Source organism: Carassius auratus, unplaced genomic scaffold (assembly GCF_003368295.1).
Source record: "Carassius auratus strain Wakin unplaced genomic scaffold, ASM336829v1 scaf_tig00029436, whole genome shotgun sequence".
In the NCBI taxonomy this organism is placed as follows: domain Eukaryota; kingdom Metazoa; phylum Chordata; class Actinopteri; order Cypriniformes; family Cyprinidae; genus Carassius; species Carassius auratus.
The window spans coordinates 51,307-123,395 of record NW_020525765.1 but is presented as its reverse complement, the minus strand read 5'-3'; the positions used below and the strand labels follow the sequence as shown (position 1 = coordinate 123,395).

Here is a 72,089-nt window from a genome sequence, read left to right as displayed (position 1 = left end):
TTCTCCATTTCTGAAGGAATACCTCTCCACAAACACCACTGGGGTGACTGCTTACTTTACGTCTTTTCAGCTAAAAAATTAATACAGGGGGAAAGAAAATAAAACAGAATTATATACAGAATGTTAATAGTGATCTGTGAGCAAAATATTTAAGATATAAACAAATATGAATTGAACTGCAAGATGGGAAATTTTTTTTTTTTTTTTTTTACATTAAAAAAGTATTACAAGCATGGCACAGTAAATGTGATTACTGTGAAATAAGTCATATAAAAGCACATTAAAACACTACCATTACAGTGGTACAACTATAGTTAATTTGGTGATTAATGTGCTATTACTATACTACAGTAAAGCTACAGTTACTGTGGTAAAAACAAAAACAAAAAAAAACAACATGGTAAATGTCTTGTTTACTGGGTTTTACCTACTTTTGTAGGTGTCATGGTTACCATGATTTTACTACAAATACAACTTACATCTTTGAACCTGAAATGAATATAAAACGGATCCCAGGTCTGTGGCACGTCACGTCACGTCACGTGACCGATAGAGTTTAACCAGTTAGCAGCTGTGTTCATTTAGTTAAACACAATGAAACTCAAAGACAGCCTCGGATGACCGATGTAATACAGAGAGTAAACATAAGGCGCTCATCTGATTAATAAAGAAGACAGAATACGTTTTATGACAGGCATTAAAAGAGCATATTTACTACTAGTACTCACCATAGACTGTATAACTCACCCAACCTGCGGCTCTTGCAAACTGATGGAAAGTATCGCGATGTGTGCTGAATGAGACTTCTTGAACGTGATTTCAAAGCGATAAACATCTCATGTCAGTGACGCTAGAGGCGCTTGACCACGCTTCAGTTTTTGACGCTTTGGGGTTGACGCACAGCGCGTGATGCGCGTAGTGGGAGGGGCGGCGCTGTTTATTAATTATGTATTATTATTATTTAGGTCTTTCTGTGTTGATTTGCTGTTTATTAATATTTTTAAAACTATAACGCTAAATCTATCAACATTTATTTAGATTTTATCATGTATTCATTCATTTCTTTATTTTAATTATATTATTTCGGTCTTATTACAGGTGAAATATTACAGTAAGCCAGAACACGGGCCGAGCGGGGCTCATTCTAAACCCATTAGCGGACATTCATATCACAGAATCTGACAGCGATCAGAGGCTCATCAGCAACATCATTTTTAAGAAGCCTTTACAATAGCCTTAATAAAAACTTTTAACTTTAGAGTCTAAAGTAAAAAAAAAAAAAAAAAAAAAAAAAGGCCTATCGCTGTAGGCCTATCGCTAATAAATAATTTATTTATTTTTAGATATTTATTGTTCTTTTTATTTAAACTAAATTGTTTCTTAATGTGAAAATGTGTTACAGTTATGTGTCAAGGACTTGATATTGAATTCTGTAATTAAAAAAAATTAAATCTAGGCCTATGAAAAAAATTAAAATCAATGAAAAGTAAAAAAAAGAACCATTGCGCATTTTACAGCTAAAAAAGTTTTAATGTGTTTTTGTCACCAGCAATACAGTATGTTGCTCAGTTTTGTACAGTAAGTTAAGCTCCGATTTTTTTTTCAAGTTTCAGTGAGTTTCTTCTGTTGTCCTGTGAAAAATTAAATAATAATAATAATAATTAATCAGAAAATATTGTGCTGATGCACGAAAGATGCCTCCAGTTGAAATGCATTAGTTTAAAAAAACGTGCTGCAATCATGAAAATAAGGAAATAAACGTGTGCCTGCCACGAATTAATAGATTAAATTACGTGACAAAATCACGAACTGCCGTGAGACTGGGTTTCCGTGTGTGGACCACGGAAGATGAGTGTCATTGACTTGCGTTAGAGTTATCCGTGATCTCAGCACAGACTCACTCCGTGCTCGTATCACAGATTTTAGTTAGGCTAACAGAATCAAAGTGAATCTGTATGATGGCAGGACAATGCAATAGTTACAATAACAGTCAGGTTGGTCATGGTATTTGGTGTTGAAAAAAATAAATACTTCAAATGTTGCGTTTCTGGATGAGATAGCACGTCCATTGAGTGAGGTCTGTACTCCATCACTGAAACGATCCGTGTACGGACCACGGAAGATGAGTGTCATTGACTTGCGTTAGAGTTATCCGTGATCTAAGCACAGACTCACTCCGTGCTCCTATCACAGATTTTAGTTCTGACTATAGCCAAAATGTGTGTAAAACGCCATCAAACTGGATTTTATGATGACAGGACGAGGAAAAATGCCAAGTTAATTACATGCCATTGCAACAGTGTCGACGAAAAGCTTGTAAGTTCCTAAACAAGTGAGTGAGGTCAGGTTGTGGAGGTCCGTGCCATCACGGGACTTTTGTAACTGAAACAAACGTAATTTTTATGATGACAGGACAATGCAATAACTACAACAGCTGTCTGGTTAATGTCATTATGGCATTTGATATTGGAAAAGAAACAAATACGTCAAATGTTGCGTTTCCAAATGAGAAAGCACGTCCGTTCAGCGAGTTCTGTACTCCGTCATTGAAACGGGTATCCGTGTGTGGATCACGGGAGGTCAGTGTCATTGACTTGCGTTGGAGAAATATCCATGGCCGGGTCACGGAATTTGGGGCAATTCCGTGATGGCTTCACGGATTTTGAGTTAAGGACCCGTGGACATTTCACGGAATTCTGTGAGACCAGGTTGGTTTTGGCACATCTGATCTCTTCTGGAAGCTGGTTCCAGCCACGGGCGGCATAATAGCTAAAGGCGGACTCCCCTTTTTTGTGAACCCTTGGTATTTTTAACTGACTCTATTCTAATAATCTGAGTGGTTTGTTAGGTTTATATTCAGTGAGCAAATCTGCAATGTATTTAGGTCCTAGGCCATTGAGTGATTATAAACTTTAATTATAAAGTTTAAAAACTATCCGAATTTTTACTGGAAACCAGTGTAAAGACCTGAGGAATGGTGTGATAATATCAGATTTTCTGATTCTAGTCAGAATCCTGATATAAAGTGTTCTGGATGAGCTGCAGCTGTCTAATGGTCTTTTCGGGAAAAAAAGGAGAAAAAACAGCCCAACCTGCTGCTGACAAATGCATGAACAAGTTTCTCCAAATCTTGAATGGAAACCAAACATCTAATTTTTGCAATGATTTTGAGATGATAGTATGCTGATTTAGTTACTGCTTTGACATGACTGCTGAAACTAAGATCTGTCTCCAGAATCACACTAAGATTTCTGACTTGTTTGACCCCTAGAGTCAAGGTGTGAATTTACCTTGATAACTTTTCTCAGTTTTCTCCTTGTTTAACTGAAGATAATTTAATCAGTGCATTGGCAGAGGGAATCAATGGTGCTGTAGTATTTGGTGATAAGGTTAGTTAAATCAGAGTATCATTAGCATAGAAATAAAATGCAATTTGTTTATTTCTCATTATTCGACTTAGTGGAAGAATATACAGACTAAACATGAGCACTGCAAGAATTGAGCCTTGTGGGACTCCACATATCCAGACATCCCAACCTGCAAAAAGTCATTTCAGGGAGGTACAACTTTAAACAGGTCTAAAGAGTTTGTTGTTTTCATGTAGCCTTGGCAACTAGCCTGCATAATATGCAGATGAAATGAAACTTGTCAACTCACCTCAACATGACTTTTGCAATCATTTAACCTGCCATGGGCAATGCTTGAGCAAGACTGTCATTATGTTTTACATCTATAAGACAGGGGTACACTTCCGTGTAGTCTGCCGTAAAATGTGTCTTATACTTTTTTTTTTTTTTTTTTTTTTTGTGGCACTCTCCCTCTGCCATGGTGCTCCTGTTTCTAGATAGACATAACTGATTCATTTTGTTCGGGAGAAGAGATAAAAGCCCGCCCACACTGACAATTGATTGGTTGATTTGCAGAAACAGGCCAATCAGGATGCTCTCTGTCTTACATGCGCTTCGCACACACACACACATTAGCAAACACACGCAAGGTCTCTCGCTCCCTCTCCCTCTCTGCCGTGCGTGCGCTACACTGTTTGAAACACAGTATCTGTTTCACATGCGCACTTTTGCTCGCTCGGTCTAGATTCCGGGAGTTTTTAACTAATTTGCGGGTCTCAGGGAGCCTCTTTCAATATACGGGAGACTCCCGGAACTTCCGGGAGACTTGGGATGTCTGCATATCATGGACGTCCTCTTAGACTTATGCTCTCCTATACTCATATAATAACCTCTCCCTTCTAAGTACCATTTGAGTACCATCCCAGAAAGCCCAACCCAATTTTCCAGTCTCTCTAGAAGTATGTAATGATTTGCAGTGTCAAATGCAGCTCTAGAGTCGACTAGTACAGCAGAATCAGAATTAAAGTGAATATAATATATTATCTTATTAATAAGCGCTGTCTCTGTGCTGTGATGCGTTTGGAAACCAAATTGAAAATTGTCCAGGTATCCATTTGAGTTTAAGTAGTTGCCTAGCAGATTAAAAACAACCTTTTCAATAATCTTGCCTATAAAAGGAAGATTTGATATCGGTCTATAGTTGCTGAACATGGTGTTATCAAGATTGCTCTTAAGCTAAATAAAACAGGCTGATTAAAATTTCTGAAATAAATATTTATGCAAAAGCCAGATGCCGAGCTAACAATTTTGCGAGGAAGTGCAGGATCTGGGCCTCAAGTGGTCAGTCTGCGAAGCCGGTGCAGCATCAGCCTCAGTGAAATAGCACTCCATGCCGGCAAAGCGCTTCCCCTTCCCAAAGCGTCAAGGTCCCCGTCCATGAGTTGTGCTGGACCCCAAGCTGCTGAAGCCATCCTGAGGTGCTAGAGAGGAAAAGGAAGGGCCTTGTTCTCGACTTGGCTGGAACGCCCCCAAAAACAGCATGCCTTCACTCCTTACCTCTTCTAACACCTCTGAGAGATGGAGTTTCAAATGCCGGGGTATTTGACTGCTGTGATAGTGGACTCAAATACTTTTAAGAGCAAAATTCCTCATCCTCTCACAATCATTTACATGAATGTAGACTCCCCGCTTTTTCAAGGTGAGCTCTTGTTTGAGAAAATAAAACCTCTCGTCTCCCGTTATAAGGCTTGGGCAGCCATTCCGGGAATCTCGAGATAGGTTTTGGAAACAATCTGGTGAGGTTACTCGCTGCAGTTTTCTCTCGCAGACCACCCAGCTTCAGAGGTTCGATCTTCTGTCCCGGACAAAGAAGCTATTGTTCTCCAGCAGGGATTTTCACACACAACCACCTCTAGGGTTTACAGAGAATGTTCCCAAAAAAGCTATCCAGAGGGCTCTTATATTAGGGTGACCATATGTGCCGATCATACAGGACAAGTCCCATCATACAGGACAAGACAAGCCAGGATGTTAATAATGCCTAAAACATCCAGAGCAGTTTGACCTGATAACATGCAGGTATTGTACGTAATCGACCAATCGTGGGGCTGCATGTAAGAAGGTGAGATCTAGAGGGAACGATCAAAGTGATGCAAATATGCGATCGTGTTTTCTGTTCGATTGACTTGAAGCAACCCAAGATGGCCGCCAGCCCAATACCACAGCACAAGATGGCCGCTAACCCAGCGCCAATGCCCAAGATGGCCACTGGTCCAGAGCCACGGTCCAAGATGGCCGCCCGTCCAGAGTCATGGCCCAAAATAGGCCCCAGTCCAGCACCACAGCACAAGATGGCCGCCAGTCCAGAGCCACAGTCCAAGATGGCCGCCCGTCCAGAGTCATGGCCCAAAATAGGCGCCAGTCCAGAACCACAGCATAAGATGGACGCCAGTCCAGCGCCACAGCACAAGAAGGCTGTCAGCCCAGCGTCAGAGCACAAGATGGCCCCTAACCCAGCGACAATGCCCAAATTGGCCACCGGTCCAGCACCGCAGCACAAGATGGTCGTCAGCCCAGCACCACAGCACAAGATGGACACCTGTCCAGAGGCATGGCCCAAGATGGCTGCTTGCCCAGCGCCGCTGCACAGGATGACAGTCACAGCTGACCCTCTGGAGTCGAGTCAGGTTCCAGTTGACCCTCCAGAGTCGAGTCAGGTTCCAGTAAACTCTCCAGAGTCGAGTCAGGTTCCAGTTGACCCTCCAGAGTCGAGTCAGGTTCCAGTTGACCCTCCAGAGTCGAGTCAGTTTCCAGTTGACCCTCCAGAGTCGAGTCAGGCTCCAGTGGACTCTCCAGAGTCGAGTCAGGTTCCTGTTAACCCTCCAGAGTCGAGTCAGGTTTCTGTTAACCCCCCAGAGTCGAGTCAGGTTCCTGTTAACCCTCCAGAGTCGAGTCAGGTTTCTGTTAACCCCCAGAGTCGAGTCAGGTTCCAGTGAACTCTCCAGAGTCGAGTCAGGTTCTAGTGAACTCTCCAGAGTCTAATCGGGTTCCAGTGAACTCTCTAGAGTCGATTCAGGTTCCTGTTGACCCCCCAGAGTCGAGTCAGGTTCCTGTTTACCCCCCAGAGTCGAGTCAGGTGTTCGTGGAACCTCCGGAGTCAGGGCTAGTCACCGATGACCCTCCATAGTCAGGGCTAGTCACCGATGACCCTCCAGAGTCAGGGCTAGTCACCGCTGTTGACCCCCCAGAGTCGAGTCAGGTTCCTGTTTACCCCCCAGAGTTGAGTCAGGTTCCTGTTGACCCCTCCAGAGTCGATTCCGGTTCCAGTGAACTCTCCAGAGTCGAGTCAGGTGTTCGTGGACCCTCCGGAGTCAGGGCTAGTCACCGATGACCCTCCATAGTCAGGGCTAGTCACCGATGACCCTCCAGAGTCAGGGCTAGTCACCGCTGACCTTCCAGAGTCAGGGCTAGTCAGAATTCTTCAATTTCAGAATTCTTGAAATTATCTGCTTTAAATTTAGCTAGGTCTCAGGCTGTTGACCCATTGAGTCACTTTTATAAATAATACGAACTAACACCATACATAAGACTGGGTGAAACCATGTAACCAGACACATACGTGGTCATGTCTTACTCATCAGCAAGCAATCAGCGTCATCCACATGTCCTCTTGCTGTTTACCACAATAAAAAATACAGCAGCTAAAGATCAACACTGCCAAGTCAAGTGTCAAATTACACAACTAAAGCCAACACTTAGCACCATTATGGTGACATCAAATCAAACTATTACCTTGAAACAGACATCAACATCTAAACCTCTGCTTAAATCTTATTTAGAATGTTAGGGGGATAATGTTGTAATAATGTTATTAATAAACATTTTTAGAATGTTTTTAGAGAACTTTATCCTATCTTTTGAGAGAATGTTCTGGGAACAAAAATAAAACTACCTGCGAAAAACATTGTTAGAACAATGGTAATGTTAAAAAAATGGTAAAAAAAAAAATTCTAGCTGAGTTAGGAGCCGTCTGCTCTGTTCTTTATAGCTCTCATGAATGTTACACAATGATCAACCTGCACAGTGCAAATAGCCAAAACCTGGATATTTTAGGCAATATAAAAATCCTGGCTGGGACGTGTCCCTTATGAACGGTGCATATGGTCATCTTAAATGGTCTTACTCAAGTTCATCATTAATGACACTAGAAAGTGGTCATACTGAGAGTAGATCTGATGTACTGATTGAGATCCTTCAGACATTATACAGGATTCAAATGATGGGTTTAAAGGTATTGTTCTGTTGGATACCAGCTCATATATAGGAATAAAAGGAAATGAATTGGCAGATGATTTGTTTAAGGAAGCCAACGCAAAATCAGAAATAGACCTGAAAGTAAATTATAGTAAGACTGAGATTAGGTTTTTAATCAAACAACTTGTGAAAACAATGTGGTAGAAACAATAGGAGGAAGAAAGAACGGGAATGCTTTTATAACATCCAAAGAAATGTAGGTAAAAGTAGAATTACAAGGAGAAACAGAGAGGAAGAATCAATTATATATAGACTTAGCACTTACCTTGAATAAAATAAGGCAACATCAGACACTTTACTTTATTTTACTTTACTCAAATGGCCACCACAGTCACCAGATCTCAATCCAATAGAGCAGCTTTGGGATGTGGTTTTTTGCAACAACTGCGTGATGCTATCATGTCAATATAGACCAAAAACTCTGAGGAATGTTTCCAACACCTTGTTAAATCTATGCCATGAAGAATTAAGGCAGTTCTGAAAGCAAAATGGGGTCCAACCCGGTACTAATAAGGTGTACCTAATAAAATGGCCAGTGAATGTATACACTGTACGTACTAGGGATGCAACAATACAGTTAGCCCATGGTTCAATACATACCTCAGTTTTTTAACCCTTTAACTGCCCCACCAAGAAAAAGGCATTTGAAAGAAAAAAGTTGTTTGCATTTCTTGTCTGCTTATGTTGCTAGTGACCACACTCAATGTATTTTTTTTTCAACACATCCCAAATTTTTTAAATATCGGCCTCTACCAAATGGTTGATATGTCACTTAATGGTAAAAATACCGGAATTCATACACATACTATAAAGATCAGAAAATATTAACTATAATAATAATTTATTAAAAACAAATCAAAATATAATTATGTCTATATTGAATCTTCTTTATTTCTTGAAGTATACTATAAAATATTTCTGGTTTTCATTTTAACACAGAAAATTATACTTTTTCTTGTTTTGTTTTTTTTACCATAAACAAAAATAAATAACAGAAATAATAAAACGTAATAAAAGCAAAGGCATTAAATTTTTTAAGCAATCAAAAAATAAAAATAGCAAAAAATGGTAATATAATGGTATTTTAAGCTTTTATGATTCAAGAAACGTTGTCAAGTGTGGTAGTGTAACAGGATTTTATTTATTTATTTTTGTAGATAATGTACATTTCTTTGTAATCCAGAAATGCTGTGCAGTGTAAGTTTTGAGCCAGGGGTATCCTCTGGATCCTTCAAAGAAACTGTTTTTAGAGTGTGTTTGCCTTTTCTTCTCTTCTAACATTGAAGTTTAGTAGAGGATGTGAAAAGAAAGTCCCCGTTGGATGCTGGCGAGAGCCTCCTGGCCACTTAATTTACCTCTTCCGTCTCACATCCGGAGAGGCTTACCCATCCGATGCGCGTGCTCCCTTCGGACACCGGCAAGAGCCTCCCGGTTAGACAACCTTACCTTTTCCATTTCTATGGTCAGCGTGGCTTACCCGTTCGATGTGTCTCCACGAGTATCAACCCCTCGCCAAATCCTGCTTAAAACCTTCTCAGCTATCCTCACATCTTTTAACCCCGCCTGGCGAGGCTTACCCATTCAATGTTCTGAGTATGACGCCCCGTCGGATGCCGCGAGTCCCCTCCCAGTCGAGTTTTCCTTTTCACTCTCCCCATCCGGCTAGGCTTACCCGTCTGATGCGTGCGCTCCCTTCAGATGTCTGGCAAGAGTTCTCCCGGTCGGGTTCCTATATTTGCTGGCCGCAACCGAGTCTCATCCATCCGATGCCGTGAGTTGGGATCTCCCTTCGGATGTCGCCAGAGACCTCCTTGTCGGTCAGCCCAAAGCTTTTTATCTGCCAAACCGAGAGGACCCAGACGTCCGTTGTCCTGAGTCTCAAATCTCCAGTCGGAGGCTTCATGGGCCCTCATAGGCCCTTCGCCCACTGAATAGCAGGGGCTATCAGCCAGTAGGGCCCGTACGCCGACACCGTTACCTATTCCAGTCGAACAGTGAACAGTTACAGTGAGGTAACTCACAGTTGCCAGCGAGGTCCAGCCATCTGTGGTCAGAGCAAGGCTCTGTGCTTTGGCCAATTTGTACACAATACTGTTGCATGTCTTTTCATAGAGGTGGGGAATTATCTTGGTGCTGAAAAAAGTGCGAGATGGTGGTCTGTAACGTGGATTGCATGTTTTTATAAGATGACAAAAGCCTGCATCTCCAATCACCGAAAATGCCCGCAAATCTTTGGCAATGAACACCCCCACCCCACTGTTACCAGTTGGGTATGTATGCTGGAAGGATTCAGCGAGGGTCTGTTGTTTTTTATCACCTGCTCTGCTATCCTGCCTTCACAGAGTGATATTGCTGGGTGATGGCTGCCGCAGATGTGCAGTCATGTTGGAAGTGTTTCCATTTGAGTAGGCTACATGTGTAAAACAATGCTTGCATACAGGCATTTTTTTGTTTACCTTTTTTTCTTCCCCTGCAAAACCGAAATGTCTCCACACAACAGATTTGAAAGACGCCGGCGCTTCATCATACTGTAGCTTCACTTTGCCACTCACAATGGAAAGTGTGGAATGATGGTTCAGCGCCCCCTAACTTTAGAGCATAGTGAGTGAATATTTACCTGCAGGGAGGAATTTCCTCATCTCAGCTCATAGACTTACTGGCACACACAAATAGTCAATTCGGAGTGAAATAAAATGCACATAAATTATTTAAACGTAAAACCGAATGTTTACACCAGCATTTATTGAACCGTGGATGTCGTACCGAATGCTTAAATATTACAATGAGAATTGTGGCATCCCTAATATACACTGTATATATTAGCCTAGACTAAATGGTAATATATAAAATTTTCCATAAAAATATGAAGTAGCACAACTGCCTTCAAACATTGATAAAAATCAAAAATATTCATTTAGCAGAAAATCAGCATATTAGAATGATTTCTAAAGGAAAAATAGAAAAAGTATGAATAAGCGAAAAGACCAAAAAATTGTGCCGAACAATGATAGTGAGAGGCGTGCACTCTTTTTAATACAGCACACGTCAGCAGTGTGGAAGCATTTAAATTGTCAAAGACGTAAAAAACATTACAAGCACTGACAACGAGAGACTGTTTAGTACTGCATCATGTGTCTTCTACGAGAAAAGGAAAAGGAAACAGATGGTGACAAAAAGGTAACTTAAGCACTGCAGCATTAAACTAGTCTTTAACTACTGTTTTCTGTTTTAAATGTTGTTTTTAAATTTAAAATTGCAATGTAGTATTCTCACAAGAGATTTTCACTTTAGGTTGTAAATATGTTTCTATGAAAATGTCATCTGCTTAATTTTGTGGTGGGACAAGCAAAAATGACCATCTATTTGAGCAGGAGAAAGAAAATTTAACAGGATATAGCACAAAACGTTGTTTTTAACCTGGTGCAATCTATTATTTTAATTGATTTGTATTACTATAAATGTATTGGTCTTCTTTTGAAAGTATTTGGTGCTGCTGTAATGATACTCAATGTGCAATTGTTGAAAAATAATTTACACCTTATTGATTTGTATTGAGTTGCAACTTGTTACTTGAGGCTGTGTGATTGCAAATTTAAATTGGTGATTTGTTTTGTAAATTAAAGCTTTTGTAAATTCAAACTCTCTCTCTCTCTCTCTCTCTCTCTCTCTCTCTCTCTGGTGCATGGTGCCAGTGAGTGGGCGGAGCTGGTCGTGTTTGGAGTGAGAACATTTCCTGCAAGTTGAGTGAGTTTTTTTTTCTCTTTTCTAACATTTTCTTACAATCTGGAAGAGCTGCTGGTGCTTGTTTTGGGGGTTTGCTACAGTTGACAACAGTGGCTGATCTAGAGATTTTTTCCTAGGGTGGCAAAGGGGTAGCATGAGGTTTCAGGAGGGGGACCATGGACATTATTCATAATTTAAAGTGCTAAGGTTTTTATTGAATGCGTTTTATTCTCTACACTACACACAAAGAGCTAGACTAACGTTGCGGATGTAAATAACGTATCTATGTGGTTGTTGCAGGGTTAACTATCTGCTTATGGACTTTTTCGACTTGGTGTCAAACTTACCTCTAAACTCACTGCTAACTGCTTCTCTTCAACCTCTCTTCTCCGAGACACTGCATACTGCAGACAGATGCACTGTGTAGCCTGCTCAGGCTGCCCTGCTGCCACTGACTGGTGAAATTTTGCGGGGGTCGCTGCCATGCTGGTGATGGATGAAACCATTGTGACTGTGAGGGGGAGGGGATTCTAAATCAGCGATTTCTGTTTGAGAGGAGTTTGGTGGTCTCCTTGGCCTTCAACGTGTGGCTATGAACATAAAATATACTTAAAAAATATTATCAGATTTATAAATGGGGTGGCAACAGGGAATGAGAAGAATGAGCAGCGCAATTATTTTGTTCCTAGATGGCATGAACAAAATTAATGAGATCATTACATGATGCTTGCGGTAACGTTAGTTTGACATTCATTAATCATTCGGTTTCAGACCAATTAACTCTTTGTGCCTGTTATTTTGAGATTTTTTTTTAATACCACAATTAACGATAAAAATTCATTGATTTAACTATGATAATACTATTAAACCGATAATAAAATGTAAAAAAAAAAAAAACACCTCTGTTATTGCACAAGGCTCCATTTTTGGAATTAGCATTTTATGTGTTTTATAGCCTAATAATTTTACAGCTTTATTTCTGTATTATTTTGTCTATTTGATATATTTGATATGCTTAATATATTGTACCCACCTTAATTCATTGAACTCTACCATTAAAGTGCTCAAAACACCACATGCTAGTGTTGCATGCTGGTCAAGTGTGTAAATGCAATACAAAGTCAGTGTAAAACATGCATTAAATCAGCTTATAAAACCCATTTGCAAATGTTTTATTGAAAGTACAATACATTAAATGCAATAAAAATAAGAAAATACCATTAAATATGAAGTGTCTGTCTAATATGTGGTTCTTAAAATATTGTTAAAATATTTTTCATTTGCGGGGGTTGTTTTCTTTGTTTTATGGAGAGCTTGTATATTGAAATCTTGATGAACTTGCATGATTCAGGGTTTACAGATATCATCCACCAACGACAAACCATAGAAATTTCTAAACAATTATGATGTAATGAAACATCATTTGAAAAATGCAATTATAATTGTCATTAAATATACTCGACAGAAGTGGTCCTGATTGAACTGTGATTTCAGCATAGCAACCCTCACTCTTTAGGGAGGGGAGCTACCAGGCTCAAGCTGATCAGGGAGGCTCACAGAGAGCATCACACCTGGGCTGAGAGGATGAGGGGCTCAGAGGAGGCTCAACCAGATCCTAACAACTCCAAAAAAATTACCTTTTTCAAGTCAGGAGCCTATTTCATCAGTAATGTAGATAACCCACATTATACACAGTTCGTATTCTGAAAATAAGTGGAAACAAAAAGGAGTTCTGGAAGAAAAAGCTTTTCTCGTCAGATTCCTTCCATTCCCACCTACAATCCCCATGATCGGCCTGATTAATTGCCTCGGCAGCCGCGAGTACCGAAACGCGGGTGAGAGGCACTAAATTCTCAAAGAGAATCAGGCAATTTCAATGCAATCACATCTCACAGCGTCTCATTTTAGAGCCATACACACTCTGTTCAGACACTTAATTCCCTCCAGAATCAGGCAAGAACAGAAACCACCACGAATGCATCACACTACGCTTGTTCAACTCCCCCGAGAGGGGAACACGCTCGTGCAAACATTCTTTCTGTTTGCAACAGTGAGCGCATCCTTCTCTCTCGTGAGTCAAACGTCTATGTACTTCGTACACAAGGTCTCTTGAAGACAAAGAAGAGGACGATGTGTTTTACAGGTGCACTTTTATATCCGCAGTCGCTCACTTGCTCAGTTGCCAGGGTTGAGTGTTAGGCTTCTTCTCGTTAAGAGGGTCATCTTTCTGTAGCCTCCGCTCCCCAGAGCCCTGCCTACACTCAAAAAAATGGTTTTCCGGCACTGTTCGTTTTACACATATATGTTTTGTTAAAACAACACAAATATATTTAGTTTTCTGACAAAACACAATTGTATTGTGTTTAATCAACTTAAAATGTTTAATTTTAAAATTTACTTAATTATCAATCGTTAAAGTAACGTAAAGGGTTTAATTTCGTGATTCAAAAAAAACCGGAAGTGACGATTTCCAACGCATTTGATGACGGTGTGGAGGGGAGCAAGAGGTATCAGTCAGGTAAGAAAATCTAAAGTTTTTATTGTGTTAAGTCAAAGTCTTTAATTTCTCTTAGAGTTTCTGTTTTGAGGTGCTTTTGTTTTGCAGTCTAGTATTGTGTAATCGGTTTATTGCACCGTTAATAGATGATTTTGAAGCGTTGGGAGATGTGAAAGCGCACGACTCTCTGTAATGTATTTACTTTAGTATATATATATATATATATACACTAGGGCTGAAACAATTACTCGACATTATCGACAACGTCGACGATAAAAATAAAATTTTCAGCAAATGTTTTTGAGTAACGTTAGTGGTTTGATCTCGTATCTGCCTGATTTGAAAGCCTGCATTAATGCAGTTTGACCAGTGTGGTGCTGTAGCGCAAGATTGTAATACACTCTCCTGATTCAATTAAAAAGAAGAAGATAGCACTTCAGTTTGAGGCAAACCGACCCGATCCGAACCTTGGATGAATATGTAAATATATACTGCACGCCTTCCTCTCAATAACTGCATAAACACAACACAAAACTGACCGCGATGTAAAAGCAGCTCTTAAGAACACAGAGATGTGGATGTTTGCCCGAACTCTGAGGTTCTCCAGGCACTCCAGTAAAGAAAAGTCCAGTCACGTTTATTTATATAACAGTCCTTTATGCAATCGATAGCTTTTCAATATTAAACATGAAAATACAGAGTAAGTGTCGCTAGAATTATAACTTGATTTCCTTTTATAAAGCAGCTCTCCGGTATGGAGCTAGCTAATAATAAAATCATTTTATAAGTGGGGGAAATATTTCATTAAAGTCTTAGTTCTGCGCTAGATCAAACCAAACTGTTTTGATTATCATAACCCAATAAGGTATTTTAAGAGAGATTGTATTTATTAATAAAATGTTTATCCAAAAATAAAACGTCCTATCACTTACCTTTACTTTATATTATACATATGGCTTACAATAAGAGATGTTAAGAGACAGAATGATTTGTCATTCAGCTACTTCCTCATATAACTAATCAAATGGCGAATAGGAGTTTCTCTCTTATCTCATTTTGTGTGCCAAATATATTTGTATAAATTAATTGTATTAGTAATACATAATGACTTTAAAAAGTGGAAGTAATTACCTTTATTTGTTATAATATGTATATTTTAACTAATTTAAAAAGATAAATAATCAATAAATGTCCAACCATGAGATGTTGACCGAGTTTTGAGAGCCCTGGCTCAGCACAGTGGGAGTATTTGAAGCTTTGTTTATGAACATGGCGGTGTGGTCATACATTGAGTTTAAACCGGACACTACTCTGAGCTGTTCACATTATACATATGCTCCAGATATGTAATCAGGTCCTCCTTTAGGAATGGTAAACATGACACTATTCATCACTCACACAAATAAATCACTTAATATTTTGATCATTGAATTGGTTTTTGCTGTTCAATTTTTTTTTTTTTTTTTTGTAACACATTGCACTTCATGTGTACAGGTTTGTGCAGAATTTGAGACATCCAGAATTACCATAGGCCCATTAGAATCAACAATCTTTGCCAAACTTGATTCGGACTGCAAAATTTACGAAGATGTTTTCATACTGAAGAAGAGACCTTGGACAAATACTGAAACCCTCTTGGTGCCCACTACACAGGTAAGAACAACTGCACTCAACACAACCTTGTATTAAAACATTATTCTCTCACTGGTTACTGGAAATTGACAAAAAAAGACAGATAAGATAAGGTTTATTAATACAATAAATACAAAATATGTGGTATATCTATAAACTGATAGATTTATTTTGATGCAAGGCAGGGGTGTCCAGACCTGCTCTAGGAAAGCCAGTGTTCTGTGGAGTTCAGCTCTAACACACCTGCCTGGAACTTCAGGTAAGACTTTTTTGTTTTAAAATTCCCAAGAACCTTGATTAGCTGGTTCAGGTGTGTTTAAATGGCTAGATCACCCAAAAATAAACATGTCATTATTCACCCTCATGTCGTTTCAAACCCGTAAGACCATCATTCATCTTCAGAGCACAAATTATGATATTTTTTAAGGATGCCCCGATCATGATTTTTCATGGCCGATACCGATTTCTTTTACAAGCAAACTGGACGATTTTTTTTTTTATCTTTAAGCAACAAACAAGAAGGAAGGACAGTCCACAGTCTACAGTCCAAAATTGAGGGAAAGCTCAATAAAGCCCCTTTCACACTGCGATTCCGGCAAATACAGATCCCGTAACGACACGTGACATCAGGGCGTGACGTGTAATGTACGAGTCGAAAACATTAGGCAGGTAATACTTTCACTGAATCTGGCGAACGATCTCGGTGTCACCGTGGAAAGTGAGGAACTAACTGATCTCTGCTTCATACAGTTTGCACTTTTTTTTTTTTCAGTGAACGTTGATCTTCCTTCAAAACAGCCAGTAAAAGAGTCACACGATAATGTCATCACTACGACACGGCATTAGATCTGGCTTTTGTTCACACAGCGCTTGTCCCGGGATTGAACCCAGCAATGTTACTACGTCCCCGACCCGAGTTCAATGCTGGAATCAATCCCGGGATGTGTTTGCTTTCACACAGAAGTAATGTAGTCGGAGCACGCGGGCGCACTTCCGGAAAAATCGGCTGAAAAAAATTCCAAAGACCGGCCGATTACCAATTGCGTATTTAAAGCAAAAACCGTCTGGTTTCCAATTTATGGCCGGTCAATTGGTGCATCCCTAATATTTTTATGAAAATGCGAGAGATTTCTGAACCTCCATAAAGGCTGCAATGCAACTGAAGTGTTCACTGAGTCATAGTAAGGACATCAGTAAAACAGTCCATGTGGCATCAATGCTTCAACCACACTTTTACAAAGGTACAAGAATACATTTTGTGCAAAGAAAACAAAAATAGCGACTTTAATCAACAATTCTTCTCCAAATCACATATTCTGCCATTATGGACAGTAACAAGAGGCATGAACATTGCTTTCCTCTGCGTGTAATCAAGGCTCAGTGCAGGCGTGTTGTAGGTCAGCAGCACCATGTGCATGAATTATTTACGTGCTGTTGATAATGGTGGAAGATGCGATTTGGAGAAGAATTGTTGAATAAAGTCGCTGTTTTAATTTTGTTTGCACAAAAAAGTATTTTTGTTTACTTTGTAAAATTATGGTTGAACCACTGGTGTCACATGGACTGTTTTACTGATGTCCTTACTATGTTTCTGGGTCTGGGAACATTCCAGTTCTGTTGTTAACCATACAGGGTCCAGATGTGTAACATTTTCCACTGTAATGTTTGTTAGAATCCCATCTTGACTGCTTGCCTGGATTTCCCATAAGAAGATGAATGACTGACTTTTTTTCATGTAATTTTAGAAAAAAAAAACAAAGGCTAAATTTTGTTGTTTTCATCTTCAGACTAATGAAATTGAAGTATCCAAATGAAGACCCTAGCAGTATGGAGTATATGGTGAGTTCAAGGTTAATAAATTATTTGTTAAAGTTAATACACAATCATTTGAGTTCTCCATGCTTTTAAATACTTCTAGGATACAGACGTTGCCAGCAGTCAGGAGGTGATCCAGAAGACTCATGGGAATCTATTTGAAGCTGCATCATTGAAGACAGTCCAGCAGAAGTTGGAGTTTTAAAGGATAAAGTTCTTCAGGACCTATAGCAGTTTACAGTCTGTAAAACCATGTTACTGGGACTGATTTATGGACTGAACTTGAGCAACCCTCCTGAACTCAGGTACACATTTGGAATACTGAAGAAGTTATTTCTGGAGCCACTTCCTGTTCCTGGAATAAGGTCTGATTGGTTGCCCATGAATGCCAATTAGAATTGTATTTGCTATTTTGTGTAATTTTGTAATGTGGTTTAAACTGTATTTTACTGTGTGTAATTATTTATTGCTTGTTTAACAAATACACTTTGATCATTTGTGACATCTTGTCTTTTGTCTCATTACAAGACATACAAAAAATGCTTTGTTGAAGGGAGTAACTTCAAAAAGAAAATATTGTGTTAAAGTAACTAGAACTAATTGTGTGGAACCACTGTCCATAATTGAAATGAGTAATTTGAAACAAACCTCCTTATGTTGATAGAATGAAACAAATTTGGCTAGATTGTAATAAACCAAAACATGTTGAGTTAACTTAACCAGTTTAAGTTGAAGCAAAGTCAATAAATTGAGTTGGTTGAACATTACTATTTCACATAGATTCTACCTCATTCAGTTGTGTTGTCACAACACAAGGAGTTTGCATAGATTCAAAAAATTCCATTAATGTTATCAAAACACAATTTGGTTGTGTGGAACCACTGTCCATAATTGACTTAAGTAAGTTTAAAGAGTCATTTTTTTGAGTGTAGGCAGAAAGAGCAATGTAGGCTCTTCTATTTTAAGCCTCACTACCTGCATCTGGAGTTGAGTGTAGCTAGGTCTCCTCTTGCTCTGGAGAGTCATTTTGCTGAGACCTCCACTCTTAAGAGCTTCTCTAAGAGGGTTGATTGCTAGGCTTCCTCTCGTTTAAGAGAGTCCTTCTGCTGAAGCCTTTGCCCTAGAGCTCCGTCATGGGTAGTGATTGAGTTTGTAGGCTTTTTCTTTGAACCTCACTTACTGCCTCTGGCGCTGAGTGTAGCCAGGTCTCCTCTCACTTTAGAGAGTCGTTATGCAGGGACCTCCACTTTTAAGAGCTCCCCTGCCAGTGTTGACTGTTGTTAGGTTTCCTCTCATTTTAGAGTCATTCTGCTGAAGCCTCAAGTATAAGGAGTGTAGGCTCTTTTTTGAGCCTCGATAAATCCTCTGGCATTGAGTGTAGCTAGGTCTCCTCTCAGTTTAGAGTCATTATGCTCAGACCTCCACTCTTAGAGCTCCAGACTTTGGCGGGTGAGTTAGTCTATGATTTTTGGAGCTTTAGCCTGCCATAAAGCCTAGCGGTTTCACTGGTAGGGATGCTGTTCCTCAAGTCCTGACTTGGGGACACGGTTACCTAGGCACTTATCCCTCAGCATGGTGGCGTTGGTATACCGTTCCCAAAGTGCCCTCTAGAGGATGCAACGTGGGGTTCCCTTTTGAAAGGGAACGTCTCAGGTTATACATGTAATCATGGTTCGCTGAGGATAGGGAACGAGACACTGCGTCTCTGTGCCATGCTTCTGTATCATGCCAGAGTCTCCTCAGACAAAAAAGAGGATGATGTGCACCCTCTAGAGGACGCAGTGTGGAGTCCCCTTTCGAAAGGCAACCCGTAGTTGAAATCAAACATTGATCACCCCTGTATAGCCAAAATGGCATGATCCATGTTTAGTAACACCTCTGCGAATATTCGATTGTGAGATTGGTAGTCAAATCTGGCTCATCCTATGAAAGCATTGAATCTTCGACTTCGACATCTTCTACAATTGTGCATTTTGTAAAACATTATTTTAATAATATTGTTTACAATGTTCAGCTCTGGTTCTTTGTCTGGTCATGTTCATGCTCTGGCTGTTACATGTGTGGTTTCATTTTGTCTGTGGTTTCTGTTGTTATGGTTCCTGTTAATTCCTTTAATAGAGCTCATATGCATTAAGATCCTCTCACCTACATTTTGAAATTCCATTCATAGACAATGGATGTTTTTGCCCATGAAATTTCACTGACATAACCAGACCTTTACGAACCATAGATGTTTTCACATTCAGTATTCCGTTAAAAAATCACTTATTAATGTCCTTGCATTTAGTAACAAAGTACCAAACCAAGAGTCTTTAATGCTTGCTTGCCTTTTTTATTTATTTATTTATTTATTTATTTGAACACACAAAAAAAAACTTTATTACACAAAAATAATTTAAATGAAGCTTGCTAAATTTTCACTTATAATATAGATATAGATATATATATAGCTATAGTGTCCAAAAGTAAGAAACAAATATGCTTGAACACTTTCTTATGTAGAAATGTTGGCCTCGTGTCATTACAAATGCTACTTTTTGTGATATTCTGCATCTAATACAATGACATTCATTCAGTTTTAAACACTTAAGTGCCAGAAAGTGTCCAAACACATTTTATGAATAGTGTAGAAAGAAGAGCGTTGGTAAGTTACAGACATTTCACTTTAGATTCTATGCTGACAATCATGATTATCATTATCAAGAATTTCTTTGACTTCGATACTGTTGAGGCCGATTTAATTTTAGTTAGTTGAATCCTTATTACTACTGTTATTTTATATTACTACTGTTATTTTATAGGGCTGAAATAATAAGCACCACTTACAATTGATGTGTGACACATAGTTTGTTTATTGAACATTTAAACATGTAAATACTTAATTCTGTTTCATGCAAAAATCACTCATCCTTCGCAATAACGGAGCAGATCCATGGAATATATGGTGAAATCTTTATATAAACTTCAGGTCGTTCACGACTATTGCAGATTTTTGAGTCACCAAAGGAAGTGACACCGACTGCAGTGTTTCCACAAACCAAAGGACCTCCTCCATCCCCCTGTGAAGAAACACAGATCAACACATGACTGAAATGATACAGTACTTCTCACTAATGATGGTCTCAATTCGACAATGTTTTTACTTACACTGCAGCTTCCTCCATCTCCATAGACACAAATCATCTCTGAGACTGAGAATTTGTCTTTCCATTTATTTTTGCATTCAGTGTTATTCATGATCTTCACTTCTGCTTCCATGAGACGAAAAATCTTTTTCCCTTTAAAACTCAGTCTTCCCCAGCCAGCAACACGGCAAACAGAATCAGCTTCAATGTCTTTCTCTGTTTGTATGGAAATCTTCATGACATTCTTGTTTTGTTCGACTTCTTTCTCTAGCTGTAATACAATAACATTATCATCATTAAATACAGTCTAGTCATTTAATAACAGTCATTTGAACTACTGTTACCCTCAAAAGCATAATGTCATTCTGGAAAGTGCTCATGTTGAAGTCTGGATGCATGTGGTAAGACTTCACACCAATGCGGACATAGCCTTCATTTTCTCTAAGGTCATGTGCGCCAACCACAGCTGTTAGATTCTCATTTCTGTGTAAAAAAAAAAAAAAAAAGTCCTACTGGTATTATGAACAATAAAATCATTAAAGAAGGTTTGTTCATAATATTATTATTTTTAACTCATCAATTTAAGTCTTACTTCCAGCAATGCGCAGCGGTCATAACATATCTATCAGAAATGAGAAATCCACCACAGATATGTCGCCAGTTCTTCTGAAGAGAAACCATGAAAGGTCTGGAGTGTGGTTTTGCTTCTGTGCCGTTCACTATACCCACATCCACATGAGCTGAGAGAGAGAGTCTGCTGTCAGTCAGCTTATTCAGCAGAAACAAATTAATATAATATGCTGTTATATAGTCAGTCTCACCAGTGAAGGTCATGTGTGGCAGCAGAGAGGCCAGCAGGAGCAGAGAGATGATGATCATGATGAAGACAATCAGTAGGATCTTACTGACAAAGACTATATAAATGTGAGGATGGGCGGAGACATTGAGCTGCCTGTAAGCCTTTTTTTCTCAGCTTGTGGTGTCAGTAACACTGATAGTAGGAGTATATTATTCTTCTTACTTCTTGTTATCTGCATCAACTATTACATGACACTACAAAATATAAGATTTGTTTTTCTTTTTTTCTTTTATAATTTGCATTTTGGCCAGGTCACTTCCGTAAAAGAGATTTTTAATCTCAGAAATTCTTACCTGTTTAAATAAACGACAAAAACATAAGAAATGCATGTGATTATGTAGCTTTTGCTGTCAGAATATTACAATGGTTTTGTGTATTGATTAAATTTGGAAATTAATTTTGTTGTGATCAACATATGCTGTTGACTGAGCTCAACTTGAACCCTAACCCTGAACTACATTATAGGTAAACTATAGATCAACCCAGGAGGCGAGTGTGATTTCAACAAGTACAACATGTTCCTGAATCAACATTCCAATCAACCAGTCAGAATTGATATATAGCTTTTCAGGAAATATCTGTTTTAGGCTTAAAATTGTGGTTAGTTGCTTCTACACCCTTGTTAATCAGCTATCATTTCCCACTGATTTTAGGAATAAATTATGGGTAGGGTTAGGTTTAGGGGTAGGGATTGGGTTTAGTCAGGGGTCGGCAACCCAAAATGTCTAAAGAGTCCTCTGCTCCATAGTTTTCTGAAAATGCTAAGTCAGTGCAAGGGTAAAATGCAGCATCATCCTCTTCTCTTTTGACGCACAATAATGCAGCCATCCTCGGACCTGAGCAACAAAAAATAAGTTTCCCTATGTGTCATTCCAAATATATACTGACAAAAATCTGAAATCACTTTTTTAAAAAGCCATTTTGTTACTAAATATGGGCCTGGATTGTACTTTTACCCGTTTAATGTGACTTCCATTTAATGTGACTTTAAACACTTCAGACAGCCTCACATATGTGTTCCCTGCGTGTTTGACCTTTCAGTGGTATTAATTTGATCATTTCTTCTTGCGGCCCATCAGAGTTAACATACTTGCATAAAAGCGCTGCCTTTTCGATATCGATCACATCACACGACTCATTGAGTATGCTGGAGCTGAATTAATGTCCTTGATTTGCTGATTGGTGATGTTGCCTGCTATTTTAATGGCCCTTTCCTTCACTGTCTTTGCGGACAGAGGCATGTCTTTAATTTTCTGTATTATCTCGGTTTTGTTTTTGAAGTCTGAAAATGCTCTGAAATTTTAATGAATGAATCCTTCATGTAGTCACCATCTGTGAACGGTTTCCCACGCTTTATTATCTCCCAGGTTGCAACAAAACTAGCAGCAGTAGTGGAGTTTGGAGATGCAATCCACTTCTTAAATTTATCTTTGCGCTCCTCTAATTTTTCCAGAAGTACACTTCTTCTCTCACTCCCAACTGGGTACTTGGCTGCAAATGTAACATGCTTTCCCTGGAAATGTCTTTCCACATTACTCTTTTTGTTATTTGACAACTTCTCATTACAAAGCAAACATGCAGGCAATCCTTCCGCATTGGCAATGAAAGCAAATGATTCAGTCCAAGAATCATTTGAATCCTCTATTCTCCTCAGTTATCTTTCTCTTTTTCCCCTTGGGATCCATGGCCCATGACACACCCGCCGGCTTTTTTGTTTGTTTTTCAGCATCATGGCATCAGTTTATGACGTGAATCTTTGTTGACAGAAATGTTGAATTTGAATATATATTATACACATTTTTACAACGTTGAAAAACGTTAAGAATGTTCATTAATTTATGTCATACAGAAATTAAATTATATACTTTTTTTTTTTTTTTTAAAGCTCCAGGGAGCCACTAGGGTGGAGAACAAGGAGGGTGGGGAACCAATCACACAGACACACGCCCGCGATGAGCTGTCAAACCATCCATAACCACAACACACACACCCAAAAATATAACCTCAAACCAAAAAGCAGGTGATTATACCAGAGACCTGTCACAAATCAAATTTTACAGAAAATTCATAGTTCAGTGGTGCCTGGGGCAGAAGAGGGACGGGGGGCAAGTTCGGGAGCAAGTTCAGCTTCCTGACTGCCTGATGGATGATCCAGATCTGGATCCAGACTGGAGCTTGTGTAAATCCTAGCAAAACAGAAAACAAATAGACATACTTAGCGTAGCTGCTCTTCCAACAAAGTAAAATTAATTAGTTTAACCCAAGCTAAAGAATAAGAATGCGCATTTGATCAGATACAACTGCAGTCACAAAATAATGAGATGCATTAATCGAATGCTTGGCGGAAGAGATGCGATTTAAATCTAGATTTAAACAGAGAGAGTATGTCTGAACCCCCGAAAATTATCAGGAAGGCTATTCCAGAGTTTGGGAGCCAAATGCGAAAAAGCTCTACCTCCTTTAGTGGACTTTGCTATCCTAGGAACTACCAAAAGTCCAGTGTTTTGTGACCTTTGGGAGCGTGATGGGTTGTAGCGTGGTAGAAGGCTAGTTAGGTACATAGGCGCTAAACCATTAAGTGGCTTATAGGTAAGTAATAATAATTTGTATAATTTAATCTAAACCATCTAAGAGCCTGCCCTTTAATACCTGTATAGTTTTGTAATCAATCTATGAGTATGTCATGATCTATGGTGTCGAACGCAGCACTAAGATCAAGTAAAACAAGCAATGAGATGCAGCCTTGATCTGACGCAAGAAACAAGTCATTTTTAATTTGTGCGGTTTCTGTGCTATGGTGGGGCCTGAAACCTGACTGATATTTTTCATATAGATCTCTCTTTTTTGCAGGAAGGAGCTCAATTGAGCAGACACAACTTTTTCTAAAAGTTTAGACATAATTGGAAGATTTGAAATGGGCCTATAATTTGCCAGTTCACTAGGATCTAGTTGAGGTTTCTTAATAAGAGGCATAATAACCGCCAACTTGAATGGTTTTGGGACGTGACCTAAAGATAACAGCGAGTTAATAATGTTGAGAAGCAATTGTTCTCTACAGGTGACAACAGTTTTGGTAATATAGTGGGTACAAGATCTAATAAACATGTTGTTGGTTTAGATGCATTGACAAGATTATTTAGCTCTTCCTGTCCTATATTTGTAAAGCACTGCAGTTTATCTTTGGGTGCGATGGATGATAATGAAGCATTAGACAAATGTAGAATCTACATTTGTTATTGCATTTCTGATGTTATCTATTTTATCAGTGAAGGACTTCATAAAGTCATTACTATTAAACCTTGATTGAATACCATTCGTGTCCTCGTCGATACGTGAGGAGTGTTCTAAACTAATGAGAACGAGCGCTCTGATTATTTTGTTGTAGCATACGATAGAGGATATATTCACACATTATAGAAACGAAAATGATGGTGTCTAAAATAGATTTTTAAGATAAAAAATAGTCTATAAAAAATTAGACTCAAGACACACTGCAGCAACAAACAGGAAGTGACAATTAGTTGTGGTACTCTGAAAAGGTTCAGGCGGTGTGAAAGGCCCTATTAAGTGAGTGAAGTGACATTCAGCTAAGTATGGTGACCCATACTCAGAATTTGTGCTCTGCATTTAACCCATCCGAAATGCACACACACAGAGCAGTGAACACACACACACACACACTGTGAGCACACACCCGGAGCAGTGGGCAGCCATTTATGCTGCGGCGCCCGGGGAGCAGTTGGGGGTTCGATGCCTTGCTCAAGGGCACCTAAGTCGAGGTATTGCAGGTGGAGAGAGAGCTGTTAATGCACTCCCACCACCCACAATTCCGTCCGGCCCGAGACTAGAACCCTTCGATTGGGAGTCCAACCCTCTAACCATTAGGCCACGACTTCCCCTTATTATTCACTAAGCTTAAAGGGATATGTCTTTCCAAACCCATAAGACCTTTGTTCATCTTTGGAGCAGAAAGTAAGATATTCTTGAAGAATTCCAAGACCTCTCTGATCATTCAGTGTATCTGCATGACACAGAATAGCATGCCATACCATCTCTGATGGTATAGGGTTGCATGAATGTGTGTGGCATGGGCAGCTTACACATCTGGAAAGGCACCATCAATGTTGAAAGGTATATCCAAGTTCTAGAACAACATATGCTCCCATCCAGACGTTGTCTCTTTAAATTTTGATTCGTCTGACCACAGAACAGTTTTCCACTTTGCAACAGTCCATTTTTAATGAGCCTTGGCCCAGAGAAAATGCCTGCGGATCATGTTTAGATATGGCTTCTTTTTTGACCTATTTTGACCGGCAATGGCAAATGGCACTGTGGGTTGCGTTCACCGACAATGTTTTCTGGAAGTATTCCTGAGCCAATGTTGTGATTTCCATTACAGTAGCATTCCTGTTTGTGGTTCAGTGCTGTCTAAGGGCCCGAAGATCAAGGGCACCCAGGTTTTCTAGCCTTGACCCTAACGCACAGAGATTGTTCCAGATTCTCTGAATCTTTTGATGATATTATACACTGTAGATGATGATAACTTCAAAACTCCTTTCTGATATTGCTCCACTATTTTTTGCCGCAGCATTGAGGAAATTGGTGATCCTCTGGCCATTTTGACTTCTCAAGAGACAATGCCACTCTGAGAGGCTCTTTTTATACCCAATCATGTTGCCAATTGACCTAATAAGTTGCAAATTGGTCCTCCAGCTGTTCCTTATATGTACATTTAACTTTTCCGGCCTCTTATTGCTAACTTTTCTGGAATGTGTAGCTCTTACGAAACATAAGTTAATGAGATTTGTAAATTATTCCATTCCTTTTTTACTCACAATTTGTAAAGTGTCTAAAAAAAGATAAATAAATAAATTTGGACAAAAATGCTATCCTCTCCACGCCGCAGCCCACTTCTAACACACCTGCACCTGCTCATCACGGGCTGAGCGGCCACACCTGTGCCCCATCAGCAGATGCTCTCATAAACCCTGCAAGCGGGCACAGAGGTTAGAGATGTCCCCACAAGCCTTGGCTAACTTTGCAGCGTTTGACCACCAGCCCCAACGCCACGGGAGAGCATGTATATGTATATGTATATATATATATATATATATATATATATATATATATATATATATATATATATATTTATTTATTTATTTATTTTATTTTTTTCTCTTAAGTGTTTTATTTTAAGTCACTCACACATACTTTAGTATCCTAAATTATGTTGTCAATATTAACTTCTGGCATTGCTATATCAGTTTAAACCCTGTAGACGCATACAAATATTAAACAGGAATGAATGTTAACTTTATTTAAATGATTCAGAGAAATAAAATGACACTAAGTTGTTAGAAGGAAAAATTTGTACTCACATAGCTGCCTGATGACTTAAGGAGCCTATGAATCGAATACTTTTTCAAAAGTGAATCGAACCTTGCATCACTAAAACGGATCACAAAAAAGAGGGTTTATACCATCCCAACATGGAAGGAGCGTATACTTCACAAAAAGTGTAGAAATGGGCATTTTTTACATAGGTTATCTGCTCATGCATTTAATCAGATGTCTGATGATTTAGAGCGTTGCCATATACAATATGAGTACGTATCCACGATGGCCATGTTTGAAGCCTGAGATGAATGCTAGGTATTGTATTTCCCTGACCTGAAGATCTACATAGCTTGAATGAGGTATTAGTTAAATGTGTTCAATTGAACCTTTTGTAAAACTAAAACAAAAATAACTGTTAAAACATATTTAGACTAAATGATTATATTCAAGAATAATATGATATACATGTGCTAAAATAGGCTAAAATAGGGTTGGCTATGTTGTAATGGAGCAATCGTTATTCTGTTATCTTTTGAAACATTGGGCGTTAGGATTCGTGTGTTCCTGAAACAATTTTTTTTTTTATCTTTAGAAAAAGACAATTGTGTCCTGCTGCTGTTGTCTGAATATGCAGTCTGTCTTCATCATGAAATGATTTACCCCATCATCAGCCCCCCATTCTGGAGATTGTGTGTATGTTTGTTAATCTCTCGCTCTCTCTCTCTCTCTTTCTCTCTCTTTCTCTTTGCAAGTTGAGTTTGACAGGTATTTTTACAGAAATTTTATCATAAACTAGGTAAGCAGGGTATTGTAATAATATGCTAAACATGTGATAAGTTGGTCAACCACCCCCTCCAGTGTTTTATCTTACTGCGTTTCTATAATAAATTCCTGCAATGGCTATACTTGTTACGGAGCTTTCAAGTCATGGGTCTGGGGGGGGTGTTTTATGAGCAAACCCTTGTTTGTCAAACTAGTGTTAAGTGACATTGTCCGCATTTTTAAAGTTAAAGAGGTTAATGAACTCACCATCTTTTATTGTTAGAATGCATAATCAGTGTTGGGGGGTGGGTCAACTAGTTAAATATAGCTAAATTATATAATTTGATTACAAAAATAAATGTAGTCAGTTACAGTCACTGAGAAAAAAATTAAATTGCAAAAAATATTTTTATGAAAATGTGTTTTTCACACACGTACAGATTTAATTGATATATTTCATAAACTATGTAGCGCGAGAGGGCAATCGAAATTCTATGGGAAATTAAACTGCCCAATCAACATAGCCCGACTACGCCACCCTGAATCTCTCTCAGGGAGAGTTAAGTTAAATTATAGACACAGGTTCATTGTGTACATTATCAACAGAAGGAACAGAAACGTGTTTCTCAAATATAACAAAATCCACAATTTATTGACAAGACATGATATAGAAAATGACACACCCAATTATGGGCCTGAATTTTTAGTCAGGGAAATCACACTTGGAGCTGTAAATGTTAAAATAGAGAACACCAACTTCAAGAAACAAAAACCAACCCAAAAGAAACAAAAACTAACGGACACTCAAGGAGGACTGACCGACTGTTGGTGTGAGCCCACACTATCACCCCTGTGACATTCACCAGTACTCGTGCCTAAATAAATAAAACACACACACACAAACACAAATAAATGTGCACAACACAGTGTACATGCAGCACCACAGGAGAGTATCCACCAAAAAGGGCCACACCCACGATCCTACCAGCACCCCTCAGTGATCCACTAAAACAAAAAGACAAAAAAATAAAACAAATTAGTTGGTTCTCAGAGTAAAACTCATGCTCCGAAAACTGACCATACTAGCCCTGGTGCGGACTAAAAACAGTAGCAATACCCAACCTTACTAGACATGTCTTCTTCTTCTTCTTTCGTGTGTCGTCATCAAATGTCCAGCTCAGTAGAACTCAGCCACGTTCTCATCTCAGGTCCCACGTCGAAGAGGCCGGCCTCCGAAGGTGGTTTATACAGTGGACAGGTGGTGATTATGTGCTCAGCGGTCTGCTCTGGCTCCCCACACTCACACACTGCTCTGTCCTCCTGGCCCCACTTCCTCATCGATGCTTTGTAACGTCCCACCCCAGTTCGCAGGCGGTTTAGCAGAGTCCATTGCCGACGTGGCAGATCCTCTCCTTCAAGACCGCCTCCAGGGTCAAAGATGTAACGGTGGATTCGTGAGGGTCCTGCTGACTCCCACTCCTGCTTCCAAGCTGCCGCGAGCCATGCCTCTGTAGACAGGTCCTCAGGGATGGACCTGAGCAGGTCTTGTGCCGCCTTGTTGTACGGGTGGTGGGACTTCAGTCTATGAGGAGGCAGTGCTGTTGTGGTGGTATTGTGCAGGATATGCCAGTTGCATCTTTGGGCTTTCCTTGCAAGAGCGAGGGTAGCAGCCTCTCGTCGGAGGCCGGCCGGGGCAATTCCTGCTAGTGTTGGCAGATGGTAGACAGGGGTAGAATTCAGGCAGCCAGTTATAGTCCGAAGGGCGGTGTTTATGGCAGTGTCGACTTTCCTGGCGTGTGGGCTTCTGCACCAGGCTGGGGCACAGTATTCAGCTGTGGAGAAGACGAGAGCTACTGTTGATATTCGAAGCACCTTGGCAGTTGCACCCCAGCTAGTACCAGCGAGACGTCAAATTATTGCCACCCTTGATGACACTTTGGCCGTCACTTCTTCAAGGTGTTGTTTGAATGTTAGAGATCTATCCAGGCGTACGCCAAGGTACCGTGGGGCTTGCTGGAACTCAAGACACTTGTTATTAACGAATATGTCCAGTTCCCGTCTGGCCTCACTGTTGTTCAGGTGGTAAGCTGCTACAACTGTCTTGCCGATGCTGAGCTGTAAACGCCACTCACGCAGGTAGGCTGCCAAGGTGTCCATGTCCTGGTTTAGGCTGGCCTGTATCTGCTCCCATGTTTGTTGTCTCATCATAATGGCCAGGTCGTCAGCGTAACCATATTTCCGGGATGTTGTTTCCGGTAAGTCATGGATGTAGATATTGAATAACATCGGTGCAAGGACAGATCCCTGCGGAACACCATTCCTCAGGCTTCTAAGCCTGCTGTATTGACCGTCACTTGTCTTTAAGGTGAAGCTGCGGTTCGTCACCATCTCAATGATGAACTTCACCATGTGCCGGTCGGGAATGATCTTTAGTAGCTTTAGGTGGAGTCCGCGGTGCCAAACGGTATCGTAAGCGGCTGTAAGATCAAGCAGCACTACTCCAGCCTTCTGTTTTTCCTGAAAGCTGTCCTCAATGTCTTGGGTGAGCAGTGTCACCTGGTCAACCGTTGACCGACCGCGCCGGAAGCCAGCTTGTTCCCGTGGGAGTTGAGGGTCCACTATTGGCTCGATACGATTATAGATCAGCCTCTCCAGGGTTTTGAATGGAACACAGAGCAGTGAGATGGGTCGGTAGGATTTGGGGTCTTCCGCAGGCTTGTTTGGTTTTGGAAGGGCTATAACAGCAGCGCGGCGCCATATCTTCGGGAGCTTGGACCTCCGAAGGCATGTCGAGTAGAATGAGCAGAGCCATACAGATGTTCTTACACTCTGGTGAGTCAAAAACTCAGGGTGGATGTAATCATGGCCTGGTGCTTTCCCTTGTTTGGTCTTACTCAAGGCAGTCTGGAGTTCAGCTGTTGTAAATTCCCCTGACAAGTTGGCGTCCACACTAGCTGCTCTATACAGGGAAGTCACCTGGTGTGATATTGTGCGGGCAAAGTTCTTATCAGCATCAGGGAAACAGCTGTTCTTAAGGAGCTGGGATGCGATGGCATTTGCTGTTATTGGGCACCGGGAGGTCGATGGTGTTCTACCTGTCAGCTGGTTTATTGTCCACCACGCCTTACGGCTGGAGTGGGTGAAGTCAATTGACTGAACTACTTCTATCCACCTTGACCTACGGGTGGCATCTAGCTTCTGCAGAAGTACCGTTGCAGATTCTTCAACTTCCTCCCTGGAGCTTGCCTGCTGGTGGACATGCAGGAGGTGGCTGCATTCTCCATCCCAGCCCGGGATGTAATTTGTGTTAAAGCCACGGGGGATGGTTTTCCTTGCTGCCCCAAGGAGTACTCTGCAGTAAGCTGCATACCCAGCATCCACATCAGCGTTGTCTGGATCTGGGAGACAGAATTATGCTTTTTCTGTCTCCTCAGTGAATGACTGCCAATTTGCCTTACGAAAGTTCCATCTCCTGACGGGTTTCCCTACAACTGGCTGCACCAGGGATGGGACCTTTATGATGGACGGTCGGTGGTGTGAGCGGGGGAATCTATCCAGGACACGTCTCTCTGGCTTTTGAGCCGTGTGCCACACAACGAAAGCCAGGTCCGGGTTGGTGTGGGTATTCCAGCGTGCTGAAAAGAAGCTTGGAGGTTCTTTGGTGTCGAACAGCAGCAACGCATTGGCACTGGAGGCCCATTGGCTTAATATCTCTCCATTTGGTGTAGTATGGCTGTAACCCCAATCTATGTGTTGGCAGTTAAAGTCCCCTGCATAGATGGCGGGTGCAGGTGCCGGTGGAGGTGATGCCATGGTCAGCATTGATGGTGGGGGCTTGTAGACATTGACAACCGTTGTGGTCTGCACCTTAGTGGACAGCCATTCGATACTCGAGCCTGGTGGAGATTGGCCAGTGGCTGTCCAACTAAGGTTGTTCCTTACAAAGGTTGCAAGTCCGTGCTGTTTGCTGTGGGTAGACCCAGCAAGCTGGAAACCGGGCAGCTTGAGGATGTTATCACTGTCACGGTGTGTCTCCTGGAGGAGGACGGCTGCTGCTTTGTGGGAGTCAGCGAGGTGGTAGATGACTTCCATTTTGGCGGTGGTAAGGCCCTCTACATTAAGTTGGAACACCGACAGACCTTGGTACTCGATGGTCGGGATGGTCACTCGTCCTGACATGGACGCACCATGTCCCTTCGGTCTCTTGCACCTCGGTCTGCCAGCTAGATGATGACTGGTTGACGACATTAGTTTCGCAAGTTGGTCTTGCACCATTTCTTGCTACTCACAGAGGGGGCCACGTGAAGGCTGTCGTCATCTCCTCCCTAGACTAGACATGTCACAATATAAAATAACATTAATAAACAGACCTTAACCAACCAAACAAACGAAAAGGTTTACATATCCCAAAAAGGGAAAACAAGGGGGAGAAAAGACAGCAGTGGCAAAGAACTGGAAATCCTAAAGAAAACAAAATTTGTCCATTGGCCTGGGGATGATAACCGGAAGTGAGACTGACTGTGACATTGAGTAACAAGAAGAATGCCCACCCTACCCTTGAAATAAATTGTGGTACTCGATCAGACAAGATGTATTCTGGGATTCCTGGGATTCAGCAGTTTCAAAGGCTGTGGGAAGAGCTTGTAAAGGGATTAGTTTGCATGCCTTTGAAAATTTTTCAATGGCTACTAAAAAACATGTTTTGCCATCGGAAACCGGGAGGTCAGTGACAAAATCTAATGGGTAATAGATAAAGGTACTAACTTTCCTGTGGGTAGATGTCGTGGGGTTTTGGTCATGGCACAAAGCAAGCATCCCCGCATGAACTCCTGCACATCCTCATGCATTCCCTGCCACCAATATTTAGACTGTAATGAAGCAAGTTTTGGTTACTCCAGGGTGACCTGTTCCTACTGAGGAATGTACCTGGGAGATATCTCCACTTCAACTATAAACTTTTTCTCAGGATCTGGGTGTTGTAGCAAGGGAGCTGTGGTAAAAGCCTCTTTTAGCGTCTGGAAGGCTTGCTCATCTCCGCGGGTCCATTGGTGAACTTTGGGTTTCCCCTTTAAAAGAGAGGTAAGTGGGGGTAGTAATCATACTGTACTGGTTAATAAATCTACTGTAGAAGTTAGTGAAATATTCTCAATATTTAACTTGGAATGATTTACTTGGGCGTTTTGACAATTACAACCCCATTTAAGTATTTTTCCTGTCGTCCAGTCTATAAAGGGTTGGTGTTGAATCAGCCAGGGGTGGCCTAGTATCAGTTCTGCATGACTATTAGTAAGTATAAAGGGGGAGAATAATTCCTGGTGTTCAGGTTCCACACAGAGAATGATGGGTGCAATCTAAGATGTTACATGCCCTTTGTTCATCACTTCTCCTGTGACTGCGTAGATGGAGTAGGGAGTTGGAGTTCTTGTCCTTTGGAGACGATGGGTCTTAACGAACTTCCCTGAAATTAAACTTCCAGTTGATCCTGAATCAACAATGGCGGTAGCCTTGACATTGAGGCCTCTAAACTTCAAATTCACAGAAATGGTTAGTGAGGTCGAAATAGAAGATTGAGGAAGGATCGAACTCACCACTAACTGTGGAGGAAGAGATGGACAGGTACGTATGAAATGATCTCCTTCTCTGCAGTTCAAGCATAATCGCTGTTCTCTGTGACAATTTAGTTCCTCTGGAGATAGTCGTTGGGAATCCACTTGCATCTTTTCGGGCAGTGGCTCAGGAGGTTTCTCAGGCATGCTTGAGCGGGGAAAGTTATTTACTTGGTTTGTTACTTGGATAGCAGGACTGTGACCTTAGGTGAACATGCAGCGCTTGTTGTATGAATTTCTCCAATCTCAGATTGTCATCATATATGGTGAGTTGGAGTCGGAGTGCAGGATTTAGTCCTCGTCGATATGCAATTAGTAGGGCTTTTTCACTTGCCGCAGCCAAAGTGCGAAACTCAAGGGAATATTCTGAGATGGTCCTTTTGCCCTGCCACAGATTTAAGAGCTGATTGCTGACCGAAGGATCCCCCACTGGACGTCCATACACTTCCTTGAAATGGCCAATGAAATTCTGTAAGGAGGAGGTGATTGTGGATTCTTGGAACCATAGTGCTTCAGACTATCTCAGTGCTGGTCCAGATAATTGTTGCATGATAAATGAGATCTTTGATCATTCTGTAGCATACTAGTGTGCGTGCTGCTCAAGGGCAAGTGAACATTGTAGAGGAAACCCATTGCAATATTCCCCCCTTCCGGAGAAGGGCGCTGGTTGGGATATCGAGCCTGCCATGTATACCAGCGTGGGAGTGGCGTTAGCGGAAGCGCTGTCCTCTGGTTGAGCTGAATTCATCCTTGTATTGTCTTCGGTCAAGCCTTCTGTAGGACTCGGCACACAGATGTAAAGGGTGAATTCAGAAGGTGTTTATTAAAGAATAGTTCAAGTGCTCAATGTGTCTTCGTGTTTTCATGCCCAGTGAAGTTCCGTTCTTCCTGTTCAGGCAGTTTGGTTTTTACGTGGAATCTCACAGGTGAGTTAGTTCGGATAGCTGACGTCAAAGCCAGTCATTGATAACTCATTAATATCCGCTTCCTTCCCATAAGCCAAAGATAGCACCAACTCGCAGTAAGCATGGGAGAATACAGCAACCATGGAATCACTAGGCATTGCACAATGATCCACAGGTGCGGCTGAGTGTTTATATAGTGCTCTTGATTGATCCCGTGATACGTGGCAGGTGTGGCTGGTTAATAATCAAGTGACAGTGAACGTTGGTGATTGGTGGGGCCCGGGCTTGCCAGATCCCTGACAATCATAGCTATTAAACCTTCTTGCTGTGTTTTTAAATATGTATTTAATCTCAGAACAATCTCCAAGCAAATCTGATTTTGTGGTGGTTGTGCTTTAAAACGAAATGATCACAATCCTAATTTAAGTGATGAAGGATTTTGAAAAGTCTGACAGTCATTATCTGTGGAGTACTCTAATGTTAGCCTGTTAGCCTGTTTACATGTTTCAAAAGATTAATGGTTGAAACATTACATATTTAAAAAAAGTCTTAAAACATGCAAGCAAATGTTATCGGTTACATAATTTTTTTGAGAAATTGAAATAGTTACTCTACCTTTTAGATTTTAAATAGGGTAATTTGTGATCTATAACCTACTGTATTACAAGACCATAGTAACGTACCCAAAACTGTGTGTAAAATAATCCCAGCAAAGTCTCAGCTACAGCTAAACGTTAAAACAAAACTTAAGGTTCCTTGTTGGCAGTTTGTTAGGAGTGTGTGTGAAAGCTGCGTGGTTTGAAAGAAATATGTTTTAGCTTATATATGTGACTTTACTAAGCATTCCAAGAAACATAATGTTTTTTTTTTTTCAACCAAACCGGTTGTTTGCCGTTAAAAAGTCATAAAGATGTTTATTGTGTTTTGAAGAGAAAAGTTATGATATATTAATGCGTTTTTTTATTGTCAATGCATTTATGAGATTATGTATTTCTTCTGCTTCATGTACTTAGCGGTTACTGTATACATATTCAAGAGAAATGCACAAACTCAATTGTTTTAAACAATCTGAAGCATTTAGTCTTTCATTAAAAACATCTTAAAGAGTTCACGCATCTATTTTCATTTGTCTCTGGACTCTAAAAACACTTGAGTACGGACATTAATCTTACACGAAAGCTAAAAATGAATACTTTAAACTATTTTAAACAGCATGGTTAACAACACCTATGTAAAGTGAGAAAGAACGTCTAACCTGTTGTTAGTTCTGTGAGACATTTGTAGCAACTTGTATAAGGAACACTTTTGGTTTCAAAGAAAACTTATGACAACTCATTTTCAATCTAATATAGGTTTCTTTGTGTTTGTGACCTAGTTTGTGTGTTTATGTACTTGTTTGAGTGTATATTTGTATTTATTTTGCTTGCATGTTCATGTTTTCTGTATGTTTAATGTTTGTGTGTGTGTGTTTGTGATTGTATGCTTGTGTACTTGTTTGCATTCTCAATACGTTTATGTTGAGGTTGTAAGATCTCGGGGTTTAATAATATATATATATATATATATATATATATATATATATATATGTGTGTGTGTGTGTGTGTGTGTGTAACTTATAAATGTAACTAAAATAAACTAAATTAGCTCAAATGAAACAACATTTTTCTATATACCATGGTCTGACTTGTTAAAAGATCTCACCTCCTTTTGACCAGTAAATGAACTTTCAGCTAACCCCACGCTCACAGGCCTATGTCATAAAGTTGAAATTGTCACCCTCTGATCACTGAACACAACATTTTTCGAACTTTAGCTGACCTGCAGCACCACCATTTACAACGCCAGAACCACAAAAAAAAAAATAAGTAATTAGCTTACAATTGAGTTGCATACCCCGAAAACTTTAGATGTTTTACAATCTTCGCTGATATGGTCATAACAGTAAACACAAAGACACTAGATGCCAGACACCAGATGCGTTTCTATGCACTACTTGAGATGAAATATTTAGCCTTTCGTGTAATGTTTTAAAAGTTTATTTGGCAAGAAAATCCCATCTAAAGTCATGACCACTCCCCAAAAATTATAGGTTACTTGAGTGAAGTACAGATTCCTCAAAATTGTACTTAAGTACTGTACTCAAGTAAATGTACTCTGTTACTGTCCGGCTCTGGCAATTTTCACTTCCAGTTCATATTGATTTAATAATTATAAGATATATGATTGTAAACAAAATTAATAGTGATTGATGTGGTTTGAAAATGGATTCCACACAGAGTTATATGCTGTCTGGAAAGACGCTTGAGCCTGTTCCTATTGCATCAGTTGTGTTCATGGGGCCTTTTTGCATTTTTTTTCTTTTGTGGTTTTAACACATATTTATCTTCCCTTCTTTTGCTGACCAATGTAGCACCTCTTGCAAACATAACAAAATGTACCCGTGTTTTTTATGTTTTATTTATTTTTTATCTACGGCCATCTAATAACTCCACTTGCAGATGTTCTTAGTTTTAATATGGCATTTCTGATAAGCATTTCTTGCAACATATCCAGGTTAAACCAGATTTTAAAAAAAACTAAACCCATTTGACCATATTTGAACATATTTACTTTGTTAATTGGCCACATTACATACATCTAAACAAATTACATACACACACACACACACACACACACACATACATATATATATATATTACAAATCTTTCTTCTGTTCAAAAGTTTACACCCCCTTAATGCATTGTGTTTCCTTCTGGAGCAACAGTGAGCATTTTTCACTTCCAGTTCATATTGATTATATAATTATAAGAAATATGATTGTAAAGAAATTTAATAGGGATTGATGTGCTTTGGATTTGGTAAAAGTGCTTAAAAAATATGATCAGAATGTTGACTCGGCTAGTAGTTATGCATGCACTGTATATGCTTTTCCACATCATAAATGTTATCCATGGTAAGCATTTTTGATTTTACTGTAATTTAGTAATTTTGTCCTGCTTTGTGTGTAACGGAGATAATGTTCATTCTGTGTGAAGTGTATTAACTGATATATAACAGAGAAGAAAAGTAACTAACTGCATATTACACAAATATGAATGCGTTTGTTTAATTTAGTATTAGAAGGCAATGTATGAGCCTGATACATAAGAGTCTTAGTTTATTAACATGCTCTACTGTTGAAATAAGTGCACAGGACACTTTCACACACACTTCCTTTAATTACTGATTTGAGATGAAAAATATTTTGTGCCAAAATGACTCACAGGCTTATTATAGCATTGCTATAGAACTATGACTCATAACAGGTATATTGTTCAGGATGCTGAGGGTGTTTGAAGGAGCATTTCTCCAGAAAGCTGCAAGCCACAATAGGCCCTAACAAACAGTATGTTTTGAACAGCACTAGTTGTAAAATTATCAGACACTCAATATTAACAATACTACTCAATCATGCATTGTGGCATTCAAATAGCTTGAATAACTCAACCTCTACTGAAAAAAAAGTCTCACCTTACTATTTGACAGTCATGGCTCTCAGGTGGAACCTGAAATTGAAACAGATTGTGTTGCTGGACAATTTCTTAATGAATTTAATGTGGAGCAGCATCGGCCTGGAAACAAGTGAGGAACACCTGCCCATCTTCATCACCAGCTGGTTAGTCACAGCTGCAGCTCATCAGGCGGTGGCTACGTAAGCCATGCAAGCCCTGCTACATGTGTGACACTTCTCCATAAGACTGAGCATTAACTTTCCATCTCATTTCCATCTCTCATAGCCAGCAGTGTGTGACTGACTCACGAGACTTGCACAGGAGTGGCTGGGCTGCTGGAGGGGCTCCATTGGCTAGTCAGGTGGTAGAACGCATCGTGATCGACCGACTTCTCTGAGCCCTTCCTCGACCTCACCGGCACTTGGGATGAGGAACCCAACCACCACCTCAGAGCTCGTGGAGGCTATCGAGCTGGCAGAATTGACCCAACATTGGGATGCACCGCTGTTTCCTTGGAGGGTGGTCCAGGAGTAACGTGTGCCGGAGGGCAACCAGTAAGCAGGCCGTCGGCTCCCTCTCCATGGGATGCTCTACTGTGTCGCTCAGCAAAGGGGGGAGGAAGAATTATTGTTTATCTATGGCCATCTCATAACTCAACTTGCAGATGTCCTTCATTTTAATATGGCATCTCTGATCAGCATTTCGTGCAAAAAACCAGATAACAAACCCTAAACCCCCATTTACTTTGTAGATTGGTCAAATGACATACTTGTAAACAAATTACAGATGTATATGAATTACAAATCTTCATGCATGCACTGTATATGCTTTTTTCACATCATAAATGTTATTCATGGTAATCATTTTTGATTTTCCCATAAATTAGTCCTGCTTTGTGTGTAAAAAAAATGAATGATCATTTTGCTTAATGCCCATAGGTGTGAAGTATGATAACTGATATAACAGAGAAGAAAAGAAAGGGGAAAGGTGCCATCTGTTTTATATAATAAAAAAATGCAAATCTAATTGCGTATTACACAAATATGTAATGAATGCATTTACTTAATTTTTCATTTAAGAGTCTCAGTTTATTAACATGCTCTACTGTGGAAATAAGCCCACATGATATTGTCACACACACTTCCTTTAATCACTGACTTGACTTTGTGCCAAAATGACACACAGGCTTATTATAGCATTGCTATAGGACTATGATTCATAACAGGTATATTGTTCAGGATGTTGAGTGTGAAGTTATTTGAAGGGGCATTTTTCGAGAACGCTGCAAGCCACAATAGGCCCTGACACACAGTATGTTTTGAACAGCACTAGTTGTAAAATGATTAGGCACTCAATGTTATAAAAACTCAATTATACATTGTGGCATTCAAATAGCATATTAATAGCTTATATCCACCTGAACATTTCTCTATATCACTTAAATAAATCTGACATTTACAGAGCACTCTTTTGCCGTTTGATTCTTCGCCCTGTATATACAGTATATAAAATGTGATTGCTTAGTAAGTAGCAATATTTTTTAGTTCTGTATGTTGTTTCAGGGTTAGCATCATCTGAGGACCTCTGAGGGGTTGGCATAATCTCTTCTCAGGTGTTCTGGATCCAGACTGGAGCTTGTGTAAATTATAGATACCACAGGATTTAAATCCCTTGGCAAAACAGAGAAACAAATAGAGACATCATTAGCATAGCTGCAGATCCAACAAAGTAAAATTAATTAGTTTATCCCAAGCTAAAGAATAAGAATTTGTATTTGATCAGATACAACTGCAGTCACAAATTAAGATATGCATTATGCAAATACTTGGCAAAAGAGATAAACAGAGAGAATGGGCCCTATCATACACCTGGTGCAACGTGACGCAAGGCGCAACACAAGTGTGTTTGCTAGTTTCTGTCTGGCGCTGTTCGCATTTTCCTGTCCAGCACCACGTCGTTTAATTAGCAAATGCATTTGCACCCATTTGTGTGCCCTTGGGCGTCCTGGTCTAAAAGAGTGTGTTCAGGTGCATTGCTATTTTAAGGAGCTGAAAATAGACTGCGCCATAGACCAACTCAAACCTGGTCTAAAGTCTAAAGTCAATGGCGCATGTTTTCTTTTTTTTTTTTGTTATTTAAAGAGCGTGTTGGTAGATAATGCACCTCTGGGCAGGTCCACAGTGTGCGATGACTTTGGGATGCGCAACACAGAAACATGCCAAATATTAAAAACAAAAGGATTACAGTGTTAAAGAGCTTTGGTGAGCTTTGGTGGATTCCTGCTTGTCCCGTAAATGATCTACTCGCGCACTTTAACTACGCGCATGAGCAGATCGGATTCTTTGCTTGAGAAACATTCAGCTTTTCCGCCAACAAATTCTGCCATGTAAATAGCGAGCCTCCATGGCACAGGCACATCTTAAAGGGAATGGGAGATGACACTCTGATTGGTGTATTGAACGTTATACCCATTACTTATTAAGAGAATAGGGACAACCCATTCCAAAAATGCATCCCGGCGCAATATATCAAAGGTGGATTGGAACACACCCTGAGTGCACCTGTGCAGTGCACTTTACACTTTGCGTTTATATTGTTAAAATAGGGCCCAGTGTGTCTAAACCCCAAACATTATCAGGAAGGCTATTCCAGAGTTTGGGAGCCAAATGTGAAAAAGCTCTACCTCCCTTAGTGGACTTTGCTATCCTAGGAACTACCAAAAAGTCCAGCGTTTTATGAATTTAGGGAGCGTGATGGATTTTAGTGTGGTATAAGGCTAGTTAGGTAATTGCAATTCAGCCTACTACTACTTACAATGATGAATGGAATTGGCGAATTAATTGAACAATCATGCCAATACACACACATATATATGTGACCTTAGGGAGCGTGATGGGTTGTAGCACTGCTAGTTAGGTAGGCAGGAGCTAAACCATAGAGGGCCTTATAAGTAAGTAATGTAATGTAAGTAATAATAATTTGTAACTGATTCGGAACATATTAGGTAGCCAGTACAGAGACTGTAAAATTGTGGTATTAAGATCATATTTTCTTGACCTGGTAAAGACTCAAGCCACTGCATTTTGGACTACCTGTAGCTTGTTTATTAAAGATGCTGGACAACCACCTAGAAGTGCATTACAATAGTCCAGTCTAGAGGTCATGAATGCTACAGTAGCTTTTTTGCATCAGAAACAGGTAACATATTTCATAGCTTGGCAGTGTTTCTTAGATGGAAGAATGCTGTTTTTGTAACATGGGAAATATGGTTTCAAAAGACAAGTTGCTGTCTAATATAACACCCAGATATTTGACTTTAGAGGAAGTAACAGTACATCTGTCTATTTGCAAACTGTAGTCTATTCGATTCTGTGTACTGTTTTTTGTTCCACTAAGTAATATCTCTGTCTTATCTGAATTTATGAGGAGAACATTATTGATCATCCAATCTTTTGCATTTTTAACACACTGTGTTAGCTTAGATAATTTAGAAGTTTCATCTGGTCTCATTGATATATATAGTTGAGTATCATCAGCATAACAGTGGATACTAATTCCATATTGTAATAATATTACCAAAGGGCAACATGTATAGTGAAAATAGAAGAGGACCTAAAAGTTTGCAAATAGAGATCAGGACATAGAGGGCACAGTAGTAGTTAGAAGGTTGTCTGAGGTCCATAAGTATCAATATTCATGTAACTTCATGATTCACAACTCACATTGAAAAGATTAGTTAAAAAAGAATGTGAAAACAGTGAGCTACTGTTGGTCAAGGGTCAGTCATGTCAGTATAAATGACCTATAACAGGCATAGGCAATGCCTTTCCTGCAGTGCTGCTGTTCTGCATAGCTCCAACCCTAATGAAACACACTTGAACAAGATAATCAATGTCTTCACGAGGCTACAGACAAGTAAAGGTTTTTTTTTTTTTTTTTTTTTTTTTTAATGTCTATTCTTGACATGTATTTTACCAACAATGTAGCAATGTCTGAAGCACAGCTTACACAGAAGTCACTTTCACTTTTTCACTTTTCTTTTTTGGTGAATGTTTGTGTGGATATCTTTTGGCCTCACTTGAAATTTATGATCGCAGATTTTCTACTGAATTAGAATTTTGGAACGGGTTTATGATTTTCTTCTCACAACTTCTGAGCAAAACCCCAATCTAGACCTTTCATGGTTTCTCTTCAGAAGAACTGGCGGCATATCTGTGGTGAATTTCTCATTTCTGATAGATTTGTTATGACCACTGCACATTGCTGGAAGTAAGACTTCAGTTAAGTCTGAAATGTAATTATGATTTAAAATCATAATATCATAATCAAAAGACTTGTATAATGATGGTATTGTTCATTATACTAATACAACTTTTTTACACAGAAATGAAAACCTAACAGCTGTGGTTGGGGCACATGACCTAAGAAAGAATAAAGGCTCTGTCCGCATTGGTGTGAAGTAGGTGCGTTTACATGGACACTTTTTGAATGGTAAATAAAGTGATCGGGTTGATGTGCACAATTACATGTCACAAGCTTCTGATCGGACTTACCCTTTGGACATGCACACACTGCATGAATATACAGAGTTTCCTGCTGCTGTTTTAAAAAGCACACGTTATATTTATCTACTTCGGGTCCTAATTAGGTGACGACCAGCACATTAACTGTTGTGCTGCTTTACTTTAGCAAAAAAAAAAAAAAAAAAAGTAGTAAAAGTGCCTCTTCCCACAATCAAAACTAGACATCTGTTGATGGGAGTCTTAAACAATGACTGGTGGAACCTGGTCGTGTTCCACTTCACATACGCTGAGTGAAAGGGGAGATTTATAATGACAGGACACTTATTTATGACACTTTATTCACCAGGAAGAACACCTCATTCCGCGTGTCATACGTCATTACGCTATTTCTACGTCACTGCGCATGCGCAGTACTTTCCAGTTTCGATTTTAAAACCGATCAAATGTTTACATGTCCTCTCAGTCGGATTACAAAAGGGATTGACCACCCCTTACAATCCGATTGAAATTTTTGTCCGATCGAGCCAATTCAATCCGATTGACGTGTTTAAATGTGACATTTTTATTCAGATTGTGCTTCTAGTCCTATTACGATCGGATTAGAAGGGTCCATGTAAACGCAGCTACTGTGTAATCACGACTATCACGGCTATAGATGAATGCCATCTATATGAATAGAGAGAGTGGTTTATTGATTTTATGGTGCATTAGTATTATTACCATCTCTATAACTGGCCATGTATTATAACTATAACTGGTTTAATGTATTTTTATATCAAATGTAAAAAACATTCAGTGTGGTAAAAAAAAAAAAACTTCAGTGTCTATAACCTTTCTATTTTTTGAGCATTATCAAATCTGGTTGATAAAAAATAAAGCCCAAAGGGTTTTCTTTCCAAAGACACCAAAATTATGTGTGTAACAATCATAAGTAGGGGACTGTTAAATTTTTAAGTTAGGTAGGACACTTTCAGCTATGAGTCCCATAATGGGTGACTGTTCCATTACAGACTACTCAATCTAATTCCACATGCTGGCGGCAGAGTGCAAATGGAAAGAGGTGGTGCAGTGGGATTTGTTCCTGCATGGGCTGGCCGACCGTGTTCAAAGAGAGATTTATATCATGGATTTACCTCCTAGACTCAACTGAGTAATTGATTTGGCTCTACAGGTTCCACTCGCACTCCCGGAAGCACTGGGGTTCGAGGCAGCATTGAGGAGAACACGGTCGGTCCCGTTGTCGATCACGAGCCCATGGAGGTGGGCGGAGCTATGCTGTCCCTGGAGGAGAGAGAAAGGCTGGGGGTCCCCTGGACTCTGCCTTTACTGTGGTAGTGTAGTAAGGCTGAGGCTACTATTGAGTTGGATCTCTGCCAGGAAGTCCTCATCGTCTACTCTCCTTCTGGTGAGACTGAGATGGGCCAATGGCACCTACCCCTGTCAGGCTCTTCTCTCTGGAGCTGAGGGGTAATTTTATGTACTTACATCTTGCCCACCATTTAAAACTTCCCATCATGCCTCTCTCCCACCAGATCTCTGATAAGGCTCTTAATGGAAAAAGAACTCCCCAACATCGCACTTACTCCTGGTCCTATAACCCTCATCACCTCTGGCAATTGCACCAAGACTATCCCCTTCCTCCTCCTGGACTCCCCTATTGCACCCATTGTTTTAGGCCATCCTTGCTAGTAGAGCATTATCCTCGGGTGGATTGGGGCTTGAACTCCATAGCCATGTGGAGTGAACATTATCACGAGTCATGTCTGGTGTCAGCTTCGTCTGTGTCTGGTTATGTGTTTCAGGAGAAGGCAGTGGTTCTGTCAAACATGCCCACGGAGTACCTGGTCCTGAAGGAAGTGTTCAGTAAGTCTCATGCTGCTTCTCTCCCTCGCATCATCCCTATGACTGTGCTATAGAGTTATTACCAGGTAAGTCTCCATCTAAAGGGAAGCTTTACTCTCTTTCTATATATATTTATGATTCTCTAGAAATCGAGCATCGCATTAGTTCAGTGAGGTCATGTTAGTCATGCTTGCATCAGCTGACAGTCAGCTGTTCCTGACGTGTACCAATCCAGTCTTGACACCAATTGCCTGCGGTCTATTTAAATTCCCATTATTTATTGTCTCTCCATCGCATTGCTGCTTGCAATTAACTCCCTCCTCCAACCCCAACTCCACCAACTGAACCTGTAATCTGATCTAACTTGTTCTTTCTTTACAGTGTCTTCATTGGAAGCAGTCTCTATGACATTTGCTTACAACAAAAAATGTAATTGTGAATTGTAATTATGTATGCTTACAATGGTTCTGTTCTGTACCCCAGGGGGTTTGTCTTGCTGCTCTCCCCGCTCTGTCCAAGCATGGCTGCATGGACAGGCGTGTGGAGTGTGGCCCAGAACATAACCATACCGCCAACACTAACTGTATGCAATTATAATTGTCATTAAATATACTTGAAGGAAGTGGTCCTGATTGAAATGGGGTTCATCTGACCATACTCTTCTCCTGTGGGGACGGGGTCCTTTTTGTTGGTAAAAAAGGATGGTTTTCTGCAACCTTGTATTGATTACCAAGAGCTGAACAACATCACAGTGAAGCATACGTATCCTTTGCCATAGATGTCTTCAGCCTTCGAGAGGTTGCAAGGATTAATCCATTTTTACAAAATTGGGTTTATGTAATGCCTATCATTTGGTTTGCATCAGGAAGGGGGATGAATGGATAACTGTGTTCAACACCCCCATAGGGCATTTTGAATATTTGGTTATTTCATTCAGTCTTTCAAACTCCCTAGCAGTTTTCCAGGCACTCGTGAATGACGTGTTGAGAGACATGGTAGATCAATTCATATATGTTTACCTGGATGACATATTGATTTTTCCTTTTTATATCCAGGAACACGTTCAACAAAGTCAGGCAAGGTTGCTAGAGAATGGGCTTTTTGTCGAGGGAGAGCCCTACACCGTTTTCTGGCCCTACACCGTTTTCTGGGATTCGCCAATTTCTATTGCCGTTTCATTCATAACTTCAGCCAACTAACCACACTTCTGACCACCTAGACCTCCCCCAGAACTACATTCAGGTGGTCCGATACAGCCAAGGCTTTTTTTTACCAACATAAAGGACCACTCAGTTTCGGCTCCCATCTTAGTCGCCCCTGATCCCACACGTCAGTTCGTGGTGGAGATCGACGCATCAGAGGTGGGGGTAGGTGCAGTTCTTTCCCAACATGCTTCCTCAGACGACAAGATGCATCCTTGCACATTTATTCCCATTGTCTATTACCTGTTGAACATAACTATGACATTGGTAAAAGAGAACTGTTGGCTGTCAAGTTAGCATTGGAGGAATGGCATCATTGATTAGAAGGGTCGGGGGCACTTTTTATCGTTTGGACTGACCATAAGAATCTCAAATATATTAGATTTGCTGAAAGACTCAACTCTAGGCAGGATCATTGGGCATTTTTTTCCTGACGTTTAGATTTTTCTCTCTTGTACCGCCCGGGTTCCAAGAACATCAAACACAATTCTTTATCTCGCATTTTTGATCCATCTGAACGACTGGTAACGACTGGAGTGCACTTTACCAGAAAAAGTAGTTATCTCCACACTCATATGAGAAGTCGAATCGAAGGTCAAGATGGCTTTAGAAGGGGTAACACATCCGCCTGGTTGCCCACCAAATCGATTGTTTTTTCTGGAGGGGTTACGGTCCGATGTTATTTGATGGGGTCATTGCTCCAACATGGCTTGTCATCCAGGAGTAAACTGCACTAGCTGCTTATTAAAGCAATGATTCTCATGCCCATTATTGGCTCGTGATATTCATGATATTCGTGATATTCATTTTGTTTTGGCTTCCTCAGTTTGTGACAGTGGTAACTAGATAACACTAGATTTTGTTACAGCCCTCCCTCCCTCTAATGGCATGTCGGTTGTTTTGACCATAGTGTATTAGTTCTCAAAGGCGGCACATTTCATTCCCTTGCCCAGATTACCCTCAGCTAAGGAGGCAGCGGTTACTGTAATTGATCACGTCTTTCGGTTACATGGCCCCCCGATGGACGTGGTTTCTGACAGGGGTTCCCAATTTGTGTCAAAATTCTGGCAAGATTTTTGTAGATTATTGGGGGCTACTGTTAGTTTGGTAATGGTCAGTCCAAGTGAGCCAACCAAGATTTGGAAAGAATGTTGCGATGTTTGGTATCCAAGAATCCTTCATCCTGGAGCCAACGGGCCCTATTTTAATGATCTAAAGGTAAAGTGTAAAGCGCACAGTGCAGGTGCACTCAGGGTGTGTCCAAATCCACTTTTGCTATTTTAACAACGAAAAAAAAAAAACGGTCCGTGCGCCGCGGCAAATTTTTTGAATGGGTTGTCCCTTTTCTCTTAAAAAGTAAAGGGTATAACGTTTAATAAACCAATCAGGGCGTCATCTTCCATTCCCTTTAAGAGCTAAATGCACAGCGCCATTGCGGATCACTATTTACATGGCAGAATTTTTTGGCAAAAAGCTGAACACTTTTCAAGAAACCGATCTGCTTGTGCGTGAAGTTAAAGCATGCGAGCAGATCTTCTACAGGACAAGCAGGAATCCACCAAAGATTCACATTGTGAAGAAAGCGTGTAATGTAGCTGTGCAGGCTTTCAAATACCCCGCGTGATGAGTCAGTTAATATATATATATATATATATATATATATATATATATATATATATATATATATATTAGGGGTGTAACGGTTCACAAAATTCAAGGTTCGGTTCGATACGATACACTGATGTCACGGTTCGGTTCGGTATGGTTCGGTACATTTTAGATACAGCAAAATATGAAAACATCTCAACTTTTCAGAATGCCGCAAGCGCACCGCGGGTCATGTGACAAGAACTAACCAATCAGCTTCATCCTTTCCCGTAGCAATGTTGAAAGCTCAGGCAAGATGAAGGAACAGCTGATCATAGTTGTATATGGATTGCAATTGTGAAATAAATTTAGTAGCAGAGCTAGCCTACTGCAAGCGATTTTTAGAGCTGCAAATCCATTTATCCTTTGCTGAAATTTCCGCGTCTCATGGAGAGAGCACGTCATTGTTGCTTAGCAAAGACAGATGCCTCATGAGCACTTCTGCCCGAGCGCTTTGGAAAGGAGGAGAGAGCGGCGTTTTTAGGCGTGATATGTAAACGGCCCCTAAGGCGCTCGCTCACTCAGTATGCGATGAAGGCTCGTTGCAAAATGTCTAATGCATTTAACAGACCAGAAATAGAAGATCCTCCAATAAACCAACAGGTCTGGTATTTGAGTGCACTTTGGATTCCCTGTAAGCTATAATGGTGATGACAGAATGAATGGTAAATAGTAAGGTCTCATATCCGCGGCTATAACGTAAATGAAGCCTACTGATCGCCGCGGTGATGTCTTTTGCCCTGTTTGAATCAGTTGGAAATGGGGATAATTTGTTGCGTGTATGTTTCTCCTTTTTTTCGTCTTTTCCCAGATACTGACACAATAAGGTGATGTCGGCGTAAATGAGTTGACATGTTTCAAGTATTCCCGCTGGTGTTTTTTTTTTTTTTTATTCTTTCTGGTGTACCCTATTGTCATGTAGCAGATGCGACATACCATTGTTTTTTTATCCACCACTCTCTTGCCATCACCATTATAGCTTAAAGGTAATCCAAAGTGCACCCAAACACCAGACCTGTTGGTTATTGGAGGATCTTCTATTTCTGGTCCTTTTAAACACATTGGCTATTTTGCAACGAGCCTTCAGCGCGTACTGAGTGAGCGAGCGCCTGACTGAGTAGCCTAACATAAACATATAAGTTGGTGTTTTTTTCTTCTTCGGGAGTGTCAGGGGCGTTGCCTGTTACGTCGTTTGGGTTATTGGGTTACCTTGTTGAACGCATATCATTATATTTCTCTTTTTTTTTTTTATATATATAATGAATTCCAACGAACCGTTCGGTATACATAATGCGTACTGCGTACCGAACCGAAAGCCTCGTACCGAACGGTTCAATACGAATACGCGTATCATTACACCCCTAATATATATATATATATATATATATATATATATATATATATATATATATATATATATATATATATATATATATATATATATATATATATAGTGTAATAGGATGAATTGCAAATAGGTAGTCTAATTCTAAAACACGCAATGACTATCCATCATTACATTTTTATATTTATGTGGCCTACACAATAATATTCTTTTACACTGTAATCCTTTTGTTTTTAATATTTGGCATGTTTGTGTGATGTTCATCCCTGTCTGTAATAAGCAACGTCAACATGCACTGTGGACCCGCCCAGAGGTGCATTTTCTACCAGCGTGCTCTTTAAATAAAAGAATATTGTGCCATTGACTTTAGACTTTAGACCAGGTTTGAGTTGGTCTATGGCGCAGTAGATTTTCAGCTCCTTAAAATAGCAATGCGCCTGAACACACTCTGTTTTAGACCAGCACGCCCATGGGCGCAAATGCATTTGCTAATTAAATGAAGTGGCGCTGGACGGGAAAATGCGAATGGTGCCGGACTGAAACTAGCAAACGCACCTTGCGTCGCGTTGCGCCGGGTGTATGATAGGCCCCTGTATGTTTTCCTCTAGAAATTCTAAAAGGTTTGTATTCTCAAGTTTAAAAGTAACACAGTTTTTTTGTACTTAAATTTTCAAGTAAGAAACATCAATCTGACACAACCAAGTGAAAATCTGAGACCTGGACTGGTAGAAAAAAATATCCCCTTGAAAGATTTTTATTGTGTGAGCAGCAAGATATTTACCTGGCAGGAGGGCTACATGTGTTATAAAGTATATGAATAATGCCGTGTTAATTGACATAACACTCTTTACAGTATAGAAACTTTTCTGTCTTATGTTTGTATAAACCAATCATAAATTTGTCATGAGAAAAATACAGGGAAAAAAACATTATATAGAGTACAAATTATTGGTTATTGTCCAGCATCGTATTTGATTTCTTAGCCAATTAAGAAATTGCAGAAGTTTGATTGTTATACCTGTTTTTGTTTTATTCTATTTTTCCCCCCACCAGACAGAACAATTCTTTACCCACAGTTTTTAGAATTGTTCCCCCTCTTTCAAGTAGATATGGGCCATACATGCATGACTAAAAATGAAAGAGCATCACCAAGATGGCAACCAAGTGAACTAATGTGAAATGACTTTGGACATGTTTTATATATTTTTGTGTTTTAATAAGGACACTGACCGCCATTTAACTCTTTTATTGAAAGATTTACAGCAGAATTCAAGAAAAACATAACTTTTAAATTTTACATTTTTTTAATTAATTCACTTAATATTTCTTATGATTTGGTGGATCCATGGAAGATATGCTGAAATCTTAGTATACACATTAGGACGCTCAGGTGAATTACAGCCTTTAATGTCCACAAAAGATGTCACACCAACTGCAGTGTTTCCACAAACCAAGGGACCTCCTGAATCTCCCTGTTAAGAAACAAAGATCCGCACATCACTAGAGAAACCAGTTCATAAATTACAATAAAGTCTGTAAATGTTTTGTACTTACTATGCAGGACCCTCCATCACCATGTGCACAGATCATCTGCGAGGCTTGGAAATCGGATCCCCATTTACATTTACACACTTTGTTTTTTATTGTAGTTGTGTTTGCCTCCATTAGACGATCAGTTGATGGGCCTTTCATCCACAGTCTTCCCCAACCCGCAACACTACAGAGAGTATTCATCTTGACATCTTCACATTCTTTCGGTAATGATATCCAGGTAACATTGTTGTTTAGTTTGACCTTTTCATGTAGCTGTAACTCAAAAACGCAACCATTATTAAGAGGTTTAATAATCTTTTATTAGACTGAACTGAAGTTGATTATTCTGTTGTTTGTTAAGTTAGTAGCCTTGAAAGCCGATGTGTATGTTTTATTAATATTTACAATTGTCTCTTCAAAGGATACTTGATTAGAAATTCAAACATAGTTGTTTCTGCCACTGTTTCCTGATCAGATATTTTTCTGAACAAATAAATGTTTTACAGGTTGTTACCCTCAAAAGCATGATGTCATTCTGAAGTGAACAGAATGTATAGTGTGGATGTGAGATGTAAGACTTCACTTCGACACGGTATGAATCCTCACTCTTCCTGAAGTCATGAGCACCAACCACAACCGTCAGAATCTCTGGATATCTGTTAAAAGAGAAATTTGCATTTATGTAATTCAAAACATTGTCTTGTTGTTCTGCAGTCAGTTTGTTTAGAATGAACAAAACTCTTACCCTTTCCAGCAATGTGCAGCAGTCAAGACAAACTCATCAGAGATGAGGAATCCACCACAGATATGTTTCTTGTACTTCTGAAGAGAAACCATGTAAGGTCTGGAGTGGGGTTTTGCTTCTGTGCCATTCACTATACCCACATTCACACGAGCTGAGAGAGAGATAGTGCTGTTAGTCAGCTTATTACAGTACATACCAATTAAACATCATAATAAATGCTGTTGTATAATCATTCTCACCGGTGAAGGTCAGGTGTGGCAGCAGAGAGGCCAGCAGGAGCAGAGAGATCATGATCATCATGAAGACAGTGAGCTCTTGCTGGCGAAACACTATATAAATGTGAGGATGGGTGGAGACATTGAGCTGCCTTTTTTTCTCAGCTTGTGGTGTCAGTAACACTGAGAGTAGGAAGATATTATTTGTTTTACTTGGCATATGCATGTGTGCATGTAGCTCTGTTTTTCAGAAAAAAAAGGTTTTTTTTTTTTTTTTTTTTTGTCTTGTAGCTATATTGAAACAGTGAGAATTTTGACATCAACAGACAAGACCCCATTTTTCTTGGCCGGTGGAAATACATTTTATTGTGATCAACATTAAACTGTTGACTGAGCCGATACTCAAATTGATCCTGAACCCAAAATATTCCTTTAAGTGTAGATCATATGAAATGATCTATGATCTACGATGAAGTTTTAATGATCTGTAAAGTTCTGGAGAAATGTAATTAAATACATCATTATTTATATTTTACTTAGTAGGCCTAGGTGTTACCTACTGTACATTAGTAGGCATACATCTGCTTTCTTAATTGCTGATGGTTTGTCTTGAAAAAGCAGAGTAGTTTCATAATATTCATAACATGGATGTGGTAAACATTACTATCAAAGTACTGGAACTGCAGATGAGATACAAACCACAACTGTCCAAATTCATGAAAATTATAAGAAATTAATAAGACTGAAAAGTTTGTCAAAATTTTCCTAAGTGCAATTATTGCGAAGTTGTAAAATGTTTTAAATTATGATAGATTAATAAGCATGCACATGCATACCCATACCTCCAAGGCTGTGACATCCAAATGATAGAATCTAGCAAATGTGGATGGCGACAGCGGCACAAATCTTACCAATAGAAACCTCACTGGATCATGCCCAGGAGGAGGCCGTTCCTATGGGGGGATGGGCCCTCACACTTGTAAGTCTGCTGAGGCATAAGCCAAAGCTATGGCATTCGCTATCCAGCAAAAAAGCCTCTGCTTTGTAACTGGCAGCCCTTTAAGGTGCCTTCCAAAGCCAACAAAAAGCTGCTGCGACTGAACAGGCTAGACTGCTCCAAATAAACTAAGAGAACATTAGGACCCTGCCCGCTGTCCATGACAGTAAGTGTTAACAAGGTGATAACCTTGGCTTTAAACAGTGTCGAAAACAAAAACTGTGTTTTAAGTGACAACAGCTGTAGCTCAGCCAAATGGAGTAGCTCGAAGCGAGGGCCCCGGAGGGCCCTCAGGACTACAATCAAGTCCCAGACTGGCACTGTCTGAGGGGCAAAGTTGATTCAATCTCTGGGCTCCCTTCGAGAACTTATTGATTAGATTGTGTCTGCTGATTAGAGGTCCAGCTTCGAGGGAATGATTCGCTGCAACAGCTGCCATATAAACTTTGAGTGTGGGCACATCTGTTATCCAACAACCATAAGAAGGTTGGTACGTAGGACACGAGAAAAGATAATACACTAACTCTGGGAACTAGGTCAAGTTCCTCCAGAGTGGGCCCAGCAAGAGGACCGTGTATTTACGTATCTCCCTTACCTGTTTGATGAAACCAGGGCTATCGGGGGAAGGCATACAGGCTTGCCATTGAGTTACAGAAAGAAAGAAAAAAAAAAGGTACTGTCACAAAGTTGTTGTTTGGCAAAATTAAAGCTATTCTGTGTTAAGTTAGTGCGAGTTAAATAAAACATCTTTATTATATTTCTATGGTAGAGGAGAACAGCCAAACCAAAAAGAAAACAAAGAAAACACAATGTAACATTCATGAAATCATAATGGAATGTGCACATGTGAGTGGGGCAGTGCTATCTAGTGGTCGCTGATGTCCTGTGGCTTCACTGCCTGTGGATGGCGAGCAAAAATCTAATGAATCAAATAGATTCTACTCATCAGAGACGTGAATGAATGCATGCATGTCGCCTGATCCACAAATGCACAATTTAATCTCTACATTCACAAATTATGATACTTTTTATACAAACGATGACATTTGTATTCACAAATATGTCTCTATTTGAACAAAATGCTGCACATTAATGTAATTCTTAAATCCGACATTAGTTGAAAATCATTTGTTTCAGTTTAGTGAGCATGTACACCTACATATATATATTATGTACACAGTACATGGTTAATTATGCATATATCTATTAATTATTTTGAGTCTAATATCATCCCATACAGGCAAAGAACACAGATGGTGCATTGGAGAAGGCACAGGACACCAGTGACTACCACCTCACTAAACAGGGAAAGCAAAGCAAAGATTTCTTTTTGAAAACACAGCAAGACATTGGTCAGTCAAATGATCTAGAAATGTCTTACCATGTATAACCATGTGTCCCTCCAGACATGTTTGAGATCCTGCAAATGCCTTAGTAGTAGAGTAAAGTAACATCTTGCATTAAAGAACTGGCAAATCTGGTGAAGTCCATGAGGATGAGATGCACTGGAATATGGAAAGCAGCTGGTTCTGGTGGAACCGTTTTTTTTCAAGGACACATCGTGAAACTTGTTCAGTTCATATAAAGATTTACATGTTAAAGAAATTTCCAGGAAAAGACTTATACTGTACGAATGTGAGAGGTTGTTTCGTTTTGCTCAATATATGTTAAAAAAATATGTTAAAAGTCCAATTTAGAAAGCTGGGGATGGTGACCTCTAGTGGTGAAATGTAGGGCATTGCAGAGATGATAAACCGATATTATGTGGCATTAAATTGAATAAATTATCTTGCATTTAACATATGTAATTTCTAAAACACCATAAAACTATGCCAACTTTCAAATTCAGTAGGACTCTAATATTAGGTGATCATGAATTTCACATGAGGTTGAAAGATTTCCTCACACAGTTTCACTGCATAACCAAAAAACTAAAGCCATTTGGTTTGAAAGTGACTCTGTATAAGATGTGCTTCACACATCGCTTCATTATAGGCAATAGACAATCGCCATTTTTGCGGAAATTTTGCTGATGTGACACCTTTAACAGCTCTAGCTTTTTTCATTTTCAGTGTCCCAAATAAAAATGGCAACGAACGGCTTGCATTGTGTTATACAATATCAAAATAACCAGCTTTTGTTTTTTGTTTGTTTGTAATTAAGCAGACCACAGACATACTTTATTACACAATGTAATTAAATAAAGAAGCTTGCTAAATTTTCATGAAATATAGATTTACCATTCAAAATTAAGACGTACACGTCATTTTCTTGTACTTAAATGTTAGCTCTAGCAAATTGTGATTTTTAACTCATCTTTGCACTTCATAATAGTAAGTAGGGCCTATTGCAGATTTACACATGATACATAATAGTATGGAGTTCAATGTTGAAAACACTAGTCAAGCTGTGAGCAATGCAAACATGTGGTTGCAATGTCAATGACCTCTAATAAAAGACATGAAGCTGGTCCTTATTTTTTAGAGGTGCTGGTCATATAATTAGAATATCATCAAAAAGTTTATTTATTTCACTAATTCCATTCAAAAAGTGAAACTTGTATGTTATATTCATTCATTACACACATACTGATATATATTAAAATGTTTATTTTTGATGATTATAACGGACAACTAAGGAAAACCCCATTATCAGTATCTCAGAAAATAAGAATAACTGTTAAGTTAATAACTTGGGGCTCCTTTTGCCTGAATTACCTCAGCAATGCGGCGTGGCATAGAATCGATCAGTCTGTGGCACTGCTCAAGTGTTATGAGAGCCCAGGTTTCTCTGATAGTGGCCTTCAGCTCTTCTGCATTCTTGGGTCTGGCATATTGCATCTTCCTCTTCACAATACCCTATAGATTTTCTCTGGGGTTAAGGTCAGGCGAGTTTGCTGGCCAATTAAGAACAGGGATACCATGGTACTTAAACCAGGTACTGGTAGTTTTGGCACTGTGTGCAGGTGCCAAGTCCTGTTGGAAAAGGAAATCTGCATCTCCATAAAGTTGGTCAGCAGCAGGAAGCATGAAGTGCTCTAAAACTTCCTGGTTTACTGCTGAAACCCATGTCTTATATACGTCTCTGCATAGTGGTTCTTGAAGCACTGACTCCAGCTGCAGTCCACTCTTTGTGAATATCCCCCACATTTTTGAATGGGTTTTGTTTCACAATCCTCTCCAGGGTGCGGTTATCCCTATTGCTTGTACACTTTTTCCTTCCCTTTGCCTCTCTATTAATGTGATTGGACACAGAGCTCTGTGAACAGCCAGCCTCTTTTGCAATGGCCTTTTGTGTCTTGCCCTCCTTGTGCAAAGTGTCAATGGTCGTCTTTTAGGCAACTTTCAAGTCAGCAGTCTTCCCCATGATTGTGTAGCCTACAGAACTAGACTGAGATACCATTTAAAGGCCCAGAAAGAAGTGAGGTATTCACCACTTCTAAGAGATCTGCTTCTAAACAGTTAAGCACACTTTTGAAAAATTATTTGAGAAGTTTGCCAAGATAACAGTTTGACGATTTAAGGTGCTGTACTATTTCTTCCAAAAAGTTGCTGTAAATTGCTTCAAAGACAGACATGGTAACTTCTTTTTGAAATCAAGACTTTTTCTTCTCAGCTCTTGTTGTCAGTAACACTGATAGTAAGATGATATAAATTGTGTTACTTCTTGTTATCTTTATCAACTGTTACACGAAAACACAACAAACAAGATGATAAGATATGCATGTCTATGTGTGGCTTTGGATGACAGAGTATAGAAATGGCTTTTGTATGTATTTGTCTTGTGACTATATTGAATACAACTGAGTCTTGTAACATTTACAGATATTTCCCCAAGTTATTTTGATTATAAGTATGTTGTTGACTGAGCTCAGCTTTTCTGAGATCTAGTATAAATCATATGTCTAAAGGATTTTTCTAATGATTTTTCTAAAGTTCTAATGATCTGTGAAGTAATTAAATGTACGTTTAATATTTTTTTACTTGGCTGGCCTACATTTTTATTTGAAGTATCTTCTTAAGAACATGCTGAAAAAAGCTTTTACCGTCATGTTTTAATGTAAAAGGTTAAAGGTTTTTAATATCAAAATACATTTTCTGGAAAATGTTTACTGACGTTTGTAAGCATTTCAACTTTCAAATAATCATGTTCATCATTAGGTAATGCTGAGCAAGTTCATTAGTAAACATTGACAAGAACATTATCTCCTATTTCTAGCTATGTGAATATATTAACTAAGCATTATATAATGTTTGTTAATGATTTATAAATGAAAGTTATTATAAAGTGTTACACAGAACTAAAGGACTGACACAGATGGTAACGTAAGCACTCTGCAATAACAGCAGGACACAAGACAGATATAAAACCTTGCAGTATGGCAAACCTAATGGTTTTTGTACACATTAACTATGGTTTAGACTGCTTATATGTGACCCTGGACCACAACACTAGTATTCAAGTGTCAAATTTTCAAAATTGAGATTTATACATCATCTGGTTTATTAAGATTGGACAATATTTGGCTGAGATAAAACTATTTGGATATCTGGAATCTGCAAAAAATCTAAATACTGAGAGAATCTCATTTGAATTTGTTCAAATGAATTCTTAGCCAATCATATTATTAACAACAACAAAAAAAAGATACATTTATGGTAGGAAATGTACAAATAACTTCATGGAACATGATCTTTACCTACTCTTTACTTTTATCCTAAAGATTTTTGGCGTAAAAGAACAATCGATAATTTCGACCCATACAATGTTTTTTTTGGCTATTGCTGAAAATATACCCCAGTGACTCGTTTTGTCGTCCAGGGTGACATATGTTTGAAAGTAAAGTACAATGAATTAAAGATGCTATGACTAATAGTTTCCATTAAATAAGTCTACTTCTACTGGCTTTTTGTTGTTTAAGATTGAGATACAATTGAATTTACAGTTTTTGTGTGAAGTTCAGAAGTCAGTAAGTGTCCCTCAGGGTTTCAGTTAGCAACTATTTTTGTGGTTTTGTACGTTTCTACAAAATCCTTTATGTGTGATTTAAAAGGCCTGCAGCTTGAAGCCACCAAAGACATCTTCCTCTTTTCTCTTGCATGTAGAGCATGCAGCTGAATGTAATTCATACAAGCAACCTAAGCCTTACTTTGTGATGCTGAAGCAGGCCATTAAAAAAAAAACAGAGAGAGGAAACTAACAACTAATCTCTAGTGGTGAGCTTAGTGTGTTGAATAGATTCTTTTATGGAGTCAAGAATCTTATTTATGAAAATGATGCACTGTGTGGTTGCAACGCAGTCCTTTTGTTAGTTAAACATGGTTTTAACTCAACATTGCCGTGTAAGCTGAACAAAATTCCTACTCATTTCAGCAATGTGCAGCAGTCAAGACAAACTCATCAGAGATGAGGAATCCACCACAGTGGTGTTGCTCAGAAATCTGAATAGAAACCATGTAGGGTCTGGAGTGGGGTTTTGCTTCTGTGCCGTTCACTATGCCCACATGAGCTAAAAGAGATAGCACGGTTAGTTGTCTTATTCACCAGATTGATCAGTGTGCAATTTGACGAACACTATATAAATGTGAGGATGGGTGGAGACATTGAGCTACCTGCAGGCCTTTTTTTCTCAGCTTGGGGTGTCAGTAACACTAATAGTAAGAAGATATTATTTGTGTTACTTCTTGTCATCTGCGTAAACTTTTATATGAAGCCACAACATACCAGAAATAAGATACTCATGTGTGCATGTAGCTCTGGATGTCAGAGTATGGAATTGGCTTGTTGCATTTATTTCTCTTATGGCCATAATGAAAAACTAAAAATTCTAAGGCCATCTTATTTTTTAATAAAAAATTATTATTACTATTTTCATTGTGACTGGTTTGATGGGAGTGCTTGACGTCATGCTTTAATAAAGTTTTTTTTTTTTATGTCAAAATACATTTTCTTAACCCTTTATATTTTTCAAGGATTGCTCTCTTGATGCAACATGCACAATCTGCATTTGATGATCCCTAGATCCTTCAATTAATTACTATAAATTTGGCATTCATGAGTTTATCTGCCCTAAAAAATATATAAACATAGACCCTCCCAAGCACCTTAAAGACTTTTACAGCTGTATGCACAGGCATGTCTGGCAACTAGTGGCTTGTGGCAAATGCTACTGAAATTTTCAGAACATGATGCAGTATCATGTAGCACCTTCAGTGGTAACTGCCAAAGCATAATGTACTGTACAACCCCAATTCCAGAAAAGTTTGGACAAAGCCTTACTTTGTGATGTTGTAGCATGCCATTAAAAAAACTGAGAGGAAAACTGACAACTAATCTCCAATGGTAAGGTTAGGAAATTGCAGAAGTTGATTGTTAGTCTTATTTTTGTTGCTTTTATTTTACACCAGTCTGAAAATGACCATTCACCATGTGCAGTGCATGTAAAATTGTATGGTGGTGACAATGAGGACACTTTGATGCTTGCCATGTGATACTTTTATTGAAAGTAAAATTTTAAAGAAATATTTAAGAAAAAAAAAAATTCTTCTTTTTTATATTTTTCGAATGATTTTCTTGATCCATGGAAGATATGCTGAAATCTTAGTGTACACATTAGGATACACAGGTGAATTGCAGAGATTCAAGTAACAAAATGAAACAACACCAACTGCAGTGTCTCCACAAACCAAAGGCCCCCCAGAATCTCCCTGATAAAAACATCAACGCATACTGTAACTCAGTTAAAACAGTTCATGAATTAGTAAAGTCTATGGATCATCTTATTTACTTACATAGCAGAATCCACCAGAGCCGTGTGTACACATCATCTGTGAGACTGAGTAGATCTCTCCCCACTTCTTGAAACATTCTCTGTTGTCTATTATATACACATCTGCCTCCATTAGAAGACTACTCCGTGGGCCATCAGTCCAAAGTTTTCCCCAGCCAGCAACACTACAGAGAGTATTTGCCTCAATATCTTCTCCTTTCTTTGGCAATAATATCCATTTAACATTGTTTAGTTTGACCTTTTTCTGTAACTGTAATTCAAAATTACAATTATTAAGAGAGAAATGTAATAATCTTTTAATACTGACTAGTGACCACAGTTGATTATACATACATACATACATACATACATACATACATACATACATATACATATATATATATATATATATATATATATATATATATATATATATATATATATATATATATATATATATATAGATTGTGGGGGGTGGGGAATTAAGAAAACATCTTAATTAAGTATTGTCCATTAGGCCTATGTCATAAAGAGATAATACAAGAAATAAATTAATTCTCATAGTGTGAGTCAGGTTTATGCTAGCGAATCTGATCAGATATAGTTTTTTTTATTTTTATTTTTTATTTTTTTTACAGCTAAACAGGTTGTTACCCTCAAAAGCATGATGTCATTCCGAACAGGACGGATTTTGTAGTCTGGATGTGGGATGTACTTCTTCACTCCGATGCGGTTCAAAGTCTTACTTTTCCTTAAGTCATGAGCACCGACCACAACTGTCAGAATCTGAGATCTGTTGAAAGAGTGTATTGGAAAGATTGATTCATTGAGCTAATTTATGAAAATGATACACAGTATGATTTTAGTTTGACTTCGAATTCCTACCCATTCCAGCAATGTGCAGCAGTCAAGACAAACTCATCAGAGATGAGGAATCCACCGCAGATGTGCTGCTCAGAAATCTGAATAGAAACCATGTAAGGTCTGGAGTGGGGTTTTGCTTCTGTGCCGTTAACTATGCCCACATGAGCTAAAAGAGATAGCACGGTTAGCTACTGTGTCCACCAGATTGATCAGTGTGTAGTTTAATCAATCAGTCTCACCAGTGAAGGTCAGGTGTGGCAGCAGAGAGGCCAGCAGAAGCAGAGAGATGATGGTCATCTTGAAGACAATCAGTGAGCTCTCGCTGGCAAAAACTGTATAAATATACTTTAAAGGGGGGTGGAGACATTTATCTGGCCATAAGTCTGCATAAAATGTGGAAATGGCTTTAAATGACTTAACTCTGAATAGTTTAGTTCAGAAAAACCAACAGTGTATGTTGCATAATGTCAGTTGCCACATTTTTTTTTTTTAATTGTTCTTTCCCACATAGCAAATGTCTTCTGGCCCAGATCCGGGCCACACAATGACTTTTCCCTCGGCCCAAGTACCGCAAAGAATGGCGGCTCGGAAGTGGCCCAGAACTGGATTAAAGACTAGGGCCACACATGGGCCATAACCAGCCCAAATCTCAGCCAGTTAATCAGCCTTATCTGACCCTGATCTGGGCCAAAACAGGTTTCATTATTGGTGTCAGTTCTCAGCCTTAAGTAAACCAGAATCTCCAAATCTGAGTCACACCTGAGCCTTATATAGCCCAGACCGATTTTAATATTTAATATTATTACCTTGTATATTACTATGATTGCAATTATTCATTTTCTGACATGCTTTTAAATGTTAAGCCATGCATGGCACTACCAAAGGTGAGGATTTGTTTGAGCAAGTTGTTTTGGCAATGAACAAATTTGAATTGCCATTTGAAAAGTTAAGTGGCCTTGCGACAGATGGAGCTCCTGCCATGCTTGGCCCGCAAAAGGGACTAATTGCATTGGTCAAAAAAGAAATGAGTCATCTCAGGCTTGATCCAAGTGATTTAGTTGAAAGCCACTGTATCATACATCAAGAGAGTTTTTGTGCACATTCCCTGAAGCTTCACAGTGTAATGAAAACTGTCGTTTTCACCATAAACTTCATCAAAAGCAGAGGGCTAAACAGCCGCCAGTTCAAAGAGTTACTGAGTGATCTTGAGTCTGAGTATGGAGATCTGGTTTACCATTGTGAGGTGCGATGGCTGAGTCGTGCAGATATGCTCGCACGCTTTTACAATTTGAGGGAAGAAGTAAAACAATTCATGGAGATTAAGGGAAAACCTGTTGTGACAAGTGGCTGTGTGATTTGGCCTTTATGGTGGATATAACCAAGCACCTGTCAGAACTGAATCTCAAACTCCAAGGTCCGAACCAGCTTCTCAGCTCTCTGCTTTCAAACGTGAAATCATTTGAGGTGAAATTAAAGCTGTGGCAATTTCAACTAGAACAGGGTAACATTGTGCATTTTCCTACTCTAAAAAAACAAAAGCCTTATATGACAGCTGAGTATGCTGGTGAGTGTGCAAAACTGATCAGGCATTTAAAGAGAGGTTTCAGGACATGAAAAGTAAACAAAATGTACCAAAGATTTTGTGGGACCATCTGAAGTACCTGACAACCTACAACATGAAATAATTGAGCTACAAAGCAATGACGAGCTCAAAGCGAAGTACAACAACCTCCCTCTGCTTGAGTTCTATAAACTGTATGTACACTCTGAAGATTTTCCCATTCTGAGGAGACATGCGCTGAAGTTTGCATCTCTGTTTGGGATGACCTTCTGCTGTGAGCAGTTTTTTTCAAAACTGGCTCTTGCAAAGACTCGATTCCGCTCAAGCCTGACTGATCAAAACTTGGAAAACCAGCTGCGAGTAGCTTCGTCAACACTGCCATCTGACATCAGAGGCCTGGCCAAAGAGAAGCCGTTTCAACCATCGCATTAGAGAGGTTAGTGATATATATGTTCAGTAATTTAGTGTGGCCCTTGAAGGATGTTAGAAAAACTTAAATGGCCCTTGATAGAAAAAAGGTTCCCCACGCTTACTGTAAAGGCATCTGCATTAATTATTCTGGTAAAACTTGTGCAATGTTTGAGCACAGTTTATATTACCACTTTTACAGTCATTTTAGGGTTTATGGCATTGCCAAGGAAATACAGTTATAAAATTAGAGATACATAGAAGCGTTATTTTTTTGTATGCAAGAAAAGTGTTAACACATTGTTCCCATCTTGTGGTTATACTACTAAAACAGTGAGTATTTTCATATTTTCTGGATTGGTCAGATTTACTTTCATTGATTGTAATTGTACACTTTGTACATTTCACTGTATCCCAGATATATATTTAACCTTTTCAGTGGTGAGTATAAAATATTCTAGCGGTCCCACCAGAATGAGTTTTTATAAGTTAATGAGTTTTCATTATTTTAGAAAAGTTCCCCTTACTGTTTCCATGAAGACACATCAGGCTTGTCATGTGACACACCGTGGCCACAATAACACTTGCATACCATGCCATGAACAATCTGATCTTACGATTCACAAGTACGTGTAAATGAGTGTTTTTTCATTTAAAAATCATCCTAAAAGATCTTGAGTGTGATTTGTAATGTGAGATGGGCTCCACCAGGTTTGTTCATGCTGCATTTCAGAGAGTCCTGTCAGTCAGATTTACAGCATGTGAATTTCTGTGTCTCCTGAAGAACAAGCAATAAGTTGCCGGTGAACTGGGAGAAGATTAGAGTGAACATTACAGTTACTTACACTATGTGCATATGATATGAATAAAACACATCAGCAAATCATGTGTTAAAGGGGTCATATGATGCGATTTAAAATTTTCCTTTTTTTCTTTGGAGTGTTACAAGCTCTTGGTGAATAAAGAAGATCTGTAAAGTTGCAAAGACTAAAGTCTCAAATCCAAAGAGATATTGTTTATAAAAGTTAACACTTGTCCACGCCCCCTGAAACGGCTCGTTCAAACCCACCCCCACATATCTACATTATTATGTGCATAACTCCGCACAGATGTTGACGTAAAGAAAGAAGGCGTACCTTTTATTCTCGTTGTAGTACTGTTGCTGCCACTGCCACCATGTCATATAGACGCTGATGCATAACATTTCCGTCTCAGGCTTGAGGCATTGAGGCTAATCACAATGCACTGGATAGCTGGCCAATCACAGCACACCTCGGTTTTCAGAGAAATGAGCCTAGTAAAAATCGACGCGTTTTAGAAGAAGGGGAATAGAGTTGAAACAAAAATGTACAGTATGTGGAAAATAATGTGTTTTTTTTTTTTTACCTTAAACAGCATAAACACATTTCATTACACCAAATACACTAAATAATGTTCTTTTTAGCACCATCATATGATGCTTCCATAGACGTGTGTGTTCTACAAAGTCTAAATGTATTGTTTTACTATTTTATTCAAGGGGTCATATGATGCGATTTACATTTTTCCATTGTCTTTGTAGTGTTACAATCTCTTGGTGCAAGAAGAAGATTTGTAAAATTGCAAAGGCTAAAGTCTCAAATCCAAAGGGATATTCTTTATCAAAGTTAAGTCTCTGCCACGCCCCCCTAAAATGGCTCATTCAAACACGTCCCAACATGTCTCTATGGGAGAATATTTGCGTAATGACACACAAATGTTCATGTAAAGAAAGAAGGAGTGGTTTCAGTAACCGCACGCAGTTAGTGTTGAAGCAGCCATGTCAGGCAGATGCTGCGTGTACGTACCTAGGCGAAAACAAAAGCACTTTATCTGGCCTTCCGAAAGTACATGCATTCAGGAATTATTGCAACTCTTTTCCTCTTTCGGGCTTGAACTGTTTGTAAAATTAAGGACACTATTTATTGTCTGTACATTTATTTTGAAAGTTGAAGCTCGCAATTATGGAAAGGGGAATTACATTTTCGACGAGTGTTTGCAGTGTTTGGCCAATCACAGTGCACTGGATCAATTGGCAAATCAGAGCATACTGCACTTGTGAGAAGGAGAGACTTTGTAGAAAACTATGCATTTGAGAGCGGCGGGCAATGGAGAACCTACAATAATGCACAGTATTTGAAAAATAATGTGTTTTTTTAACATTAAAGCATGTCAAAATATTCTGTTCCACCAAATACACAAAATACTTATCTTAAAAAAAAAAGCATCAGGTGACCCCTTTAAAGAAGTGGACATTTATTCTTTTTATATTATTATTATTTATTTATTTTTGCTGTTGGTAATCAACAATAACAAGTGCTATCGAGTCAGCTTAACTTGTATTGGATATAGCTACCTTTAAATACGTTTCTGCAACAATTATTTTGTACCGTACTGCAAGATTTGAGGCAGTTACAAAGTTAATTTTCAGTGAGTGTAGATAGTATTAACAAATGCAAAACTGGTATAAAAATGGATTTGTTGATTACACCGTGCCATTTGAACTTCCTTATATACAGGTTTGAACGGTTTTGTGGAACTGTTATAGTTTCAAGGGATTTATACCCAAGCTCTTCTATTGAATATAAAAACCCATACATGTTAAGCTGTATATGTGATGCTACTGTTCAAATGTATTGCTTTTCAAATGTTGCAGTGTTAAAATTGTTTTGAATTCAAAATATAATTCCTCAAGTTATTGTGTGAAAATTAGTCTTTTATTAATCAAAACTGTGTTGAAATCATACTTTGTGTGAAAAGGAATAAATTTTTTTTTTTACTGTTTTACTTCCTCTAGTGTTTATTTCAACTGGAAACTGTGGTTATTTGTATGTATAGGCACGTTTTTTTTTTTTTTTTTTTAGTTTTACCTACATGTATTTAGAGGCACGTATTTCCAGTGAGCCTACGTTGTTCTTAATTTGTACACATAATGCAGTTATATACAGTATATTTATAATATTTATTTTAACTCAATACATTTTTACTTGCTTTACAATTCTGTCCCAATCAAAGATGGTTTGTGTTGCAAAAGCAGAACAGTTTCACAATGTTCAGGTTAGGTTTAGTAAAACTTCACACTAATGTTTCTAAAACCACGTCTGAGCTGATAACCACAACTGTCCTGTGTTAAGGGTTTAGATGAAGAAGCATACTGAAGGTGCAAAGTTTGTAGTCAAGTCAAGTCACCTTTATTTATATAGCGATTTAAACAAAATACATTGCGTCAAATCAACTGAACAACATTCATTTGGAAAACAGTGTGTCAATAATGCAAAATGACAGTTAAAGACAGTTCATCATTGAATTCAGTGACGTCATCTCTGTTCAGTTTAAATAGTATCTGTGCATTTATTTGCAATCAAGTCAATGATATCGCTGTAGATGAAGTGATCCCAACTAAACAAGCCAGAGGCGACAGCGGCAAGAAACCGGAACTCCATCGGTGACAGAATGGAGAAAAAAACCTTGGGAGAAACCAGGCTCAGTTGGGGGGCCAGTTCTCCTCTGACCAGACGAAACCAGCAGTTCAATTCCAGGCTGCAGCAAAGTCAGATTGTGCAGAAGAAGAAAGTCTTGCTAGAAGTCTTGCTTCTAGTCTTGCTAGAAGTTTCCATTATATATATGATGAAAATGGATTGCAGCTTGAAGTCACCACATACGTGTTCCTCATTCTCTTCAATGTTATACTGACTGAAAAAAGGACATGCTTTGTTCGCTTTACCTCTGTTCATGTTCCGTTTTGTTGTGGCCAAGATATATCGTAAAAATAAGTAATGGCCTCAAGATCCAATGTTCAAGGAACAACATCTTTGGCCACGACTTCTTATATTAAGCAAACAATGTCCTTTTATCATGGCCATGGGTTTATGTGTGAACAAATCTCCATGATCATATCAACCTGTGATTATTAACATTTCATTTTGAACTGAGACTTTCAAAGTATCAAAATATGATCTCTAGGCCACAACTTCATATAACATGGCCATGACATGAGGATGTTGTTATCTCAACAAAATGATCTTTAGACCACAGCTCATTATTATGTTCTCATGAGTTAAAGGTGCAGTATGTAATATTGACAGCTAGCAGTTGATACTGCAGTCCAAATTCAAACTCAGTGATGGGCAGTAGTTTAACTAAATAACTTAGTAGTATGATGTTAGTTTTGCTCGACTCAGTGTCAGTAGCGGCAATCCACCTGTCACTTCCACACCCTTAATTATGCAGAATTTAAGGCTTAATATAATTTAAAATGATGAGTTATAAAAAAATCCTCAGTTGTCATGAAGGGCAAAATTTACAATATACAGTAGACAAAAATATTTTTTTTTTGTACCATGCTGTAAACATGTTTTTTTCTGCTTTGAAAGATGGACATTTTAACATGGGGAGTCTATGGGACTGACTCCCTTTTGGAGCCAGCCTCCAGTGGCAAATTGATGAATTGCAGTTTTAGTCACTTCCTTGTTGCCTTTAGGAGAGAGAGTGGAAGGTTGACGCTTGATTTGAGCTTGATTTTGGTGAAATGTTAATAATATAATGACACATGCAGCGATGCAAATGAACTAGCCTATCTGTAGGCCTATACATTGATATGGTAACACTATACAATAAGATTTCATTAATGTATTAATCTAACATGAGCAAACAATGAACATACATATATTACAGGAGGGATATTTATTAATCTTAGTTAATGTTAGATATTGAAAATACATTCTTTCATTGGTAGTTCACGTTGGTTCACAGTGCATTAACTAATGCAACAAACAACTTTTGATTTTAATAATCACTTTTGACTTTAAGTAAATGTTGAAATTCATGTTAAGGTTAATAAATGCTGAATTATTGTTCATTCTTAGTTAACTAACCTATTTAGCTAATGTTAACTAATGAACCTTATGTCACGGCGCGGTAGAGACGGCGCCGTGGAAGAAACAGGGTCTGGGTCCAAATGCAAGGAAATATCACTCTTTAATAAAAGAGAACAAAAAGGCCAACACGGCAAAAACGAAACAGAAACAAATGACAAGCCAAAACACGAGTAACAGGAACCACAGCATATACAAATGACAACTAATGCAACCAGACAGAGTGGTGTGTGAGACTAAACTATATACTCGTGAACAAATGGGGAACAGCTGTGTGAGGGAGTATGTGCACAGGTGCTCCACGGCGCTCCGCCGCTATATGAAGGCCGGAAGCGAGCCCCACCTCCTTACGGGAAACTCCTGGGCAGGTACCCCCACCCTGACAGCTGAGCCACTCAACTGGAGAGCCAGGTTGATGTAACTCTCCAGCATCTCGTTGGGGTGCCAGAATGGCATAAGGGACCTGAAGGGCTTGGTTAGTCCTCCCCAGAAGAAGACCATTAGACAGGTCTTCTCTGTCGCCGACAGCCGGGCCGCCCCCACGAAGTCCCAAGCATAATCCTCGATACTTCGCTCTCCCTGGCGGACATCGAGGAATCTCCCTGCTGGATCCATATTTGCTGGTTGCATTCTGTCACGGCGCGGTAGTGACGGCGCCGTGGAAGAAACAGGGCCTGGCTCCAAATGTAGGGAAAATATCACTCTTTAATAAAAGAGAACAAAAAGGCCAACACGGCACATACAAAACTGAAACAAATGACGGTGACAAGCCAAAAAACGAGTAACAGAAACCACAGCATATACAAATGACGACTAATGCAACCAGACAGAGTGGTGTGTGAAACAAAACTATATACTCGTGAACAAATGGGGAACAGCTGTGTGAGTGAGTATGTACACAGGTGTACAGAGTGAACCAGGTGTGTAGAGTGAATTTGTGAGTGGGTGAAGGTGATGAGTCCGGAAAATGGAAGTGGTGCCATCTGGTGGTGAGAGGGAGGACCACCGGGTCCGGACTCATGACACCTTATTGTTAAGCGTTACCCTGTCCCTTTGTGTAAATGTAACTATTACAATAAAGCTACAATACCAACTACCAATAGGAGGTTTCTGCCCAATAGCAAAGTGTACAATATGAGGTAAATCTGGCCTTGTACATGATTATTTTTGTTTGCCAAATTGGTTTGGAACAGTTGTTGAATAAAAAACTAAACAGAACTATTATGCCAGTTTATCTGCTTGACTGACAGTTTTATTGATCACTAAGAGAGCACTGACTTGGTATGGTTCAGTATATATATATATATATATATATATATATATATATATATATATATATATATATATATATATATATATATATATATATATATATATTATATATATATATTATACTGATTTATATGTTTATATGGCCTCAACATGTTATGACATCTGGTGGTGAGTTGCAGAATGTTTTGTACTGTAATCAAGGTCCTCTTGACACTGTTATATTTTTCATGTGTTGAAAGCGCAGTGGATAAGACACATGCCTTTGGTGTAAGTGACCCGGGTTCGAATCCACTGTGAGACACCAATGTGTCCCTGAGCAAGACACTTAACCCCTAATTGCTCCAGAGGCGTGTAACCTCTGACATATATAGCAATTGTAAGTCGCTTTGGATAGAAGCGTCAGCGAAATGAAATTAAATGTAAATATTCAGGTCAAAAGTTGAAATCCTTAGTTTCTTCTATCAGGTATACCTAAAAGACTTCAGAAGTTAAGTTTTTGCAGTTCAATACTCTTTTACCCTATGTGTTGTGAACAGGAAATATACCATCTCCTGAATCAATGTGGTAAAAATATCTTATCTGCAGGAAATCAGAATTCTGGGTAAAAAAAATAACCACTCATATTTACATTTTTCACTTTTCTTTACTTATTCACCCATTGCCACTAAAACTGTGTCGTGAATGACTGTGCAAAGTCTTCCCTCTGCTGATCACTCTGTTTCTCACTCATTTCTCAAGAATACTGCACTCAGTGAGGACATTGTTATTTTCACAGTAAAAGCCAGATTACAAGTTCTTCCAACTAGACTCAACCTTTCTATCTGGTTTCCTACAGCTCAGGTTCCTCACTGTCTGCATCACACTACAGAACAGATCACAGAAACATTGCCACTAAATCCTGAATGGCTGTCATGCTTACAAAGGAATGTACATAGCACACCACGACAGAATAGTGGACTTGATAGTGAAAGAAATATCAAACTATTTACCATCTTGAGTAAGAATATTCACACATTCTTGTGTAAATTCATCCATGTTTCAACATCTGAACAGTAACTCTGAAATCTTTTCTCATCTGTCTGCTAACACACCAGATGTTCTTGTGATTAATGAGATAGTGTTTGTTTTGGAGGTTGCATGCACCTTTGACTCTAGTATGGAGGAAGATTTCATGACTAAACCCATTAAATTCCATTCCCTCCTAAATACCATTTCAGAAATAGGTTATCGAGGCTGATTATTTGATTTTATATTTGGCAGTTTAGGACACACACACAGGTTGGTTGTAAGAGGCCTTCAACAGCTTGGGATGCCCAAAACGAGGGCCAAACGCATGGCAAAGTACTGTGCACTGTCTGCTATTATAAGCAGTCATCATATCTGGAGGAGACGCTGTTATTTCTATCCTTTAGAACTGAGTGTTATGCTTAATATTGTAATGACCTGCTGTATGTCACTGGTCCATGATCTTATACATGTATTTAACTGCATCTATAATATTCATGTCCTTGTAAGTTATTTATTTTAAGTGGAGTAACATAAATCGTCAAAATGTGTGTGTGTGTGTGTGTACACTAACAGCCACAACTCTCTTTCCAGTAGTAAAAACAGTAGATAAAAAAAAAATAAAAAAAATTATATATATATATATATATATATATATATATATTCTCACCTGTGATCAAGACAAGTCAGTTTTTAATTTAACTTTATAATAAAAACAACACGTCTGGCAGAAAATCTATTCTATATGAGACTCTTAGGCAGAGTTTCGCTCTATGCATGAGGGGCACCCAAGCACCAAGACGAGCCACAAGCACTTTTTATATGTTCTACATTTCATGTATTTATGTAACACTTATTCTACATAATAATTACATTTTGAATGAACAATAACTCTTGTAAAAGGAGTAAAAACTGGTGTACAAGGAGTTAAAAAAACAAATAATAAAAAAAATAAAAAAAAACAAATGCAGAAAAGACTCTTTATCCGAATTGCATAGATTACTAAGAAACTTGTTTCTGATGTAGCCGAAACTAATGGCCAGCATGAGTGTAAACTGCAGTAGAGTTTGGATATTTGTTCTTCCCTTTCATCTTTAAGTTTCTCAAGATTGATCAGTGATGCGATTGCACATTTCACAAGATCCATTTCAGCTGTCACAAGCTGAGGGAGAAAGTTAAGGCTTGCGTACATGTTTAGTAGAGCACCTGAATACTGCGTCACACGCCATACTCGAGACTAACACTTCATCTGAAAATCTCCTGTCCAATTCAGCCAGCAGTGACTCAGTCCATCGCATTTTTATTTGTGGGTTTATTAAAAAATACAATGAATTTACATTATTCAGTTATCTTGCCAAAGCAGGAAAATAATAAAAAGAGTCTTCTCATGAAGACCATCTAAACAAGTTAGTAATTTATTTAGCCCAAAATATACTTAATCAATCCACTACAATAATAAGATAATACAAATAAAATGAGAAATATTAATTATTTAATTTTTACTTTTTATTCATAGCACACACACACAAAAAAAATCATAATTGGCTGTCATCTGGGGGGAAGGGGGGGGCAGCTTTTTATCAGAACTTGTTATTGTGTTTAATGTATTTGGCCTAACCTGATTTTACCAAGTGAGACATGTTCCTGGGACAACATCGTTGTTGACCCTGGAACGACATTGTGATTAACCAATCAGATTTGAAGAACCAGTTTATAGATTTTGTGAAGTTTATGCTTAAAATCAGTGTTTGGTGCTTGTACATCAGTGTCATTCATCTATCATTTCCTCTGATTTTAGGGATTACTCATGGTTAAGGTTAGGTTTAGGTATAGGGAAATGGTTAAGAATATATTTTTGGAGTAAAATGTTGTTCCAGGGTCAACAAAATATGTTGACCTAGGAACACATCGGACTTGGCAAAATCAGGACGTGCATGTATTTGCACATGTACAAGAAAGTTATTCCTGTGATTTAAGGCAGTGTTCAGCTTATTCACTTCAGTCTTGAGTGTTACAAGATCCTTCAAAAATCATTCTAATGTGCTGAATTGATGCTCAAGAAACATTTATTATTATCATGTTAAAAACCATTGTGATACTTGCGGAAACTTATACATTTTTAAGGATTTTTTATGAATAGGAAGTTTAAAAGAGCAGCATCTCTTACTGACCCCAAACTTTTGAACAGTGATGCATATTTTCATCCTTGCATAGTCTGTGTGAATACATTTTTGTTATATTCAGCAGTTTTATTTCATTCTATAAATGTTTATCGTGATTGTCTTAAAAAACCATTAACAGTCTGCAGTATCACATCTGGTTTAATATGTTTATTGAAAGAAGATTTGATATCTATATCTTATTATGCATTTTATCCATGGAATATATGCTGAAATCTTAGTATAAACGTCAGGTAGCTTTGGTGAATTACAGAGATCAGGGTGACCAAAAGATGTGACACCAACTGCAGTGTCTCCACAAACCAAAGGACCTCCTGAATCCCCCTGTTAAGAAACAGATCAGTCATACGTGATAAATGAAAATATACAATTATGCAATTTAGCGTTTGATTTGAGTTTTGAAATTCAATATTTATCGGTTTCAATGAAAACTTTTTAGCATTAGTGTGCTCTAGCAGCATTAACAAACATATAGTACTGTCAGAAGTGGCTTATTACATTCTTTAGTAAAAAAACATTGTAAATTCATACTACAGCAGTGAAAGTTACATGACATGTAGCCAAGTATGGTAAACCATACTCGGAATTTGTGCTCTGCATTTTACCCAGGCAAGTGCACACACTTGTGGGTAGTAATTTTTGCTGCGTTGCCCGGGCCACGACTTATGTTGAGGGAACCACGAGTTTAATGCGTAAACAAACCTGCATGACCATGGCAACTCGGGATTATCAGAGATGGATTCATTAATATTTTATCTTGAATTAAGTAATTATTATATTAACCATAATATTACATTTATCATAATAAAATATAAAAACTTTTTTTATCCATCCTACAGTCTCCCCGTAATATGTGTACATTATTATTATTAGCGGTTATTTTTTCATTTCGTTTATATATAAATATTAGCATACTGTAAATGCCCGACATTAACATAAAATGTCATAATGTAAATGCATAAATTTTATATGTATAAATAATATAATAATTTCGTAATTCAAAATAAAATATTAATGATTCCATCTCTGATAATCCTGGGTTGCTATGACATAAGGATGTCGTTACCTCTACAAAATGATCTCATGGCCAAGACATACTATGACGTTTCCCCCGAGTTAATATGATGTTCCCACAAATTAATATCTCGTGGCCACGACATATTATCACGTTCCCACGAGTTATTATGTCGTGGCCACGACAAAACTAAGTAAACTGAACAAGTCATCTTAGAGCCACAGTAGCCCACTGCTCCTGGTGTGTGTGTGTGTGTGTTTGTTTGTGTGTGTGTACACTACCAGCCACAACTCTCTTTCCAGTAGTAAAAATAGTAAATGGAAAAAAAACTTGCTGTTCTTAAATAAAATATTGTCACCTGTGATCAGGACAAGACTGTTTTTTAATTAACTTAGTATTAAAAACAACACGTCTGGCAGAAAATCGATTCTATATTAGACTCATAGATGGATTTCACTTTTATATGTGAGAGCACTGGCAGATGAGAAACAAGCACTTGTTTATTTGTTCTACATTTCATGTATTTATGTAACACATATTCTACATAAAAATACATTTAGAATGAATAATAACTACTGTACAAAGAGTAATAAATAAATAAATAAAAAACCTACCAAATGCAGAAAAACCTCCTTTTTTACTGAATTGCGTATATGAACAC

At 38.9% G+C, this 72,089-nt stretch overlaps 2 protein-coding genes and 1 long non-coding RNA gene across 6 annotated transcripts; 1 reads left to right on the top strand and 2 right to left on the bottom strand.

The window, feature by feature from the left end:
• Positions 1-13,794: 13,794 nt before the first annotated feature.
• Positions 13,795-17,830, top strand: LOC113079838 (uncharacterized). 2 transcript variants are annotated; one of them, XR_003281764.1, is made up of 4 exons: positions 13,795-13,902; positions 15,376-15,534; positions 17,301-17,352; positions 17,432-17,830. It is a non-coding gene; the product is annotated as an uncharacterized LOC113079838 (long non-coding RNA). The 2 variants fall into 2 exon arrangements; XR_003281763.1 differs by lacking the exons at positions 17,301-17,352; positions 17,432-17,830 and adding an exon at positions 15,695-15,751.
• Positions 17,831-20,078: 2,248 nt separating this feature from the next.
• On the bottom strand, positions 20,079-59,637 carry LOC113079833 (granzyme B(G,H)-like). Of its 3 annotated transcripts, none has more exons than XM_026252058.1 (5): positions 59,335-59,623; positions 21,046-21,193; positions 20,798-20,936; positions 20,476-20,724; positions 20,079-20,387 (listed from the first exon to the last, which is right to left on the bottom strand). In XM_026252058.1, exons 1-5 carry the CDS (start codon positions 59,390-59,392, stop codon positions 20,229-20,231), a joined length of 753 nt encoding a protein of 250 aa, XP_026107843.1. In that variant the 5' UTR covers positions 59,393-59,623; the 3' UTR covers positions 20,079-20,228. The 3 variants fall into 3 exon arrangements, with proteins under 3 accessions (XP_026107843.1, XP_026107842.1, XP_026107844.1); XM_026252057.1 differs by lacking the exon at positions 59,335-59,623 and adding an exon at positions 21,275-21,528 and having other exon boundaries at positions 20,080-20,387; XM_026252059.1 differs by lacking the exons at positions 20,079-20,387; positions 20,476-20,724; positions 20,798-20,936; positions 21,046-21,193 and adding exons at positions 57,962-58,169; positions 58,254-58,502; positions 58,886-59,024; positions 59,117-59,261 and having other exon boundaries at positions 59,335-59,637.
• LOC113079831 (mast cell protease 1A-like) lies at positions 49,219-50,581 on the bottom strand. The gene is made up of 5 exons (XM_026252055.1): positions 50,490-50,581; positions 50,251-50,401; positions 50,020-50,161; positions 49,527-49,778; positions 49,219-49,444 (listed from the first exon to the last, which is right to left on the bottom strand). Exons 1-5 carry the CDS (start codon positions 50,548-50,550, stop codon positions 49,286-49,288), a joined length of 765 nt encoding a protein of 254 aa, XP_026107840.1. The 5' UTR covers positions 50,551-50,581; the 3' UTR covers positions 49,219-49,285.
• Positions 59,638-72,089: the final 12,452 nt, after the last annotated feature.

Coding starts and splice junctions, on each gene's coding strand:
- LOC113079833 (XM_026252058.1), bottom strand. CDS start 59,392: ATGACCATCATCTCTCTGCTTCTGCTGGCCTCTCTGCTGCCACACCTG. Junction 20,937..21,045: donor ACCGCTGCGCATTGCTGGAA/GTAAGACTTAAA, acceptor TTTTTTACACAG/AAATGAGAATCTAACAGCTG. Junction 20,725..20,797: donor ATGACATTATGCTTTTGAGG/GTAACAGTAGTT, acceptor ATTGTATTACAG/CTAGAGAAAGAAGTCGAACA.
- LOC113079831 (XM_026252055.1), bottom strand. CDS start 50,550: ATGATGATCATGATCTCTCTGCTCCTGCTGGCCTCTCTGCTGCCACAC. Junction 50,402..50,489: donor GCCACACCTGACCTTCACCG/GTGAGAATGATT, acceptor TCTCTCTCTCAG/CTCGTGTGAATGTGGGTATA. Junction 50,162..50,250: donor GCTGCACATTGCTGGAAAGG/GTAAGAGTTTTG, acceptor CTCTTTTAACAG/ATATCCAGAGATTCTGACGG.